Here is a 60,948-nt window from a genome sequence, read left to right as displayed (position 1 = left end):
CAGTGCTCTGCACACAAGTAAGCATTTAATAAATACCACTGATTGACAGAATGTCATTGGGGAACTAGGGAACGCTCTTCCGACAATGTGCGTCTGGGTAGGGCGCAATGCAATGTTGGAAGAAGTGGCTAGTGCAAGCATGCAGCATTGGTCAAAGCCTCTGTACTACAATGCAAATTTTTCTTAATGTACGATTTTTACATTATATAGCCCCCTCTACTTGAAGGGAATGCTGCACAAAGTGACAGGGGATCTACAATTTCCAAGACTTCACTACCTGAAAATAGGATGGCCCTGACCGCACGTCGAGTCAGCAGGTGGTAACTTTTCTAGACGTTTTCCATCTGAGAACTAAAGCCGCTCCTGCTCAGCAGCACTGAGAGGCATTAAGACCGTAGCACAGGTAGCGCATCTAGATTCACTTGATGCCTGGACTCCAAGGGTTAAGAGAAGAAAAAAATGCCAACAGAAAAGAGACCAATGATTTATTTCGTGATGACAGTACAAAGTAATTACAACTGCCCTTTCCTATTCCAGTAACTTGCATCACTGGACAGTTCGATTGCAGTAATCAAACAGATCAAAATCCGCAGTATGTATGTTTTCCCCTCTGATTCTGACCTTATAAAAGTCAGAAAGGATGTCCAAAGCACACTGCTTGGAACTCTTTTTTTTTTAGACAGATGTGCCAGGACCAGTATCTTCAGAGGAACTGGGGTTAGCTGGACTATCCTTTTTGTCTTCAGGTTTCATGGCAGGAAAGAGAAGTACTTCCTACGAGGGAAAAAGGATTGACAGTAAAGCCAAGAAACATCCTGGAAACAACTTTCTCGGCCACCATTTCACTCAAGTCTCTTTTTCCATTTACGAGGAAAAAGCAAAGGCCTTCATGTGCGGAGGAGCTGAGCACAAGGTGGACGGGTATAAACACCTAAAAGCCTGAGGCTGGCTTTTTCCCCCACCTCCATATCCTCCTAAGCCAGGAACAAGAGGAAGAGATAAGCGGGGGGCAGACTTCTTTTTCATGCTCTGTTCTAGCTCCCAACTCTTGACTATGAGAAGCAGCAGAATTTGAATTCCTCCTGCCTCGAGTTTCCCTGTGACATTCTTGCTGCTTCTTTATTTTATGGTATTTGTTAAGTGTTTATTATAAGCCACGCTCTGTTCTAAGCGCTGGGGTGGGCACAAGCTCCTCGGGTTGGACACAGTCCATGTCCCACGTGGGGCTCACGGTCTTAATCCCCATTTTTACAGATAAGTGAGGCACAGAGAAGTTAAGTGACTTGCCCATGGTCACCCAGCAGACAAGTGGCAGAGCCAGGCTTAGAACCAGATCCTTGTGACGTCCCCCAGGTCCCTGCCCTATCGACTAGGCCGCACTGTTTCTCTCCCCTTCAAAGAGAGAAACCGGACGGGTGTTTTATTCTGAAATACCTGGCTCTGTGGCACGGAAGGCCAGCAGCTATTTACCTTAATGTTATTGGAGTCGGTGAGGAACATGGTGAGCCGATCGATGCCCATTCCCCAGCCGGCTGTGGGGGGCAGTCCGTATTCCAGCGCGGTGCAGAAATTGTCATCTATGAACATGGCCTCGTCGTCACCTGCGGCCTTAGCCTAGTCCAAGGCCGGAGGACAAAAGTGAAGTTATTTCATCAGAAGATAGGCAGTGCCGCACATTCAGTGTCCATGAGAGGCCGTGTTTTCCAGAGTTTACACTGGCAACCAGAACCGATACAATCTCTCTCTCTCTGGAGCATCTCCAGATTCGTTTCTAGATCACTGTATGGGATTCAACGGCCACCTAGTCCCCCTTTCTGTTATAGCCGGTCTATCGGAGCCTGCAGTGTAGCATGCTCTCAGGAGCAAGCTCAAGACTCCCAGAGGTCGACACCCTCAGCGTCATCTAATAATAATAATGATATTAATAGTAATAACAATAATAATGACAGCATTTATTAAGCGCTTACTGTGTGCAAAGCACCGTTCTAAGCACTGGGGAGGTTACAAGGTGATCAGGTTGTCCCACGGGGGGCTCACAGTCTTCATCCCCATTTTACAGATGAGGGAACTGAGGCCCAGAAAAGCGAAGTGACTTGCCCAAAGTCACACATCTGGCAATTGGCAGAGCCGGGATTTGAACCCCTGACCTCGGACTCCAAAGCCCGTGCTCTTTCCAATGAGCCATGCTGCTGTACGTGCCGAGCGCTGTTCTAAGCACGGGGGAGATACAAGGTAATCAAATCGTCCCACGTGGAGCTCACAGTCTTAAATCCCCACTTTACAGATGAGGTAACTGAGGCCCAGGGAAGTGACTTGCCCAAAGTCACCCAGCTGACAAGTGGCGGAGCTGGGATTAGAATCATTCACTCATTCAACTGCTTTTATTGAGCTCTTACTGTGTGCAGAGCACTGGACTAAGCGCTTGGGAAGTACAAATCAGCAACATATAGAGACGGTCCCTACCCAACAGTGGGCCCACAGTCTAGGAGGGGGAGACAGACAACAAAACAAAACAGGTAGACAGGTGAAATCAACGACCTCTGACTCCCGAGCTCTTTCCACTAAGCCACGCTGCTTTCTGGAGGGACCCCCTGCCTAGTCGATGAACTCACCCCCCGGTTCCGAGTCGCTCCATACCTTAGCCTGGTCTTCAAAGAGCTGCCGCTGTCGCATTGGATCATTCAGCTCGGTGTAGGCGTTGCACACTTCCTTCTTCATGACGAAAAGTTCAAAGCGTTCTGTCAGACCTTCCTTTGAGCGGTGCCTGGGTGGAGACATAGGGACGGTGCATGGCTTGATCCTCCAGTGAGATTGGGAGTCCCTGGAGAGCCAGGGACCGAATCTAATTCTCACCTGTATACATTTTCCCAGCGCTCTGCACACATTAGGTGCTTATCCATCAGTGATATTTACTGAGCCCTTACTGTGTGCAGAGCACTGGACTAAGCGCTTTGGAGAGTACAATACAGAGCTGGTGGACATGTTTCTTACCCACAAGCAGCTCACAGTCTGGAGGGGGAGACCGACATCGAAATGAATTATGGCTACGTACGTAAGTGCTGTGGGGCTGAGAGTGGGATTAACGGCAAATGATTAAAGCGTGCAGCTCCAAGTGCATTCGTGATGCGGAACGGAGAGGGAGGAGGGAAAATGAGGATTAGCCGGGAAGGACCTCTTGGAGGTGTGATTCTGGTAAGGCTGGGAGAGTGTTGGTCAGTTGTAGATGGAGGGAAAAGGCCAGGAGGATGTGGGTGAGGGATCGGACCGGATCGACGTATAGTTGTCTCTGCGCAGATCACCGCATTAAGCACTGCGAAGGGTACAATCAATCAATCAGTCGTATTTATTGAGCGCTTACTGTGTGCAGAGCACTGTACTAAGCGCTTGGGAAGTACAAGCTGGCAACATATAGAGACGGTCCCGGTTGTCTTTAGAAGGGCGAAGTTAGCGGGATGGGTTGAAGATGATCAGCTAGGCGAGGCAGAAAGAGGGAGAGCTGATTTGAGTGCCTTAAAGCCAAATGGCACAGAGTTTCTATTTGATGTGGAGGTGGATGGGCAACTACTGGAGGTTTTTGAGGAATACTTTCATAAGGACTATTAGATATCCCTGAGGCTAAATACGGCTTCTACTAGGAAGTTGGGAGGGGTTCTGCGTGGGAAGGAGACTTGAACTTCCAGGCCTTCCGGAAGTGATAGGTGCTTCCCGACTTTTAGGTGAACCGACCCTGGAAGGTGGAAGGTAAAATCTAACTGAACAAAGAAGCTCAGCCTCAAATTTCCGGGCATGACAGCGGTCAAGGGTGGGGGGGGGAATGGATGGTTTAATTCTTTCTGAGACAAATGACAGACAGCTTACCACTTGGCCAAGGGACTCATGATCTGTGGGTGGTCACAGATGAATGTAGGGTTGATGCACGTCACTTCCAGGAACTCGCCCACAAGCTGACAAGGAAATAGGGCAGAACTTAGATCAGGTCTGATTAGTGCTTTCCCAGGCTCAGCCATGGCCTAAGAGAAGGCTGCCAAATCAAGCCTTTTTTTGGTGCTATTTAAGTGCTTATTGTCAAACACTGTTCTAAGTGCCACGGTAGATACAAGTTAATTAGGTTACACATAGTCCCTGTCCCACATGGGGCTCGCAGACTTTTGAGAGGTGAGTTTGTTCGATTCCATCTCCCTGGCTCCTGATCCGTCTCAAGTGGTATAGGCCGGTTCTTCCGCTCAGTGGCTTTCATCCTCACAGGAATAGAGGAGATGGTCTTGGATGGAAGGGGGCAGGAGGGAGTTGAGAAAACCACAGTCACTTGCCTTTTTTTTAAAAAAAAGGTCTTTGTTAAGCATATATTAAGTGCCAGGCACTCTACTGAGCACTGGGGTACCCAGGTTGGCTACAATCCATGTGGGACTCGCAGTTTTAATCCCCATTTTACAGATGAGGTAACTGAGGTACATAAGTTAAATGACTTGCCCAAAGTCACACAGCAGACAAGTGGCAGACCAGGATTAGAACCCAGGTCCCCCTACTCCCTGATCCTTCCACGAGGCCTCGCTGCTTCTCGCCGTCTACTTGCCTTGTCAAGGAGCCTTGCTGTAGTCCGGGGAGCGGGACACTCAACCCCTTTTACCACACAGATGTCATCGAGAAACTTGCGGGTTTCTGTATTCAAAAATGTTCAAAGTTAAGGCAGAGGGCCCAGCGGTTGCTGATGCCTCACGATGCTGGCAGTAATAATAATAATGATGATGGTGCTTATTAAGCGCCTACTATGTGCAGAGCACTGTACTAAGCGCTGGGGAGGTTACGAAGTGATCCAGTTGTCCCACGGGGGGCTCACAGTCTTAATCCCCATTTTACAGATGAGGGAACTGAGGCCCAGAGAAGTTAGCCCACCGTTGGGTAGGGACCGTCTCTATATGTTGCCAACTTGTATTTCCCAAGCGCTTAGTACAGTGCTCTGCACACAGTAAGCGATCAATAAATACAACTGATTGATTGATTGATTGTACCCTTCACAGTGCTTAATGCAGTGATCTGCGCAGAGTAAGAGCTCAACCAATCCTATCGGTTGATTGAAGCGCTTAGTACAGTGCTCTACACGCAGTTAAGAGCTCAATACATACGACTGAATGAATGATGGACAATAATAATGATTACGGTACTTGGAGTAATTGGAATCACTTAATAATAATGATGGCATTCATTAAGCGCTTACTATGTGCAAAGCACTGTTCTAAGCGCTGGGGAGGTTACAAAGTGATCCGGTTGTCCCACGGGGGGATCACAGTCTTAATCCCCATTTTCCAGTTGAGGGAACTGAGGCCCAGAGAAGTGAAGTGACTTGCCCCAAGTCACACAGCTGACAGTTGGCGGAGCCGGGGTTTGAACCCATGACCTCTGACTCCAAAGCCCAGGCTCTTTCCACGGAGCCACGCCGCTTCTCGTAGCAGTAAGGGGACAGGACACCGGAAAACCGAGGCAGTCTCTGACTAGAGGGCCAAGGGGAAACAAGGTCATGATCAGGAGCAGCAGAGTCTCTACCTTCAGTTTCAAAGAGATTGGTGGCAGGCAGTTTCACTCCCAGAGCTTTCTCCAGCTCTTCCACCATGCTGATTCTCCGGAAGGGTGGGGTGAAGTCAATCTCGAAGGCCTGACCCTCTGGCCCATCTGGGTGGTAGGCGATTTTGTACCTTCCTCTAATGTGCTTCACCATTCCTGCGGGAGAAACCTGCCACTCAGAGGGGAGCCACACAACTGTGCATTCCTCCTCCCGGGGCCGCACGCAAGTACGTGGGGGCCGATGTCAAAGGAAAGACGGAGAAGTCACCTGAAAGCATCTTCTCAGTGATCTCCATGAGGTCGTTGTAGTCCGCGTACGCCATGTAGAACTCGCAGGTCGTGAACTCCGGGTTATGGGTCAGATCGATCCCTTCGTTCCGGAACTGCCGCCCGATTTCATACACTCGGTCGATGCCGCCGACCACCAGCATCTAAACCCCGAGAAACCCAGCCTCGGTCACCTGCAGCCCTGCTCGACGAACGCTGCTAGAACTCTGCAGGCCCAAACCCAACCGGGTTTTACCAAGTTTAGGGAGAATTTGTAGTGTTTTAATGCTCACAGATCTCGAGGAGGTAAGCAAGTGGCAGGGGACGGTACACGCTACCGTTAGAAAGAACCCTCTCTCCCAAAACAGATGAAAAAGCCCGACCAAATCCCAGGTGACGACTGAATACGCATGCACCGGCACTCGGGGGATTGAGAGAAAAATTCAGGGTGGAACGGAATGGGATCCATACTCCCCGGAAAAAGAAAGAGACTTTGGAACCATGAATAAAAGATGGTTAACAACATATTTCCATTCTCCTACCCCGTAAAATGAAGAGTTCACTCACAAACCATTTTTGATCCCTCCCTCCCACTTTCAAGATCTCCCCCAAACTATAATTCCTTTTCACCCGGCTATCTTTACCCAACTTAAGCCAGTCCTTTCTTTCCCTAAGGGACAGTGGGGCCTGACGGAGCATGAAATCTTACTTTGTGATAGAGCTCAGGAGCAATTCTCATGTACAAGTTCATGTCCAGCTCATTGTGGTAAGTGATGAAGGGCTTGGCCACGGCTCCTCCCGGGATGACGTTCATCATGGGAGTTTCGATCTGGGGGGAGAGAGAGGGGAAGACACTCAGTGCCCAGCTGACCCCAGGGGCCAGTGATCACGAGTCCCAGTTTGAATGATTATTCTCAGGTTGCTGCTACCTGAGGTGAGATGCTAGTGCTATGGGTTAGATAAAATAAATAATGGCATTTATTAAGCGCTTACTATGTGCCAAGCACTGTTCTAAGCACTGGGGAGGATACAATGTGATCAGGTTGTCCCTTGGGGGGCTCATAGTCTTCATCCCCATTTTACAGGTGCAGTACCTGGGGCACAGAGAAGTTAAGTGACTTGCCCAAAGTCACACAGCTGCCAATTGGCAGAGCCGGGATTTGAACCCATGACCTCTGACTCCAAAGCCCGGGCTCTTTCCACTGAGCCACGCTGCTTCTCTAAGCAGATTAGATGAACACCTCCAGTCAAAGATAGTGCAACAGTTTAGCTTCCTCAGGGGTCTGTGCTTACCATCGCCTGTTAAAAAGAATTGTCTACATATCAAGGAGAACATCCTGACACACTAAAGTCAAATCAATCAATCGATGGTATTTACTGAGTGCTTACTGTGTGCATCCGGCCTCCCCTCACAGAGGTGCCACTCTGGAGACCACCTCACACAGGGGAAACCCGTGGAACACAGGAGAACAGCCATGCGGAAACCCGAGCTGGGGAGGGGAGTCCTTCAACTAGAACTGAGGGCGTCAACCCAGTCTGGGCCGCGGAAAATACTGAGCGTTAATTCTGTCCTGAGCAGTCACGAGAAAGAATTCATCATTACCTCCAAGAATCCCAACTCGTCCAGGAAACTTCGCAAATACGTAATGATTTTGGAGCGGGTGATAAACTTCTGCCTCACAAAGTCATTCAGGATCAAGTCCAGGTATCTCTGACGAAACCGTGTTTCCTTTAATTAAGAAAAAAAAAATCCGCAACACAGAGACATTAGCAACCGAAATCTGTCATCGCAAGATGAAAAACATACGCGTGCCAGGGTAAAAACACAAATGCTACCATGTGCTGGGGTTTATTAAGATGGAGTGGTGCTGAGCTTGGAATATATTATAGTTTAGTTCCACTCCTACGATGGAGGTCCTGGGAGCTCACCTTGTCTTTGAGTCCAAAGTGAAGGTGAGGCAACATGTGGAGGCACGGAGACAGCAACACGATCTCATGGGGAATGATGCTCAGCTCTCCCTTCTTGGTCTTCCCAGGATTCCCCCGGACACCGATAATGTCTCCCCTTCGCAATTTGTTATTGATGTGGAAAAATTCTTCCTCAGACTTGTAATTCCTGAGAGAAAGGGAAGAAAAAAGGAGAGGGAAGGGAAAGAGTGTGAGTGGGGGGGAAGCAAGAAAGAGAGAAAACCAGGGGGAAATACGGACTCGGCATATAATCATCAACAGCAGCAACCTGATTATAGCAAGTATGTAAAATAAAGAGGAGAAGGAGAGCCTGTGATGGTGAGGGGAGGGAAGAGGGGGTGCTCTTAGTATGGGAGTATAACCCACCTCAGATTATTGTTCAGGGGGAGGGGGAAGAAGGCATTTGCAGTGACCAGACCTACAGATGTGGATTTAGCCCCGCTGCCCATCGGTTCTGGAGGAAGATGTTCCCCTCCCAGGCCTTGTAGTCAATCCCTGAGTAGTAAAGGGCTCAACAGGCTCTACAAGAGGTTAACTCAGTACCTCAGCCTTCTACATTATGGATGGGAAAACCCAAGCCACAAGGCCCCTGAGAAGGCAAAGGAAAGCTCCCCCCACTCCACCCCCACCCCACTGGCCCTTTTCCTCACCTAGAATTGGCCATGACTTGCAGCTTGACCCCTTCTCCACGAAGGTCATAGAAGATGAGCTTTCCCCCAGATGCCCGTTTCGCGTGGATCCGACCTGGAAACAAAACGGCAGACAACTCCGGTCCGCCGTTCGCCAGGGCCACGGCAGCTCACTAGTCTGAACGGCAACTCAATCTGCTGCCCAGAGCAATCCCACCTTACTACTCCAACGCTGTAGGACTCCCCCGACCCTGGACTGCCTGTCCTGAGGTTACAAGTTCCCATTAAGGACAAGACCCCCGCTAGTAAGGGTGTGGAAACTAGGAGATCTGGGTCAGGCGACATTGGTTTCGGTCTCTTGGTACCCCGCAGGGCAAAGGTTGCTTGAAACCCCCTATGGACTGGATCACAGCCTGTAGAATCCCAAGCCACTAGCATGACCTATTCTCCTAGAGATGTTCCAAACTTGCTTTATAACGAATCACGGAAATCTTGGGTCGTTCTTGATCTGGGGAAGGATCCTACCTGCTACATTCACAGTGACATCAGTTAGATGTTCTCCGACCTGCAGGTGATTATACTGCTCGATGAAATGGGTGAGGGAGATGTCCACGTGAAATTTGTGCGGGTATGGGTCTTCCCCGGTGCTCTTCAGCTGTTGCACTGCTTGACTACGGATCTTGAAATATTGCTGTCATTCAGGGGTTAGAAAGAGGGAGAGGAGGGGACGCTTTGAGTGGAAAAGCTGTAATGAGAGCTGTATTAAAGAAAAGACCCCCAGAAAGGTCACCTGAGGAAATTTCTGGATCCAGGCTTAAAGGAAGGATAAGAAGATCATTTACCACAGTCATTCATTCACTCATTCATTCAATCGTATTTATTGAGCACTTACTGTGTGCAGAGCACTGTACTAAGCACTTGGGAAGTACACATCAGCAGAGGAAACGTGCAGGAGGCTAGATCCAGAATCAATCAACTGTACTGAATGCTTACTGTGGGCAGAGCTCTGTGCTCAGCACTTGGGAAGAGTACAATTTCATGTAGCTGGGAGACAAGATGATTGCCCACAAGCATCTTAACAGTCTAGGAGGAATGGACTACAAGTCTACAAGCTCCCACTCTGACCTACGAAATCAGAGGGGCTTCGCCCTACAAGGCAACTCACTTAAGTTACTTCAGGGTCTTGCTTTGGGCTACAGAAGTCAGTCAATAAATATTTACTGACTGTGTCTACTAGAAACCTGATGCTGAGTTGGGCCCTATTTTTAGACTTGTGTTTTCCCACCCCTCATGCCCATCAGCCAGTGTTTATTTCTTTACCTAGGCGGTCATCCCCTTCCTTTCAACCCCCTACATAATGACAACACACCACCTCTCCTCATCTTTTCCAGTCATCTTTCCTCTACCTGTCCCGGCTCCCACCCATCTTCTGGCTCTGAAGGCCCCAACATAAACCCCGTTAGATGCTCAAGAGTCCTTGAGCTCCACTTCGTAATGGTGACTCATGTTATCTGGATCAAGCAACCCGGGACAGGGATTGTGTCCAATTTCATTTTCTTGTATCTACCCCAGCACTTACTACAGTACACAGCACGTAATAAGCATGTTAACAAACACCCTTATTATCCATTATTATGATGACTGTTAAATCTTAGGTCTCAGATTTTGGTCAGGACATGAAGAGCAACACTTCCTAGTAAGAAGTGAAGTGAAGTTCATGTTTCCACCCAGCCTGGAAGGCCTCTGGGGCAGGCCAAGCCAATCAGAAATTTCCAAATCAGTGATCCTGATGAACCACGTGTAGCCAAATGAGCGTTGGCTTCTGGAATGGGGAGAGGATAAATGAAGGGGGCCAGGGCTCATGGCGGGGGGTGTGTGGACGATGTAATGTTGGGGGCACCTCACATTTGGGTCCAGGTTCTCATCAGTGTCCACGCCATTGTCAGCTGTGTGGTTGGCAACAGGGGCCTGGTTCAGCTGCTTCTCACTGAGCTCCTTCTGCTTCGCTTCCTTCTCGGCTACTTTTTTCTCTGCCTTCAAGCGTCTCTTCAGCTCACTGTGAAAGGAGAGAAGAAAAAACCGTGGAGCATTTCCTTTGCAACCTCTTCGCACTGCCCTCTTGCCATGGACTCAAAAGCCTCTGGGAAATGCTCAGCCCCACTCCGTTTTGCTCCCTCCCTTTCCGTCGCAGACCAACACCCCGCTAGGAAACAAGCTTCTGTTGCTCCTCGGCACTTTCCCCATCCGTTCCCTTTCTCCCTTTCCACTCGGCCAACTTAGACAATACCAGAAATTCCACTGAAGAAAGGACGTAAATTGCACCTCAAAAAGTCAAGCAACAAGCAGCGGGGATCCTAACACACAATTTTTTCCCTCAGCCCTCTCCCTCCACTCCCTGCACCCAAGAAGCCAGTGGAAACACACCCAAACACAGCCAGAAGCCAATGGAAGGAAAAGCCATGGATGAATTTGAGCACCGTAAATGGCAAAAAAATATTTCAGCAATTGACACGGATGCGTTCTAAGGGCCTTCATCATCATCATCATGAGTGCCTACTGTGTCCCAAGCGCTTAGTACAGTGCTCTGCACACAGTAAGCGCTCAATAAATGCGATTGATTGATTGATTGATTGCAGAGTGTTGTACTATGAACATGGGAGAGTCTAATAGAGCAGAGTTAGTAGACACGTTCCCTGCCCATGATCATCATCATCATCATCAATCGTATTTATTAAGCGATTACTATGTGCAGAGCACTGTACTAAGCGCTTGGGAAGTACAAATTGGCAACATATAGAGACAGTCCCTACCCAACAGTGGGCTCACAGTCTAAAACGGGGAGACAGAGAACAAAACCAAACATACTAACAAAATAAAATAAATAGACTAGATATGTACAGGTAAAATAAATAGAGTAATAAATATGTACAAACATATATACATATATACATGATGAGCTTACAGTCCCTCATCCATTTGGCTCCCTCTTCCCCCAAGAAGCCGGATGGGATTAGCTGGTCCCCACCACCCAAATGGTTCGAACCGGCTGCCTGCCAGGTGAACGGTCCCCGTCACTAGCCCAGGCACTTGCTCTCTTGGACTCCCCCCTTTCTCTTGTTAGAAACTGTGCTCGTCATCCATCAGTCGTGATACCCTGCCTCCCCCAACTCTGAAAAACAAAACAAAACACCAAAAGCATCTTGATGCTGTATTTTAAAACAATTAGAATTTTGAGGACTTACTGTTCTTAAAAATGTCGATTAAGGATCTATTCTGCCACCCTGGAAACATTTCTTCAAATTCAAATACGCCTTAAATATTTCCCAATACCCCAGTACCAGGACTACAAATAGAAAGACCAAGAACCACCCGCTTTCAGATGGTTCCTTCCCCTCCACTGTCAAACATTCAAGTCTCCCCGATACTAAAAAGCAAAACTACAAAACCTCTGGTTCCGACAAGCTACTGCCTCCTCTCCATCCTCCCGTTCCTGCCCACACTCCTCATATGGATTGTACACAACCTCTGCCTCTGCTTACTCTCTTCCAATGCCCTTCTTGCCCTACTAAAGGCTGGTTTCCACCCTCTTCCCTCCACTGAGACAGCACGTTCAACTCTGCCACTAAAACCTGCTATCTTTCCTCCTTTAGCCCCTTGTCATTACCTCCCTAGGCTACAGCATCAGTCTCCTCACCGACCTCCCAGCCCCCAGCTATTCTTCTTTCTGCTGATCGGGTCATTTTTCTAAAATGATGTTTTGCACACATCTCTCCACTCCTGCAACACTTTCAATGGTTATCCATTCCTCTCTGCATCAAACAGAAACCACTGACCATCAATCAGCTCTCTCCCTCTCACCCACATCTTCCCACTACAGCCCAGCTCACACTCTTCGTCCTTCCCAGGTCCACCACCTTATTGGGCCTCGCTCTCCACTGTCCAGCTTCCAACATCTTCCACACATCCTTTCTCCTGCCCGGAAAGTTTTCCCCCTTCAAATCCTCCAGACTACGGCTTATCCCAGCTGCAGAGCGCTTCTAAAATCCCACTTCCACTGGAAGGCTTTCCGATTAAATCTTCCTTCTCCTCAGGTCATTCCCTCCCCAACTGTTACCTCTGCATTTAGGCACCTGTAGCACTTTGGTGCCTATCAATTTATATACTCCAGGTGAGCACTTAACCTATTCTGCTCATCTTTCCATCCCGTTTTTCCTACTGGTACTCGACTGTGCCATCTCCCCCATTACACCGTATCCTCCTTACGGGCCGGGATTGCACCGTTAACATCTGTTGCGTTCACCGAAGCTGACAGACCGAAAGCAATCGGACTCAAGAAACCCGGCCCCAGTTCAGAAAGAAGGAACAGGGGTGCTACAGCAAGCCCAACTTTTATTACATCAGAAGTAAAAAGCATGCCGACTCTCCCCTACAACTCTGCCTGCCGATCGGGAAATAGTAATAATAATGATAATAATAATGTTGGTATTTGTTAAGCGTTACCATGTGCCAAGCACTGTTCCAAGCGCTGGGGTAGATACGACGTGATCAAGTTGTCCCACATGGGGCTCACAGTCTTTATCCCCATTTTACAGGTGAGGGAACTGAGGCACAGAGAAGTGAAGAGACTTGCCCAAGGTCACACAGCTGACGTGGCGGAGTCGGGATTAGAACCCACAACCTCTGACTGCCAAGCCTGTGCATTTTTCACTAAGCCACGCCTTGAAGCCCGACCTTGCATCCCTGAATTCAGCATCCCATTCTGGCAGCTTTCCCTCACCTTCCCTAGCAAGGTACTACTTTCTGCACTTTAAAAAAAATAAACCCGCTTCACGGCTGGGGTGGTTAAAAAGAAAACTGAACAAGCCGTGCTCGACAACAGAGGAGAGGGAAGACTGCAGGGTGTGCGCACAGAGCCGGGGGACATCGCCTCTGTGTGACCCTCCTCTAAAGAAGCAGCGTGGCTCAGTGGAAAGAGGCCGGGCTTTGGAGTCAGGGGTCATGGGTTCAAATCCCGGCTCCACCACTTTTCAGCTGGGTGACCTTGGGCAAGTCACTTCACTTCTCTGTACCTCAGTTACCTCATCTGTAAAATGGGGTTGAACATTGTGAGCCCCACGAGGGACAACCTGATCACCTTGTAATCTCCCCAGCGCTTAGAACAGTGCTTTGCACATAGTAAGCGCTTAATAAATGCCATTATTATTATTATTATCGGGGAAAACAATTTTGAAAACTGCGGTTCGTGGAGATTAAGGAGGGGGCAAAGGACAGAGCGGGTTAGACCAGAGGGCAGGATTACCTGACTGCCAGGGATGGCTGACATGATTCTTCTACTTCCAATGAAGGAAAAGTTAGTCAACTTCCCTCTCATGGAATAAAAAATACCAAAGCTTCCCCGTCCACTTCCATCCTCACCCCCAACCAAAACCGGTGTTGGCTACTAACCCAAGCAAGACTCCAATACAATCCCCACTAGCTTCCTGAGTGGGCCCTGAAGTACTGACGGGTGGGAGTTGAGGGGAGAGCACACTGTGGAGATGACCAAGAGAGAGTGCTCGCCAAGGTGCTTTTGTGTTTCACAACCTGACCAGAGCCTACCTAGTTTTGCTCACAGGGCAGAAGAGAAGGCAATGAGAACCAACCTTCTTTTATGAGAAAGAGGCTTGTCCTTGTGAAGCGCTGTGAAAGGAGCGAGGTGGCCCAGCCTCAGCTCCTTCTGACCCCACTGTAGCCAGCACGCTTGGCGAATGTGCCCCCTAACAAGCTTAAAGGCTGCTGACGGCAACATGGCAGAGCACCACGGCACTAGTGATTACCAGCACCTAGCAGGAAACACAGAGACAACAGGTCAGAAGGAGAGCGGGAGTTTGCAAGGCCAAAACACTCCGAGTGAGCAAGGGCGGGGGGCTCAATCCTAGCGGTTTACAGAATTCCAAGTCATAATAATAACGGCATTTTGCTAAGTGCTTACTACGTGCCAAGCGCTGTACTAAACACTGAGGGAGACGACGACAGAAGCGGATCGCCCTGCTGATCAGGGGCCAAAGTTCAACAGTCCACTAGCTCAGGAAGACACGTTCGAAAGTGTATTTCCTTTAGAATTAAAAAAATCCTAGGAAAACAATAAGAAATGCTCCTTGTGAAAAACGCAGGAAAACCCTGGCTTTCCTATGATTGAACTCCCAGGAAAAGGAAAGGAGGCAAACGGGTAGAGAGAGAGGGATAAAAACCTCAAACTGATCCCTCTATGGGACTTGCTCTGGAGATGGAAAGCTGGGGCCAAAAAAGAAAAAAAAAAATCAACCTTACTGACTAATGCTGAGACTGGACAGAAGAGTTTAGGTATGTTTTAGCTCACGTGAACAACGAGGAAAAGAGTATTTCCGGGAACCCTCTAAGCATTTGGGTTTGAATGGATAATCAGACAGAAATTAACACCTTGGCATCTGGGCTTGCGGTTCCCTAAGCAGAGACCAGGTCCTTTTCATGGTTTAGTCAAGGCACTGCCTGACAAAGCCAGGACTCCCTATATTACCAAAAAAATTACAGGACTTTGAGGAACTGAGTAATAAGGTAGAAGGAAATAATGATGCCTCTTTATGAAAGTTTCTCCTAGCTTATCCACAGAAAGAGGCAGATAAATGTCACCAAATGCTAATTCCGTTAGATCTGGGGATCAGGAGTTTACTTGTGAGAAGAATGAGGATCCAGCTCGGTGTCTCAGGTACTGCCCCGAATGGTTCCTGAGATCACTTTTTCTTCTCAAAGATAGAAGACCTTGAAAAGTGACCTGCTATATGGACGCCACGTTTACGAAACCAACAAGGAAGAGGCATCAGGGGAGTCCAGTTCAAACCCTGATATTAACTTGTATCTACAGCAGTGCTTAGAACAGGGCACAGAGTAAGCACTTAAGTACCATAATTATTATTATATCGGGACTAACCAGACCTAACCCAGACTCTTAATTCAGTTCTTTGGGCAGGGACTGTATAAGAATTCAAAACGGAATAGTTCACTCTGATCAACAGACTGGGGTTTTAATCAGGCCAGAATATTTTCTTCTCATGTTTTCTCTAATAGCCTAGGGCAGAGCTTTCTAATCTATTTTAGCCACCACATCCCTAAGATAACAAAGATTTGTCCTGAGTAACCTCCACTTCCCAGTCACACACCTGACCCTTCCCTTCGCCCACAGAGCTGAGTCCTTCTGGTGGAGCAAGAACAGAAAATACAACAAAAGAAAAAAAGAACTCTATATATCGCCCATCACTACCATTATAGTCCCATTATATGGCCCTGTTGTCCACGTTAATGTCTGACCCTCCTCTAAAATACTTTGCCGCATTTACAGGGTTGGGCAAATTCCCGTCCTCAGGCCTAAGGAATGACTGTTTCCTCAAAATTGATATAATCAAGAAATACTAGTATCCCCGCAGTATGACAGAGTGATAGAGGAGGAAATTGCCGGCTCTTCTCACTAATCGAAATCTTAGTTTCGTCCACAGAGTGCAAGCCATAGTACCTACTAGGTATTCATTCATTCATTCATTCAATCATTCAATCATATTTATTGAGCGCTTACTGTGTGCAGAGCACTGTACTAAGCGCTTGGGAAGTCCAAGTTGGCGACATATAGAGACGGTCCCTACCCAACAGCGGGCTCACAGTCTAGAAGGGGGAGACAGACAACAGAACACATTAACAAAATTAAATAAATAGAATAAATATGTACAAGTAAAATAGAGTAATAAATATGTACAAACATATATACAGAGTGACTTGAATATAGATAGCACTTCCCTCTAAATGTTTATCACAACCAAAAATTTGGTAACCCAGTTTTCTGGATATGCATATGCTAGGTATCTAAGCATGGGGACTTTCCTTTTTTCAGAGCAGTAGTTGCCCCAAATCAATCAATTAATCAATGGTATTTATGATAAGAATAAGAATGGCATGTATTAAGCGGTTACTATGTGCCGAGCACTGTTACAAGTGCATCAGGTTGTCCCACGTGGGGCTCACAGTCTTAATATCCATTTTACAAATGAGGGAACTGAGGCCCAGAGAAGTCAAGTGACTTGTCCAAAGTCACACAGCTGACAAATGGCGGAGTGGGGATTTGAACCCATGACCTCTGACTCCAAAGCCCGGGCTCCTTCCACTGAGCCACGCTGCTTCCCCTAATTGAGTACTGACCGTGCAGGGGTCCGTACTAAGCTCTAGGAGGGAACAATATAACAGAGTTGGTAGACACAAGCATAAAATCTAGAGATGAGTTTACAGTCTAGAGAGCAGCTTACCGTCTACCCTAAATTTGAAACTCCGGGTGCCCCCCTGTTGCCCCTGCAGTGACATTAGGATCATTTGAGATGAGTTTGTTCAACCCCAGGGAGAGAATTTGGATTCCTCAAAGGGCTGGAAGAGCTGCGTGGCCTAGTGGAAAGAGCAGGAGTCAGAAGGACCTGGGTTCTAATCCCGGCTCCGTCACTTTCCTGATGTGTGTTATAAGGTACTTCCCTTATGAGGATATATACTTATAAGGTATAAGGTGTGTTACAAGGTGTTACAAGGTACTTCCCTTAAAGAGCAACCTAGCCGGGGAGATACGACTGCCAAACACGGTGAATATAGTAAAATATATATATGTAGATTAAAATATCTGATCAATGATCATCCACTCTAATGCGCTAAAGACATTTCCTTAGACTTTAATGTATTATATACTCACCAGCTAAAGAGCAACCTAGCCAGGGAGATAAGACTGCCAAACACGGTGAATATAGTAAAATATATATACAGATTAAAATATCTGATCAATGGTCACCCACTCTAATGCGCTAAAGATAGTTCCTTAGACTTTAATGTATTATATACTCACCAGCTCCCAGCATGAATTTGTGTCGCTCTGATTTATTTGGCCTAATCGAAGGCGTTCTCTGTAAAGTCTGGGTTTGGTGTCTGATCAGTATGGTTTTAGTGCTTTTAAATTCCCACCTGCGTCTTTTTCCCGCTGTTGGTCCAGTGCTTTGCACCAAGTAAGCGCTTAAACCCTGTGAGTCACGTTCAAGGAAATTAAGCGCCCGGCACAGTCCAATCCAACAGGGCCGGCGGACAAGTTTCCTGCTCACACTGAGCAGTGAACGGTTTCTTTCTTCCAGACTGGGAGCCCACTGTTGGGTAGGGACCGTCTCTCTATGTTGCCAACTTGGACTTCCCAAGTGCTTAGTACAGTGCTCTGCACACAGTAAGTACTCAATAAATACGACTGATTGATTTAATGAGCTGCTTGAGCCGAGCAAAGCCCAGTCTTCTCGTGGAATCCGGGGCCAGAGTCGCTGCTCGGGCCGAACAGGTGGGCGACAGCTGGAGGAGCTGGGAAGGAAGGTGGGGGTTTTTTCCCACCGCCCCCTGCCCCATTCCTCTTAAATGGGGGCAGCAGCAGCGATCCCAATCCCTTCCCCACTAATTCATCCCACCGATGCCTTTGTGCGGGGGAATACCAGGCTGCTGGTGTCCCCGGGCAGGCTCCATTCCCAGACTAAGTTCCCCCTTTCCTCAGCTTCCCCTCCCCATCACCCCAACTCACTCCCTTTGCTCTACCCCCCCTCCCCACCCCACAGCACTTGTGCATATTACTTACTTGTACATATCTCTTCTGCTTATTTTATTTTGTTAGTATGTTTGGTTTTGCTGTCTGTCTCCCCCTTTTAGACTGGAAGCCCACTGGTGGGTAGGGACTGTCTCTAGATGTTGCCATCTTGTACGTCCCAAGCGCTTAGTACAGTGCTCTGCACACAGTAAGTACTCAATAAATACGACTGATTGATTTAATGAGCTGCTTGAGCCGAGCAAAGCCCACTCTTCTCGTGGTATCCGGGGCCAGAGTCGCTGCTCGGGCCGAACAGGTGGGCGACAGCTGGAGGAGGGGCAAAGGAAGGTGGGCATTTTCCCACCGCCCCCTGCCCCATTCCTCTTAAATGGGGGCAGCAGCAGCGATCCCAATCCCTTCCCCACTAATTCATCCCACCGATGCCTTTGTGCGGGGGAATACCAGGCTGTTGGTGTCCCCAGGCGGGCTCCATTCCCAGACTAAGTTCCCCCTTTCCTCAGCTTCCCCTCCCCATCACCCCAACTCACTCCCTTTGCTATACCCCTCCTCCCCACCCCACAGCACTTGTGTATATTACTTACTTGTACGTACCTCTTCAATTTATTTTATTTTGTTAGTATGTTTGGTTTTGTTCTCTGTCTCCCCCTTTTAGACTGGGAGCCCACTGTTGGGTAGGGACTGTCTCTATATGTTGCCATCTTGTACTTCCCAAGCACTCAGTACAGTGCTCTGCACACAGTAAACGCTCAATACGATTGATTGATTGATGTACATATCCATCACTCTATTTATTTATATTAATGCCTGTTTACCTGTTTTGATGTATATATAGCTATAATTTTATTGATTCCTAGTGATGCTATTGATGCCTGTTTGTTTGTTTTGATGTCCGTCTCCCCCACTTCTAGACTGGGAGCCCGCGGTGGGCAAGGATTGTCTCTCTTTGTTGCTGAATTGTACTTTCCAAGCGCTTAATATAGCACTCTGCTGCTCCCAACTGTGAGCCCACTGTTGGGTAGGGACTGTCTCTATAAGTTGCCATCTTGTACTTCCCAAGCGCTTAGAACAGTGCTCTGCACACAGTAAGCGCTCAATAAATACGACTGAATGAACTTGTCCTTCCCAAGCGCTTAGTCCAGTGCTCTGCACACAGTAAGCGCTCAATAAATACGACTGAATGAATGAACTTGTCCTTCCCAAGCGCTTAGTCCAGTGCTCTGCACACAGTAAGCGCTCAATAAATACGACTGAATGAATACTGCTGAGAGCTCACCTCCTCCAGGAGGCCTTCCCAGACTGAGCCCCTTCCTTCCTCTCCCCCTCGCCCCCCTCTCCATCCCCATCTTACCTCCTTCCCTTCCCCACAGCACCTGTATATATGTTTGTACGTATTTATTACTCTATTTATTTATTTTACTTGCACATATCTATTCTATTTATTTTATTTTGTTAGTAGGTTTGGTTTTGTTCTCTGTCTCCCCCTTTTAGACTGTGAGCCCGCTGTTGGGTAGGGACCGTCTCTATATGTTGCCAATTTGTACTTCCCAAGCGCTTAGACCAGTGCTCTGCACATAGTAAGCGCTCAATAAATACGATTGATGATGACGATGGTACTGTACTGAGTGCTGTGGTAGCTGCAAGAAGCAGCGTGGCTCAATGGAAAGAGCCCGGGCTTTGGAGTCAGAGGTCAGGGGTTCGAATCCCGGCCCCGCCACATGTCTGCTGTGTGATCTTGGGCAAGTCACTTCACTTCTCTGAGCCTCAGTTCCCTCATCTGTAAAATGGGGATGAAGACTGTGAGCCCCACGTGGGACAACCTCCTCACCTTGTATCCCTTCTAGCGCTTAGAACAGTGCTTTGCACATAGTAAGCGCTAAACAAATGCCATCATTATTATTACAGAGAAGCAGCGTGGCTCAGTGGAAAGAGCCCTGGCTTGGAAGTCAGAGGTTTCTGGTTCCAATCCCGGCTCCACCACTTGTCAGCTGGATGACCTTGGGCAAGTCACTTCACTTCTCTGGGCCTCAGTTCCCTCATCTGGAAAATGGGGATGAAGACTGTGAGCCCCCGTGGGACAACCTGATCACCTTGTATCCCCCCCAGCGCTTAGAACAGTGCTTTGCACATAGTAAGCACTTAATAAATGCCATCATTATTATTATTATTACTGTGCACACAGAGTACTTACTGTGTGCGAAGTACTGTGCTAAGCGCTTGGGAGTGTACACTATAGCAGTAAATCCGATTGATTGAATGAATGAATGAATGCAGTGCTCTGCACACAGTAAATCCGATTGATTGAGTGAATGAATGACTACAGCGCTCAGTAAATCCGACTGAATGAATGAATATGTTTGTACATATTTATTACTCTATTTATTTATTTTACTTGTACATATCTATTCAATTTATTTTATTTTGTTAGTAGGTTTGGTTTTGTTCTCTGTCTCCCCCTTTTAGACTGTGAGCCCACTGTTGGGTAGGGACCGTCTCTAGATGTTGCCAATTTGTCCTTCCCAAGCGCTTAGTACAGTGCTCTGCACATAGTAAGCGCTCAATAAATATGATTGATTGATTGATTGAATGGGGTGATGGCCCTGAGGGCTGTAGTTCCCGGCGGCGAAGGCGGGGGGCGCGCGCGAGCCCCCCCAACCGAGCCCAGGCGGCGGGACGGTGGCCGTGGCGGTCCAGCCGGCCTCCCCGGGGGTCCCCGAGCTTACTTCTTGCTGAGTTTCGCCTCGCCGCCATCGCGGTGGACGGCCACCCCCGGCACGGCCGCCATGCTCCCCCCGGGGCCCTGAAAAGGAGCGGGGAAGGGCACATCCGGGCCCCTAGCGGTTAGCGGCGCCACTTCCGGTCCGGCCCCCCACACCGCGCACGCGCGCCCTTCTAGCCGCCGACGCTCGACTGCTCCCCCCGGCGGAGGAGGGCGAGCCAACCCGGCCGCGCATGCGCGCCGCCGACCCGCTCTAGCCGCCGACACTCGACTGCTCCGCGGCGGAGGAGGGCGACAGCGGCGGAGGGGAAGAGCCGCGGGAGGTGAGGTGCGCTGCCTCTTTGTCCGCTCCCCGGGGGGCGCAGCGTTGTTCGCAGCGTTAGGCCCGTCCCCCCTCCCCATCCCCCCCCTTCATCATCATCATCATCAATCGTATTTATTGAGCGCTCACTGTGTGCAGAGCACTGTACTAAGCGCTTGGGAAGTGCAAGTCGGCAACACATAGAGACAGTCCCTACCCACCAGTGGGCTCACAGTCTAGAAGGGGGAGACAGAGAACAAAACCAAACATACTAACAAGATAAAATAAATAGAATAGATATGTACAAGTAAAATAAATAGAGTAATAAATATGTACAAACATATCTACATATATACAGGTGCTGTGGGGAAGGGAAGGAGGTAAGATGGGGGGATGGAGAGGGGGAGAGGAAGGAAGGGGCTCAGTGTGGGAAGGCCTCCTGGAGGAGGTGAGCTCTCAGTAGGGCCTTGAAGGGAGGAAGAGAGCTAGCTTGGCGGTGGGCAGAGGGAGGGCATTCCAGGCCCCCTTACCTCCTTCCCCTCCCCACAGCACATGTAGATATGTTTGTACGGATTTATTACTCTATTTATTTATTTTAGTTGTACATATCTATTCTATTGATTTTATTTTGTTGATATGTTTGGTTCTGTTGTCTGTCTCCCCCTTCTAGACTGCGAGCCCGCTGTTGGGTAGGGACCGTCCCTAGATGTTGCCAACTTGTCCTTCCCAAGCGCTTAGTCCAGTGCTCTGCACACAGTAAGCGCTCAGTAAATACGAATGAATGAATGAATGAATGCTGAGAGCTCACCTCCTCCAGGAGGCCTTCCCAGACTGAGCCCCCTCCTTCCTCTCCCCCTCTTACCTCCTTCCCCTCCCCACAGCACATGTATATATGTTTGTACAGATTTATTACTCTATTGTACATATGTATTCTATTGACTTTATTTTGTTAATATGTTTGGTTCTGTTCTCTGTCTCCCCCTTCTAGACTGTGAGCCCGCTGTTGGGTAGGGACCGTCCCTAGATGTTGCCAACTTGTCCTTCCCAAGCGCTTAGTACAGTGCTCTGCACACAGTAAGCGCTCAATAAATACGATTGAATGAATGAATGAATACTGAGAGCTCACCTCCTCCAGGAGTCCTTCCCAGACTGAGCCCCCTCCTTCCTTTCTCCCTTCTTCCCCTCCCCATCTCCCCCGCCTTACCTCCTTCCCCTCCCCACAGCACCTGTATATGTGTATGTATGTTTGTACGGATTTATTACTCTATTTTACTTGTACATATTTATTCTACTTATTTTATTTTGTTAATATGTTTTGTTCTCTGTCTCCCCCTTCTAGACTGTGAGCCCACTGTTGGGTAGGGACCGTCTCTAGATGTTGCCAACTTGGACTTACCAAGCGCTTAGTACAGTGCTCTGCGCACAGTAAGCGCTCAATAAATACGATTGAATGAATGAATGAATGAATGACCATCTTGCAAGGGACGGGGATCGGGTCCGCTCATTCTGGTGGATAATAATAATAATGATGGCATTTATTAAGCGCTTACTAGGTGCAAAGCACTGTTCTAAGCGCTGGGGGGGTTACAAGGTGATCAGGTTGTCCCACATGGGGCTCACAGCCTTAATCCCCATTTTACAGATGAGGTAACTGAGGCACAGAGAAGTGAAGTGACTTGCCCAAGTCACACAGCTGACAATTGGCAGAGCCGGGATTTGAACCCATGAGCCCCATGTGGGACAACTGATTTCCTTGTATTCCCCCCCCTACCCTGCGCTTAGAACAGTGCTTGGCACATAGTAAGCGCTTAACAAAAGCCATCAGTTATTATTTCATTCATTCATTCATTCAATCATATTGATTGAGCGCTTACTGTGTGCAGAGCACTGTACTAAGTGCTTGGGAAGTACAAGTTGGCAACATATAGAGACGGTCCCTACCCAACAGCGGGCTCACAGTCTAGAAGGGGGAGACAGAGAACAAAACATATTGACAAAATAAAATAAATAGAATAAATATGTACAAGTAAAATAAATAGAGTAATAAATACATGCAAACATATACATACATACAGGTGCTGTGTGGAGGGGAGGGGGAGAGGAAGGAGGGGGCTCAGTCTGGGAAGGCCTCCTGAAGTGCTTCCCAAGCGCTTAGTACAGTGCTCTGCACACAGCAAGCGCTCGATAAATACGACTGAATGAATGAACAAATACCATCATTATTATTATTATTATCCCTCCCTCCCTCCTTGGGGAGCCCCGGAGAGGCAGACCATTCCCGCTCCGTCAGCCATCCATCGTCCTCCTTCTATTTTTGTAGATTAATGTCTTGTCTCCCCCTCTAGACCGTGAGCTCTCTGTGGGTGGGGAATGTGTCCGTTTGTTATAATGTACTCTCCCAAGCGCTTAGTACAGTGCTCTGCACACAGTAGGCGCTCAATAAATACGATTGATGATGATGACACCTTGCTTTGCCTAAAGTAAGCGCTCAGTAAAGACAGTTGAATGAATGCATGAACGAATAAATGAATAAATACCATTGATTTAGCTTTTAAACCAACCAGCTCTTGGAAGATGCTTAATGCCTGGATGGGCTGGAAATGCGTGGTCACGCTGACACACACGCACACCCACTCCCCCCACAAATATTGGGAATAGGTTTTGGAAGCAGCGTGGCTCAGTGGAAAGAGCACGGGCTTGGGAGTCGCAGGTCATGGGTTCGAATCCCGCCCTCCCCCACATGCCTGCTGTGTGACCTTGGGCAAGTCACTTCGCTTCTCTGTGCCTCACTCCCCTCCTCTGTAAAATGGGGATTAAGACTGTGAGCCCCACATGGGACAACCTCATCTCCTTGTATTCCCCCCAGCGCTTAGAACAGCGCTTTGCGCATAGTAAGCGCTTACCAAATACCAACATTATTATTATTATTATTACTTTGCCCACTGCTCAGGACAGAAGACCCGTTCTAGGCTGTAAACTTGTGACGGGGCAGGGAACGCGTCCCCTAATTCTCTTGTACTCTCCCAAGAGCTTAGTACAGTGCTCTGCACAGAGCGAGTGCTCAATAAGTACGACCGATAGATCGTCTCTGCATCTCTTTTTACTTCCAGTCAGACCCCTTGGGTGATCCGTCGGAGAAGACCCTCTTGCCGGATTTTGTTTCTCCGCTCGATTTTTTCGGTCATTTAGATACTACGCAGCATGGCAGTCGAAGGCCTAGATGTGGGGAAGGACCCGAACAGTCCAACCCATTCCAGGACTCTGTTCGTCCAAGAAGACGGCAGCTCCATCTCCTTCTACGTGCGCCCCGGACCCACGAAGCGCCGGCTTTCCACCCTCATCCTTCACGGAGGGGGGACCCTGTGCCGCGTGCAGGAACCCGGGGCCGTAGCTCTGGCCCAGCCCGGGGAACCCATGGCGGAAGCCTCCGGGGACTTCATCTCCACCCAGTATATCACCGACTGCGTGGAGAAGAACGAGAGGCTGGACTTGGAGAAGTACAGGTTGGGTAAGGCGGCTGCCGGCAAAGTTGCCAAAGCGCCGGAAAATCCCAGAGCTGGGCAGGGCATCCAGGCTAGCGGTTCCCCGGAGCCCGGATCCGCCCGTCCGGGTCCCCTCGGCGGGCGCGTCCCCTTCACCGACTCGGAGGACGCGGCCATCCTGACCTACGTGAGGGAGAACGCCAGATCTCCCGGTTCGGTCACCGGCACCACCATTTGGAAAGCGATGGAGAAGGTGGCTTTGACCCAGCGTTCCTGGCAATCCATGAAGGACCGGTACTTGAAGCATCTGAAGGGCCAAGAGCACAAGTACCTCCTAGGGGACGGCCCTGCCGCTCCCGCGAACGGGAAGCTCAAGAGAAGAGCCGAGGACGCGGCGGCTCCGGACGGTGGTGAGGACCAGCTGGAAAGAGCCGGTAAGGTGGAAAAGTCGTACCCTGGCTAGGCGAGGTCGTCGTCATCAGCAGTCGTATTTATTGAGCGCTTACCGTGTGCAGAGCACTGGACTAAGCGCTTGGGAAGTACAAGTTGGCAACGTCTAGAGACAGTCCCTACCCAACAGGGGGCTCGCAGTCTGAAAGGGGGAGACAGGGAACAAAACCAAACGTACTAACAAAATAAAATAAATAGGATAGATATGTACAAATAAAATAAATAAATAAATAGAGTAATAAATAAATAGAGTAATAAATAAATAGAGTAATAATAAATAGAGTAATAAATAAATAGAGTAATAGAGTAATAAATAAATAGAGTAATAATAGAGTAATAAATAAATAAATAGAGTAATAAATAAATAGAGTAATAAATAAATAGAGTAATAGGTCCTACCGACAATGCGTGCGGGTGGGCTGGGAGACTCTTTTGGCCTCCGCTTGATTTCTAAAACATTTCTGTCAGCTGGCTCAATTTCGCAGAAACACATTTTTCCAAATTTCCTGATCCAAAGCCCGACTTTTCCTTATGCCATAGTCTCCAAGGTTTCCAGGTCCCTGCATTGCCCTCCTTTCGCCCAAGAGGGCTGTGAGCCCCGGCTCCTTCCTTCTAGAAGAGGGGTCGAGAACCCGTGCCTTGCGAGCCACGTCCGGCTCTTGTGGGAACCAAATCATCAATCGTATTTATGGAGCGCTTACTGGGTGCAGAGCACTGGACTAAGCGCTTGGGAAGCACAAGTTGGCAACGTATAGAGACGGTCCCTACCCAACAGTGGGCTCACAGTCTAAAAGAACCAAATGTGGCTCTCGAGCCTAGGCGGCCTTGGTCCCACGAGAGGGATGCCAGTAACTTTACTTCTGCAAAGAAAATTTGTGCAGGAAATTGGGCAGGAAGTAGGTTGCCTCCCGAGGGGGGACCAAGGTGGAGGCTCCATGTCTGACCACATTGTAAGGTGAGCCCCCCGCTTTCCCCTTGTGCAGACCACCACCCCAGGGTAAGCAGCAACGGCCCCAAAGCGGGCCAGCCAAATTGTGCGGAGAATGAGACTGCTGACCCACCATGGTGTCGGCTGTGGGGTGTGTTCATAATGGCCACAGGTGGGCTAAGAGATGAACAGGAAAGCTCTAGGGAAGAGGCCAAGTTAAGTGATAATGGAGGAGGAAGAAAACCAGCATATATGATAATGGCATTTATTAATCGCTTACTATGTGCAAAGCACTGTTCTAAGCGCTGGGGAGGTTACAGGGTGATCAGGTTGTCCCACGGGGGGCTCACAGTCTTCATCCCCATTTTCCAGATGAGGGAACTGAGGCACAGGGAAGTGAAGTGACTCGCCCAAAGTCACCCAGCTGACAAGTGGCAGAGCCGGGATTTGAACCCATGACCTCTGACTCCAAAGCCCGTCCTCTTTCCACTGAGCCACGCTGAGTTCAGTTCTCTTTTTGTCTCTACCCCAACCCCCAGTTATCAGAGATGGGCAGCCCGCTGTTGGGCAGGGACTGCCTCTATATGCTTCAATCAATCAATCAATCATGTTTATTGAGCGCTTACTGTGTGCAGAGCACTGTACTAAGCGCTTGGGAAGTCCAAGTTGGCAATATATAGAGACAGTCCCTACCCAACAGTGGGCTCACAGTCTAAAAGGGGGAGACAGAGAACAAAACCAAACATACTAACAAAATAAAATAAATAGAATAGATATGTACAAGTAAAATAAATAGAGTAATAAATATTTACAAACATATATACATATATACAGGTGCAGTGGGGAAGGGAAGGAGGTAAAATGGGGGGGATGGAGAGGGATGAGGGGGAGAGGAAGGAAGGAGCTCAGTCTGGAAAACCACCGGAGCCGCCGGGTTGAATCCTCCGGGCGGACTTTCGAACTTGTACTTCCCAAGCGCTTAGTACAGTGCTCTGCACACAGTAAATGCTCAATAAATACGATTGAAAATGCCGGTTGTTACCAAATCCTCTAAGCCCAATTACTCCTCCGGGCGCCGAGGCGGGTGGAGGGATCTCAAGATTCGTGTCACATTAGTGGGGAGAGGGGCATAATTTGGCACTTTGCCCATCGACTGCTCAATGGTTTGTTTTGTTTTACCCTCGTGCCTGCAAAAAGCTGCTGACCCCTGCCCTGAGACCATTTCCCCTCCTCTTTCCCCAAAACCCGATCCCACCCCTCCTTGTAAAGCTCTCTCCTGATCCCCAAAGTCATCCTCCATAATTCCTGACCCCTGCCCTCCAGCACCTTTCGGCCTCAAGGATCTCTATATGAACAACTCCAGGCCTTTGGGGAACTCTCTCCTCCATCACTCAGGAGAGGCGTTCAGAAGGGAAACAGCCAACAGGCCAATGCAAACCACAAGGTGGTGGGGTGGGATCTCCCTGAGGTCAGTTTCTGTCTGGATTTAAAAAGATTAAGATCAAATACCTTCAGTAAGCACTTTTACAAATACCATCATTATTATTATTCTTCAGTAATCACGCCCAGTCACCCGATTAGTGGCCTAACGTTGTTAGAACTGGCATTTTCATTCTCGTCGACAGCAATATCCTCAAACCGAGCCCTTATTTTGCCCATGAGTGGGTTCATTCGTTGTGGTTTCTTTGTTGCTTTGAATGTTTGAATCCAGTCCAGTTGCCATTTCAGTTCTGAGCGCAGAGGCTCAGGGCCTGGGGTTTGTCAGTAGTGGGACTGCCTGGGGGCCGATGGACTGATTTGTCTCCTTGCTCCTCCTCTCCAGCCCATCCGGTGCTTAGAACAGTGCTTGGCACATAGTAAGCACTTAACAAATACCCTCATTACATCAAACAAGATTGTTTAGCTCTGCAAGCTGCACTCTCACAGTTCCAGCAGGGGCCAGAAAGAGGAATTCTTATTAAAAGCACAAGAATTCATTCAATTCCATTTTAGCAATAAGTGTAAACCAAACCCTTCACTTAATAATAATAATGGCATTTATCAAGCGCTTACTATGTGCAAAGCACCATTCTAAGCGCTGGGGAGGTTACAAGGTGATCAGGTTGTCCCACCTGGGGGGGGCTCAGAGTCTTAATCCTCATTTTACAGATGAGGTAACTGAGGCACAGAGAAGCGAAGTGACTTGCCCAAAGTCACACAGCTGACAATTGGCGGAGCCGGGATTTGAACCCATGATCTCCGACTTTAAAGCCTGTGCTGTTTCCACCGAGCCACGCTGCCTCTACACTTGAAACGGAGCTTTTGAGCGGTATATTTGTGTGGGGTTTTGTTTATAAAGGACATGGCAGTCTTCTGCAGCCATAGATAATTGTTATCTGTATTTGAGTAAGAAAACCACCCCCCAGGAACTAGACCTTTTTAAAAGGGAAAAAAGAATTCCAGATTTGTTGCTTTAGCGTAGGATCAATTTGAAACTTCGAAGTCTTTGTGGGGAGGATTTAGATCCTTCACTGATGCTCCCTACGTTTAGGTTGGATTTTTCAAAGCCAGACCTAAAAGGCGTTTTTCAGCTTCTGACTTGGATGTAGAAGGTTGTGTTTTTTCTCTGGGATCTGTGGCATATGGATAAGAGCAAGGTTTAATGGAAAGGGCACAGGCCTGAGAGTCAGAGGACCTGAGTTCTAAACCTGGCTCTGCCACTGGTCTACTGTGTGACCTTGGATGAGTCATTTAACTTCTCTATGCCTCAATTTCCTCATCTGGAAAATAGGGATTCAATACCTGTTCTCCCTCCTACTTAGACTGTGAGCCTCATGTGGGACAGGGTCTCTGTCTACTGGATTATTTTGTGTCTATCACAGCATTTAGTACAAGCTTGGCTCATAATGCTTAACAAATGCCACAATGGTGGGTTTGTGGAGCCTTTCAGGTGTTTGTGTGTGTGTGTGATTTTTTTCTTTGTATTAAGCGATTACTATGTGTCAGGCACCAATCTAAGCGCCGGTTAAATACAAGTTAATCAGGCTGGACACCATCTCTGTCCCTTATGGGGCTCACAGTCCAGCTAGGAGGGAGGAACAGATATTGAACCCCCATTTTACAGATGAGGAAACTGGGGCACATCAAAGTTGTGACTTGCCCGAGGTCACAGAGCAGGCAAGAGGCGGAGCTACGATTAGAACCCAGGTCCTCTGGCTTCCATCCCCTCGGCCTCTCTGCTTCCCCGATGACGACGATGAATGGCAAGCGGTGGTTCTTGTTAGAGATTCCGATCTGTAGGGTAAACCCGGCCCTCGGCTGGGTTGTTTTCAGCTTTGAAACGGGGAAAAATTGTGCGCCGACCCTTCCTGGAGCCGGCTGGCCCCTGCTTGAGCTAGAGGGTGACGGGGTGGGGGGCCGTCTCTGTCCGTTTGTTTTGCAGAGCCGCCGAAGAAGAAGGCTCCCGCGGGACCCCCGCAGAAGGAGGTTCCAGAGCCCCCAGCCCAAGGCAGCGGCCCAGCGGAGGGGAGTATTTTCCAAGAGGCCAACCGGGAGTTTGAGGAAACCGAGGTGCGTTCCCGGTGTTGAAACCAGGCGGAGAGGAGGTTGTATGGAGTGACTCTCGAAATGGCTCAGTCCATGGTATTTATCGGCTTAGAGCGCTGTACTTGGGAGCGTACAGTGCAACAGAGTTGGTAGAGACGTTCCTCGCTCATAGCAAGCTTACAGTTTAGCTGGGGTGAGGACAGACTTTAGTATAAAAAATTGCGGATAGGTACATAAACGCCGTGGGGCTGAGGGTGGGGTCAATATTAAGCGCCCAGAAGTCGCGGATCCAAGTTCATAGGCAATGCAGAAGGGCGAGGGGGCCAGGGAAAAGACAGCTTAACTGGGGAGTCTCTTGGAGAGACTTTTTTTTGTGGTATTTGTTAAGTGCTTACTATGTGCCAGGCACTGTACTAAGTGCTGGGGTAGATACAAGATAAATCAGGTTAGACGCAGTCCACGTCCCACATAAGGGTCACGGTCTTAATCCCCATTTTACGGATGAGGGACCCAAGGCTCAGAGAAGTGAAGCGACTTGGCCAAGGTCACCCAGCAGACAGGTGGTGGAGGCAGGATTAGAATCCAGTTCCTTCTGATTCTCGGGCCCGGGCTTTCCCCACTGGGCCACACTGCTTCTCAAGGAGAATGTAACCTTAACACTTACTCTCCTTAGGTTGATGATTCCACCCCTGACCTCGATGAGAGCGTGATAAAGGGTGGCGCCGATGCCAACGCCAGCTCTGAAAAGCCGGTCCCGGAGAAGGCCGGGGCCCCGGAGGAGGACACCTCCAGCACCACCACGGTAGTGGTGGAAAGCCAGCTTCAAGCCGAAGAGGGGCCTTCAAGCCCTTCCCTGAGTCCACCCGAGGTGGGAGCCGCCATCCGAGCCATCCAGCATCTAATGGAGGAATTCAACTTGGACCTGTCAACGGTCACGCAGGCCTTCCTGAAGAACAGCGGAGAACTGGCCTCCACCTGCCACTTCCTGCGGACCGGCCGGCGGGCTGACGGTTACCCGATCTGGAGCCGGCAGGATGACCTGGATTTACAGGGCCAAGACGAGGATGACCGGAACAGGCTGATCCAAAAATTCGGGGCTCAGAACGTAGCCAGGAGGATTGAGTTCAGAAACAGCTGAGAGCAAGAAATTCCCTCAAACCGTCACGGGGGGTGATGGGGAAAGATTGGGGTTGGGCGGAGTGGCCCCCGAGGGGAGTACGAGACCGATATCACGGGCTGGCGGGAGGTGGCTAAGTGGGGCTTCAGGAAGCTACTGTAGACCTGGTCCTCTGTGGACCAGGTCCGGATTCAACTGACCCCTGGGCCAGTCCTGGTTCCAGGTGACCAGCTTGGGTCCCCTCTTGCACACACACCCCCCGCTTCAGCATCCCATGCCCTACTCCACTCTATCCCATTTCCACGTAGAACTAGATTGAAGCAGGGCATGACAGATGTGCGGTGCTTTCCGGCAGAAGCAGCCGCCCAAACCGGCTGCAGAGGAACCCCCCCTCCCCACCCCGAGACAATAGAACCACACATGTGTTAGAACTGTGCACGTGTCAATACTTTGCAAAGGAGGAACCAGCACTCAAGGAGGGCGCGCCTCAGCCTCCGTTCTGGTCCCCGCCGAACCTGGGCCTAACTTTGTTCCCCGGACCCGGCTCGGACTTTCGGGCGGGGAGGGGGGTGGCTGGGAATGGTGGGATCCAGACCCGGGGTCAGCGTGGGTTGTACTGTGTAAATGGAGCCGGTATAGGACCGGCTGCAGGGCCCGGATCACCGGAGGTTGGCCTGTGAAGTTTCCAGTTTGGTCAGGCTCTGACAGCTGCCCATTCCAAGGGTGTGAACCTCTCCCCTTTCCTCTCTCCCACCGGGAAACTCCCTTTACCAACAGAGCATTAGGGATTCAGAACGGCCACAGGAACGTATAGGTGTGGGGGCCCGCACCCAACAGATCCAGCGCTTTGCACATAGTAAGCACTTAATACCATCATTATTATCTTGACCTTGGCCATCTCTCACCGTCACTGCTGAGGTACCTGCAGTTCATCACCATCAAGCAGGTTGGAGTGAACTGAAGAAGACTGCCATAAAACCAAGTGGAAAAGACCCCCCACCCACCCACCGAACAATTTACAACTTCACCCCATTAATGAGAGGAAAGGCCAAAAGACAGGAAAGCAGTGCTAATTAAATGGTTCCTTCTGCTGCTCTGGGCATGTAGGGATAGCCAGGCGTCCCTTAGGACTGCTAAAATCTTCATTTTGGAAAACTAGGGAAAGGCCAAGGAGATGCACCCCCTCCTTCCCCAACAGTGAGGGCGGAGTGGACAGGAATAAAGACCCTCCTCATCCCCAAGTAGCAACAGGGCCGAAAACCAGGGAGGGACCGGGAAATTCCAGGGGATGGGAGCACCATAACGAACCTGTCGGAGAGGCGGGTCCCGTGGAAGCTGACATCAGATCCAACCACCAGCCAAGACGTGTCTTGTCAATTCATCAGGTGTCGAGCCAAGCTGAATCCCAGCCTCGTAATACTTGGTAACATCGTCTCCCTGCCCGTCTTGGCCTGGGACAGACGGCAGGAGGGAGGTGGAGGTGCCTGAGTCCCACAGACCTGCTGCTTTTCTTCCTAAGGACCCCAAACCCCTCATCTCCCAACTGCTCCTCTGTAACGGACACTTAGTATTAAATGTTATCTTGTAGATATAATAGGGCAACGTCTCTTGGTTTATGTGCCATCTGTTATTGATCAGTCAGGTGGTGTTTGAGTGCTAACTCTGGGGAGTGCACTTCCTGTAATAATTCCACGGGGGTGTGAAAAAGTAGACACGGTCTCTGCTTTCAAGAAGCGTATGTTTCTTTCTCTGCTGGGGGCTATAAGTATTAATTATTGACTTATAAGAGAAGCAGCGTGGCTTAGTGGAAAGAGCCTGGGCTCGGGAGTCAAAGGTCGTGGTTCTGATCCCGGCTCCACCACTTATCAATCAATCAATCGTATTTATTGAGCACTTACTGTGTGCAGAGCACTGTACTAAGCACTTGGGAAGTACAAGCTGGCAACATATAGAAACAGTCCCTACCCAACAGTGGGCTCACAGTCTAGAAGGGGGAGACAGAGAACAAAACCAAACATACTAACAGAATAAAATAAATAGAATAGATAGGTACAAGTAAAATAAATAAAGAGTGATAAATATGTACAAACATATATACAGGTGCTGTGGGGAAGAGAAGGAGGTAAGATGTGGGGGATGGAGAGGAGGACGAGGGGGAGAGGAAGGAAGGGGCTGTGTGACTTTGGGCAAGTCACTTCACTTCACTGTGCCTCAGTGACCCTATCTGTAAAATGGGGATTAAGACCGTGATCCCAGAAGGGACAACCTGATTACCTTGTATCTACCACAGCACTTAGAACAGTGCCTGGCACACACTAAGCGCTTAACAAATACCATCATTATTATTATTATTTATGTGGGACTTGGCTCAGCAGGAGCTGATGTTTTCTGGCAGTTTTATTCAGGTGATCATTTGCTCTGCATTTACTATGTGGCAAACACTGTACTTAGTGCTGGGTAGATCCAAGATAATCAGGTCTAGGGGGATATCCTGGGTCTGATTAAAATGCATCTCTTTGAGACCTTAAAGTCTCACTCTAGAGCAATCCTGCTTCTTCCAGGCCAGTGTTTATTAACATTTCCGAGTGGTAATGGCAGCTGTTTTCATTCATTCATTCAATTGTATTTATCAAGCACTTACTGTTAGCAAAGCACTCTACTTAGCACTTGGGAGAGTACAATATAACAACAACGGACATATTTCCTGCCCACAGGGAGCTCGCAGCCTAGAGGGAGAGATAGAGGTTAATATACATACATACATAATAACCGAAGTGGCCCGTGGGCCAGTTTGCTGATATTATTCGGTATTCAGAGCCCTTTCATTGTTCTCACCGAAGCTCCTTTTGTGTTAAGGGGCACCTGGGGGGGGGGAGGAAAGAAGAGAAGAGAGAGACAGACTTAGAGAGAGACTGTTCCTAGGTAGCTGAGTCTCCGGTCTGAATCCCTCGTGGGCGCATGTGTGTCCATCCCCTGGTTATTTCAGTCTCTGGTCTGTACCTCAATCAATCAGTGGTCATTACTGAGCATTTACTGTGGGTAGAGTGCTGGGAAAATACAATATACAGTTGGTGGACATGTTCCCTGTCCCTAAGGAGCTTACAGTTGTGTGTGTGTGTTTGTTCTAGACTGTGAGCCCGTTGTTGGGTAGGGCCCGTCTCTATATGTTGCCAAACTGGATTTCCCAAGTGCTTAGTCCAGTGCTCTGCACACAGTAAGCGCTCAATAAATACGAGTGAATGAATGAATGTGTATGAATGAATGAATGGTGTGTGTGTGTGTGTTTGGCTCAGTGGAAAAGAGCCCGGGCTTTGGAGTCAGAGGTCATGGGTTCAAATCCCGGCTCCGCCACTTGTCAGCTGTGTGACTTTGGTCAAGTCACTTCACTTCTCTGGGCCTCAGTTCCCTCATCTGTAAAATGGGGATGAAGACTGTGAGCCCCCGCAGTGGGACAACCTGATCAACTTGTAACCTCCCCAGCGCTTAGAACAGTGCTTTGCACATAGTAAGCGCTTAATAAATGCCATCATTATTATTATTATTATACCCCTTCCCTTCCTCCCCCACTACCCTGGCACTCAGACTACTGGGCAGTGTTTTGAGGCCCTGAATGAGGGCGATGGCGATGCCAGCCACGTGCCCCTGGTATGGAGGAGCTGGGGGTGGGTACACACAGCAAGTGCGCAGGAAAAAACATTGATTGGGGGTGGTGAGGGTGCAGCACACTGGGAAGGACACAATCATTTGATATACATTTCCAACCCAAGCAAGCCAAAGCACCTTGGATAGGCAGGGAGTTGCCTATCTCTGTAGCCACTATGGAAGCAGAGTGGCTCAGTGGAAAAGAGCCGGGGCTTTGGAGTGAGAGGTCATGGGTTCAAATCCCGGCTCTGTCAATTGTCAGCTGTGTGACTGTGGGCAAGTCACTTCACTTCTCTGGGCCTCAGTGACCTCATCTGTAAAATGGGGATGAAGACTGTGAGCCCCACGTGGGACAACCTGATCACCTTGTAACCTCCCCAGTGCTTAGAACAGTGCTTTGCACATAGTAAGCCCTTAATAAATGCCGTCATTATTATTATTATTATTCCCGGTGAGCTGGTCCACACTGTGAGACTCCCTAAGAGAACCATCTCTGGTGGCATCCCCCTAGGTGAGCATTTTCTTTTGGCTGACTCACCTTCACCAAAGGGAAGCCGGGATCAGACTTCAGGGCTGTCGCAAAAGGAACCACAGAAGGGCTATCGGGCTCGAGGTAGAAACAGTGTGGGGAGTGGGAAAGTCGTTTTTTAAAAACGGTAAGTCCACGGAAAAATTTGCTTGGAGAAAACTGTCCCGGCAAAGAAAAATGAAGCTTTTTGAGAAAAATGAAGCCTTTTGGTCCCCCAGGACCAGAGGGAGTCCCGAGTCAACTGAAAACTTGTCCCCTGCACACCCCTGAGGTTTTATTAGCCAGGGTCAGTGTTTATTGCACTTTCCTTATCTAAGAATATTCAAGCCTTTATCTAAGAATATTCAAGCCTGGCACCTGTGGCTTAGAGGATAAGAAAGACCATGGGTCCTTGGGATTAGCTATGCTGGATGGAACCTAAAATCTCCATTTAATCTGAATAGTCTCCCTGGGAAAGAGATCTTTTCCAGTGAATGTTTGTTTTGGGTTCACAGTACAAAAATTCTCACCACCTCATCCTGCCCCCCTCCCTTTGTGTTTGCACACACCCGAAAAATGCAGCCACTATGAGCTGTGCCAAGGTGGCGGCCGATTCCACAAAGTCCACGGTGGCACCCAAAAGCTGGAGCTTCCCACCTGTCCGAGCACTTAAAACAGTGCTTTGCACATAGTAAAAGCTCAACGAATGCCATTATTATTATTATTATTATTCCAAGTGTAGCAGCAGTAGCAGGGAGGAGGAAGCAATACCAGCGCAGGCCGGACGGCAAAGACACGGCTCGGCTTGGGCCTACGCGGGGCAGCCGGGGTTCCTCCACGTCAAGCCGCCTTGCGTCCTTTTACCACCCGCAAAAATAGCTCACACAGGGACCCTCGTCCGGCCACACCGTCCCTTCATGTTTGCACACACCCGAAAAATGCAGCCGCTATGAGCTGTGCCAAGGTGGCAGCTGATTCCACAAAGTCCACGGTGGCACCCAAAACCTGGAGCTTCCCACCGGTCCGAGCACTTAGAACAGTGCTTTGCACATAGTAAGAGCTTAATGAATGCCATTATTATTATTATTATTATTCCAAGTGCAGCAGCAGTAGCAGGGAGGAGGAAGCAATACCAGCACAGGCCGGACGGCAAAGACACGGCTCGGCTTGGGCCTACGCGGGGAGCCGGGGTTCCTCCACGTCAAGCCGCCTTGCGTGCTTTTACCACCCACAAAAATAGCTCACACAGGGACCCTCGTCCGGCCAACGTGTGGCTGGGATACCGTCCATCTCTCCCCAGGACATTGGCTCTGTTCGGGCTCCTTGCCAATTGGACAGCAACAGTCGGTCGTATCCCATCTCATGCAACCCAGAGGCCCCTGGTGCCGGAAAGGGGAGAGGGGATGGGGCTGGTTTCTTACCTCGGAGTCACTGCACGGGCTGGAGGTTGCCTGCTGGAGACCTTATCTCGGGCACTAGTCCCCTCAGGAGACAGCCGGCTCTAATCACACAGGCCTTCCCACTCTGTCTCTCAGACTGGCGCTCCCTTAGTGACATCGCAAGCTCTCTCACCTCCTCCATCTGCTCAATCACCCGGTGGCATCTTCCTGAGAAAGAATCAAGATGTCAGTGGGGGACGGGCAACTTCCCGAGGGTCACCGAGCCCAACTCCCCAGGAGATCTGATCCCCCAAATCTGTGCCCTGCATCATCCCCATTTTTTTAATGGTATTTGATGATGATGATGGCACTTGTACATATCTATTTACTTGTACATATCTATTCTTACTTGTACATATCTATTCTTTACTTGTACATATCTATTCTTTACTTGTACATATCTCTTCTTACTTGTACATATCTATTCTATTTATTTTATTTTGTTAGTATGTTTGGTTTTGTTCTCTGTCTCCCCCTTTTAGACTGTGAGCCCACTGTTGGGTAGGAACTGTCTCTATATGTTGCCAACTTGTACTTCCCAAGCGCTTAGTACAGTGCCCTGCACACAGTAAGCGCTCAATAAATACGATTGATTGATTTATTAAGCGCTTACTATGTGCAATGCACTGTTCTAAGCGCTGGGGAGGTTACAAGGTGATCAGGTTGTCTCACAGGGGGCTCACAGTCTTCATCCCCATTTTACAGATGAGGTAACAGGCACAGAGAAGTGAAGTGACTTGCCCAAAGTCACACAGCTGATAATCGGCAGAGCCGGGATTTGAACCCATGACCTCTGACTCCAAAGCCCACACTCTTTCCACTGAGCCATGCTGCTGTATTTGTTAAGCACTTATAATATGCCAGCCACTGTACTAAGCGCTGGGGTACATACAATCTAACGAGTTGGACACAGTCCAGGCCCCTCCATTGGACTCAGGGAATTAACTCCAATTTTACAAATGGAAGGACTGAGGCACAGAGAAGTGAAGCGACTTGCAGGAGGTCTCCCTGCAGACAAGTGGCGGAGCCGGGTTTAGAACCCAGATCCTTCTGATTCCCAGACTCGTGCTCTATCCCCTAGGCCATGCTGCTTCTCCTTTGTCCCTGTGTTCTTCCCAACCCTGCCTGGCTGCGGGAAAGGGATGGAAGTTTGTGGGCAGGAGAGGAGAAGGATGGCAGGAGGCAGCTCTAGTCTGTTCGGGACTTGGTTCCGGGACAAATTCCAGCCCTAGCCCAGGCTCCGGACCAGCCGGTCACTCGGCGGGATGACAGCGTCCCTGCCTATAACCTTCGGAGACTCTTCTCTCGGTCAGCTTGGATCCACAGACTGAGTCCAGGGTCGGAGTTGGACCGGGATGGTCTGGGCCTGTTCGCAAATGGCCCAAGATGTCTGGGCACTAGGGAACGGGTGAAAAAGCGTTAAAGAACCACAGAGGTAGGCTCGGCACTCGGGATTTCTCTGCTTTCTCCACTGGCCGGCATGCCCTTTCGGGGAGAAGTTTGTTTCCAGAAGGTCCTGCCAGTCTAATCTCAAGCTGGAGCAGCGAGAGGCCAACAGGGGCTGAGCGGTGACCCCTCATCCCCCGGAGACCATCCAAACCTCGGCTTGTTGCGCTCCCGTTCTCTTATTCATTCATTCAATTGTATTTATCGAGCACTTACTGTGTGCAGAGCACTGGACTAAGCACTTGGGAGAGTATAATAAAACAATAAACAGACACATTCCCTGCCCACAACATGCTAACAGTCTAGAGGGGGAGATGGACATTAATATAAATAAATAAATTACGGATATGTACATAAATGCTGTGGGGCTGAGATGGGAACGAATAAAGGGAGCAAGTCAGGGTGACGCAGAAGGGAGTGGAAGAAGTGGAAAGGAGGGCTTGGTCAATGAAGGCCTCTTGGAGGAGATATGCTTTCAATAAGGCATCAAAGGAGGGGGAGAGGAATTATCTGCCGGATTTGAGGAGGGAGGGCATTCCAGGCCAGGGGCAACGTGTGGGCGAGAGGTCGGCAGCTAGATAGGCGAGATGGAGGTACAGTTAGAAAGTTAGCATTAGAGGAGCTAAGTGTATGGGCTGGCTTGTAGCCGGAGAGTAGTGAGGTGAGGGAGGAGGGGGCAAGGGGATTGTGTGCTTTAAAGCCAGTGGTGAGAAGTTTCGTTTGATGTGGAGGTAGATGGGCAATCACTTGAGCCTCTTGAGGAGTGGGGAAACATGTCCTGAATGTTTTTGTAGAAAAATGATCCAGGCAGCAGAGTGAAGAGTGAACTGGGGTTGCAAGAAACAGGAAGCTGGAAGGTCAGCAAGGAGGTTGATACTGTAAGTATGTTTGGTTTTGTTCTCTGTCTCCCCCTTTTAGACTGTGAGCCCACTGTTGGGTAGGGACTGTCTCTAGATGTTGCCAACTTGCACTTCCCAAGCGCTTAGTACAGTGTTCTGCACACAGTAAGCGCTCAATAAATACGATTGATTGATTGATTCCCTCAACCATCCAAACGGCCTCCTCAGGACTCATATATTCAGTCCCCCTCTACTTCTGCTTCTCCCTCCTCCTTTCTCTCCCCCTTCCTGTCTCCCTTCCTCTCCCCCTTCTGCTTTGACTGTTACCCAGTTTCTTCTATGTCACACAAAAACCGGAGGGTTATAAAAGGGTAACTGTTAAATATCTTTGCCAAACGTAATTGAAGAAGGTCAGCATAGACAAAGGATAGTAAATGGATCAACGCAGCCTAGTGAAAAGGGCACAGGCCTAGGAGTGAGAGGACCCGAGCTCTAATCCCAGCTCTGCGAGTTGGTGCTGTGTGACCTTGGGCAAGTCACTTAATCAATCAATCAATCGCATTTGTTGAGCGCTTACTGTGTGCAGAGCACTGTACTAAGCGCTTGGGAAGTACAAGCTGGCAACATATAGAGAAGCAACGTGGCTCAGTGGAGAAGAGCACGGGCTTTGGAGTCAGAGGTCGTGGGTTCAAACCCCGGCTCTGCCAATTGTCTTTGGGTAAGTCACTTAACTTCTCTGGGCCTCAGTTACCTCATCTGTAAAATGGGGATTGAGACTGTGAGCCCCCCGTGGGACAACCTGATCACCTTGTAATCTCCCCAGCTCTTAGAACAGTGCTTTGCACCTAGTAAGCACTTAATAAATGCCATCATCATCACATGTTTTGTTGTCTGTCTCCTCCTTCTAGACTGTGAGCCCACTGTTGGGTAGGGACCGTCTCTATATGTTGCCAACTTGTACTTCCCAAGCGCTTAGTACAGTGCTCTGCACACAGTAAGCGCTCAATAAATACGATTGATTGATTGATATAGAGACAGTCCCTACCCAACAGTGGGCTCACAGTCTAAAAGGGGGAGACAGAGAACAAAACCAAACATATTAACAAAATAATTAGAATAATTTCTCTGTGCCTCAGTTTCCTAATCCGAAAAATGGGGATGAAGACCGTGAGACTCGTGTGGGCAGAGACTGTGGCTGATCTGTTTATACTGCCTCTACCCCAGCTCTTAGAACAGTGCTTTGCACCTAGTAAGCACTTAATAAATGCCATCATCATCACATGTTTTGTTGTCTGTCTCCTCCTTCTAGACTGTGAGCCCACTGTTGGGTAGGGACCGTCTCTATATGTTGCCAACTTGTACTTCCCAAGCGCTTAGTACAGTGCTCTGCACACAGTAAGCGCTCAATAAATACGATTGATTGATTGATATAGAGACAGTCCCTACCCAACAGTGGGCTCACAGTCTAAAAGGGGGAGACAGAGAACAAAACCAAACATATTAACAAAATAATTAGAATAACTTCTCTGTGCCTCAGTTTCCTAATCCGAAAAATGGGGATGAAGACCGTGAGACTCGTGTGGGCAGAGACTGTGGCTGATCTGTTTATACTGCCTCTACCCCAGTGCTTAGTACAGTGCCTGGCATATAGTAACTGCTTAACAAATATCGGAGTTACTATTATCAATACAATCTAACAGAGCTAGTCTTCACGTTCCCTGCCCACAATGAACACCTGGCTAGAGGGCACTGAGTACAGTGCTCTGCACCCATTAAGAGCTCAATAAATACCACTGATTGATCAATTAAACCCCAGGACATCGCAGGCCCCTCTCAGAATCGCACCTACAGAGTTGCCAGTACCAGCCAGTCTCGGCTATGGGAGGGAGAGTCAAGCAGAGTCACTTAATCAATCAATCAATCGTATTTATTGAGCGCTTACTGTGTGCAGAACACTGTACTAAGCGCTTGGGAAGTACAAGTTGGCAACATATGGAGACGGTCCCTACCCAACAGTGGGCTCACAGTCTAGATGACTTAACTTCTCTATGCCTCAGTTACCTCATCTGTAAAACGGGGATTTAAAGTGTGAGCCCCAAGTGGGACAATCTGATTACCCTGTATCTACCAGCGCTTAGAACAGTGCTTGGCACATAGTGAGCGCTTAATAAATACCATCATATACTTTCCATTCCTAGCTTGGGCAGTGGCTGGAGAGTGAAAGGCAATCTGCTAAAATTCAAAACTCCCCTGCGCTGGGCAGCAGTGGTATGGGAGAGAGTCGAGAGTGGAAACTCAAGTTAACTGCGTGGAAGAGAGCAAAGATAAGCCAATTCTGTATTTTTACCAAGAAAACTCTACAGATCCACTACCAGAACAAATGCCGATAGAGGTGAAACGCTATGGGTCATAAACGCCTCAACAGCATAAATAATAATAATGGCATTTATTAAGCGCTTACTATGTGCAAAGCACTGTTCTAAGCGCTGGGGAGGTTACAAGGTGATCAGGTTGTCCCACGGGGGGCTCACAGTCTTCATCCCCATTTTACAGATGAGGTCACTGAGGCCCAGAGAAGTGACTTGCCCAAAAGTCACACAGCTGACAAGTGGCGGAGTCGGGATTTGAACCCATGACCTCTGACTCCAAAGCCCGGGCTCTTTCCACTGAGCCACGCTGCTTCTCAAGAACATCTCAGAGGCCAGGGCCTCTGGAGGGAAGACCCCGCTTTTGGTGTGGGAGGATTCCGATCCGATTGACCAGAGATTCTGGGACGGGAGCGTCGTGAGCTACTCCCTGCCTGAGGGTGGAGTTCACCTGGTGTCCCCTTGCCTGGCTTAGAGCAGGGACTCGGCCGAGATCCAGGAGGAAACAGGACGGCATCGTGAATAATAATAAAAATAAGGCATTTATTAAGTGCTCACTATGTGCAAAGCACCGTTCTAAGCGCCGGGGAGGTTACAAGGTGATCAGGTTGTCCTACTTGGGGCTCACAGTCTTAATCCCCATTTTACAGATGAGGTCACTGAGGCCCAGAGAAGTGAAGTGACTTGCCCGAAGTCACACAGATGACAGCGTGGCTCAGTGGAAAAGAGCCTGGGCTTTGGAGTCAGAGGTCATGGGTTCAAATCCCTGGCTCTGCCAATTGTCAATTGTGTGACTTTGGGCAAGTCGCTTCACTTCTCTGTGCCTCAGTTCCCTCATCTGTCAAATGGGGATTAAAACTGTGAGCCCACCGTGGGACAACCTGATCACCTTGTAACCTCTCCAGTGCTTAGAACAGTGCTTGCACATAGTAAGTGCTTAATAAATGCCATTATTATTATTATTATTAAGACGATCAGATCCCACGCGGGGCTCACAGTCTAAGTAGGAGGGAGAAGAGGAACAGAATCCCCATTTTGCAGATGACGGAATTGAGGCCCAGAGAAGTTGAGTGACTTGCCCAATAATAATAATAACAATAATAGCATTATTACTCCAAAGTCCGTGCTCTTTCTACTGAGCCACGCTGCTCTAGTCAGAATTTGAACCCATGACCTCTGACTCCAAAGCCCGTGCTCTTTCTGCTGAGCCACGCTGCAATAAAGCAAGTTCTAGACTGTGAGCCCGCTGTTGGGTAGGGACCACCTCTCTATGTTGCCAGCTTGTACTTCCCAAGCGCTTAGTACAGTGCCCTGCACACAGTAAGCGCTCAATAAATACGACTGAATGAAAGTCGTAGCAAGAAAAGCAAAAGTGAAAGTAAACCAGTCTAATGAAAGTTCAGTTAAGAGCCCATTTTAACGATCCCAGGTCCTGTTCTAAATAATCTGCGGCCAAGAGCCAAGGAACACATTCTCCATTATCCCTCCTACTTCGTTCCTGACATCTTTCATGTCTCCTTTCAAAGGAACTCATTATCCATTAACTCAGGCATAGAAAAGGCCTGACCTCAGGTAAGTCATCACTTGGAAAGCAAAAAATTCCATTTCAATGAGCAATATCTTATAAATAGTAGCACTTTGGATCTATACTTCATGCTTCTGCCCGGATTATCTTTGTCCAGAAATGCTCTGGGCATATTACTCCCCTCCTCATAAATCTCCAGTGGCTACCAATCAATCTGCGCATCAGGCAGAAACTCCTCACCCTGGGCTTCAAGGCTGTCCATCACCTCGCTCCCTCATACCTCACCTCCCTTCTCTCCTTCTCCAGCCCAGCCCGCACCCTCCGCTCCTCCACCGCTAATCTCCTCACCGTACCTCGTTCTCGCCTGTCCCGCCATCGACCCCCAGCCCACCTCATCCCCAGGGCCTGGAATGCCCTCCCTCTGCCCATCCGCCAAGCTAGCTCTCTTCCTCCCTTCAAGGCCCGATTGAGAGCTCACCTCCTCCAGGAGGCCTTCCCAGACTGAGCCTCTTCCTTCCTCTCCCCTTCGTCCCCCTCTCCATCCCCCCCATCTTACCTCCTTCCCTTCCCCACAGCACCTGTATATATGTATATATGTTTGTACATATTTATTACTCTATTTATCTATTTATTTTACTTGTACATATCTATTCTATTTATTTTATTTTGTTAGTATGTTTGGTTTTGTTCTCTGTCTCCCCCTTTTAGACTGTGAGCCCACTATTGGGTAGGGACTGTCTCTATATGTTGCCAAATTGTACTTCCCAAGCGCTTAGTACAGTGCCCTGCACACAGTAAGCGCTCAACAAATACGATTGATGATGATGATGATGATGATATACAGCACCCATCTTCCAAAGAGTTCAAAGGCAGCAAAAAGGCAGCAAGGTCACACAGCACACAAGTGGTAGAGCTGGAATTAGAACTCAGGTCCCCTGATTCTCTGGCCTTATTGTTTTTCCACTAGGCCATGCGGCTTCCTGATCATTGGGTCCTACCACTGGGTACATTCTGCCAGGTGATTAACAATGACCTGCAAAAAATCTTCTTGCATGGATACCTCTAAGACAATTTTTGTTTGTTTTTTTAATGGTATTTTTAAAGGGCTTACTACGTGCCAGGCATTGTACTAATCAATGGGGGTAGATACAAGCTAATTGGATTGGACACAGTCCATGTCCCATGTGGGGCTCACAGTCTTAATCCCCATTTTACAGATGAGGTAACAAGCACGGAGAAGTTAAGTGATGTGTGCAAAGTCACGCGGCAGACAGGTCCTTCGGACTCCCAGGCCTGGGGGAGCCCTTAGCAGCACTAAGCCGGGCTGCTTCTCTTTATCCATATGAAGCAAAATCTGAATGACTTCGGCACTTTCCGTGATGCCCGAGGTCTGGCAAGTTAGAAAAGTTTCCTGGAGGGAAGGACACCTATCCTACTACCTAATCCTAAAAAAACCCTCTCTTGACCCCACCTCCCCTTCTAGTTATCGCCCTATCTCCCTCCTACCCTTCCTTTCCAAACTCCTTGAATGAGTCGTCTACACCCACTGCCTCGCATTCCTCAATGCCAACTCTCTCCTCGACCCCCTCCAATCTGGCTTCCGTCCCCTACACTCCACCGAAACTGCCCTCTCAAAGGTCACCAATGACCTCCTTCTTGCCAAATCCAACGGCTCCTACTCTATGCTAATCCTCCTCGACCTCTCAGCTGCCTCCGACACTGTCGACTACCCCCTTCTCCTCAACACGCTATCCAACCTTGGCTTCACAGACTCCGTCCTCTCCTGGTTCTCCTCTTATCTCTCTGGCCGTTCATTCTCAGTCTCCTTCATGGGCTCCTCATCCCCTTACTGTAGGGGTTCCTCAAGTGTCAGTTCTTGGTCCCCTTCTGTTCTCTATCTACACTCCCTCCCTTGGTGAACTCATTCGCTTCCACAGCTTCAACTATCATCTCTACGCTGATGACACCCAAATCTACATCTCTGCCCCTGCTCTCCCTCCCTCCCTTCAGGCTTGTGTCCCCCTGCCTTCAGGACATCTCCATCTAGATGTCTGCCCGCCATCTGAAACTCAATATGTCCAAGGCTGAACTCCTTATCTTCCCTCCCAAACCCTGCCCTCTCCCTTTCCCGTCACTGTAGACGGCACTACCATCCTTCCCGTCTCACAAGCTCGCAACCTTGGTGTCATCCGCGACCCCGCTCTCTCGTTCACCCCTCACATCCAATCCGTCACCAAACCCTGCCGGTCTTACCTCCGCAACATCGCCAAGATCTGCCCTTTCCTCTCCATCCAAACTGCTACCCTGCTCATTCAATCTCTCATCCTATCCCAACTGGATTATTGCATCAGCCTCCTCCCTGATCTCCCATCCTCCTGTCTCTCCCCACTTCAGTCTATACTTCACGCTGCTGCCCGATCATCTTTGTGCAGAAACGCTCTGGGCATGATACTCCCCTCCTCAAAAATCTCCAATGGCTACCAATCAATCTGCGCATCAGGCAGAAACTCCTCACCCTGGGCTTCAAGGCTGTCCATCCCCTTGTCCCCTCCTACCTCACCTCCCTTCTCTCCTTCTCCAGCCCAGCTCGCACCCTCTGCTTCTCTGCCACTAACCCCCTCACTGTACCTCGTTCTCGCCTGTCCCGCCATCGACCCCCGGCCCACGTCCTCCCCCTGGCCTGGAATGCCCTCCCTCCGCATTCCTCCCTCTGGAAAGCCCTACGGAGAGCTCACCTCCTCCAGGAGGCCTTCCCAGATGAAGCCCCCTTTTTCCTCTTCTCCTCCTCCCCATCTCCCCCGCCCTACCTCCTTCCCCTCCCCATAGCACCTGTATATATGTTTGTACAGATTTATTACTCTATTTATTTTACTTGTACATATTTACTACTCTATTTTGTTAATGATGTGTATCTACCTTTATTTTTATTTATTCTGGTGACTTGACACCTGTCCACATGTTTTGTTTTGTTGTCTGTCTTCCCCTTCTAGACTGTGAGCCCATTGTTGGGTAGGGACCGTCTCTATATGCTGCCAACTTGTACTTCCCAAGCACCTAGTACAGTGCTCTGCACACAGTCAGTGCTCAATAAATATGATTGAATGAATGAAGTGCCATCGTTTATTGTCTTTTATGGCCGTGAGGATTAAATGGAACAGGATCTATTATGCAACTCTGCTGTATCCCCTTGGTGACGATGAATGAAAAGACACCAGGACATTGCAGAGTAATTTCAGAATCCTGTTCAACCCCTCTACCTCCTGGAATACAGATTTAAGGTGTCACATGCTTGTAAACAGTTTCTGGAAGCATTCCAGAAGTCTTTGGGGTGTTCTTTGCACTTTGCTATACCTGACGCAGACAGGGCATCGTGCAGCTGGAGGCTACACTGCTTCTATGGTCTCCGTCAGCACAGGATGTGGCGTTTTTTGGGTTTTTTTCTTTTTTAAAAAATTAATGGCATTTGTTAAGTGTTTAATGAGTACCAGGCAGCACTTAGAACAGTGCTTGATGCATAGTAAGCGCTTAGCAAATACCATAATTGTTGTTATTATTACTAAGCGCTGGTGTAGATAACAAGCTAATCGGATTGGACACAGTCCATGTCCCATGTGGGGCTCAAAGTCTAAATCTCCATTTTACAGATAAGGTAACTGAGACACAAGGAAGTGAAGTGACTTGTCCAAGGTCGCATGGCAGACAAGTGGTGGAGCTGGGATTAGAACCCAGGTCCTTCTGTCTCCCAGGCCCGAGTTCTAGCCACTAAGGGACGCAGATTCCCCTGCGTTGGGAGAACAGGAATAGTGAAGCAGCATGGTCTAGTGGATAGAACACAGTCCTGACAGTCAGAAGGACACGGGTTCTAATCTCTGCTCCGTCACTTTTCATTTATTCATTCATTCACTCATTCAATCGTATTTATTGAGCACTTACTGTGTGCAGAGCACTGGACTAAGCGCTTGGGAAGTACAAGTCGGTAACATCTAGAGACGGTCCCTACCCAACAACGGGCTCACGGTCTAGAAACGGGGAGACAGACAACAAAACAAAACATGGAGACAGGTGTCAAAATCGTCAGAACAAATAGAATTAAAGCTATATGCACATGTTGCCAACTTGTATTTCCCAAGCGCTTAGTACAGTGCTCTGCACACAGTAAGCGCTCAATAAATACGATTGATGATGATGATGATATGCACATCATTAACAAAATAAATAGTAAATTTGTACAAGTAATAGAGTAATAAATCTCTACAAATATATATACAGGTGCTGTGGGTAGGTAGGGTGGGGGGAATGGGGAGGAGGAGGAGGGAAAAAGGGGGCTCAGTGTGGGAAGGCCTCCTGGAGGAGGTGAGCTCTCAGTAGGGCTTTGAAAGGAGGAAGAGTGCTAGCTTGGCGGATGTACGGAGGGAAGGAGGGAGGGAAGATAAAAAGTCACTTTGCTGTGCGTGACCTTGGGCATGTAACTTAACTTCTCTGAGACTCAGTTACTTCATCTGCAAAATGGGGATTAAGACTGTGGCCTCAAGTAGGTCTGTGTCCGCCCTAATTAGCTTGTATCTACCCCAGAGTTTAGTATAGCGCCCTGGCAGCTGGTAAGCGCTTTACAAATACCATTGAAAAAATGAAAGAAATTGAATGGAGAAAACCCAGGTGAAAAATTAAAGTCGGGGAACAAGAGAAGAAACTGAAAAGTGTGTTCCTGAGCACTTGTCAGCTGTGAGCACTTTCCCCCTCCTCCCCCTCCCCATCCCCCCGCCTTACCTCCTTCCCCTCCCCACAGCACCTGTATATATGTATATATGTTTGTACAGATTTATTACTCTATTCATTTATTTATTTTATTTGTACATATTTATTCTAATTATTTTATTTTGTTAATATGTTTTGTTTTGTTCCCTGTCTCCCCCTTCTAGACTGTGAGCCCACTGTTGGGTAGGGACCATCTCTATATGTTGCCAACTTGTACTTACCAAGTGCTTAGTACAGTGCTCTGCACACAGTAAGTGCTCAATAAATATGATTGAATGAATGAATGAATGAATGTGTGACTTTGGGTAAGTCACTTAACTTCTCTGTGCCTCAGTTACCGAATCTGTAAAATGGGGGTGAAGACTGGGAGCCCACGTGGCACAACCTGGTTACCTTGTATGTACCCCCGCGTTTAGAACAGTGCTTGGCACATAGTAAGTGCTTAACAAATACCATCATCACAGAGAAGCAGCCTAGTGGATAAAGCACAGGGATGGGAGTCAGAAGGTCATGGGTTCTAATCCCTGCTCCGCCACTTGTCTGCTGTGTGACCTTGGACAAGTCACTTCACTTCTCTGGGCCTCAGTTCCCTCATCTGCAAAATGGGGGTTAAGACTGTGAGCCCTATGTGGGAAAGAAATCGAGCCCAACCAGATTTGCTTGTACTTGCCCCAGTTCTTAGTACAGTGCCTGGCACATAGTAAGCAATTAATACCGTTATTATTATTATTATTATCTAAACAAAAAGGGCTTCCACTGACAAACTGGTGAATTGTACTTTCCAAGTGCTTAGTCCAGTGCTCTGCACACAGTAAGCGCTCAATAAATACGACTGAATGAATGAATTGGTTTAATCCCTCTCTTTCCTTTCTAGGACAGGTGACCTGTAAAGAGGAACTTTCCCAATTTGCCAAGTAGGGAGCTCTTACAGACAAACACTTAGTAGGGAAGGATTTTAAAACTTGAAAAATGTGGTAATCCTTCACCCACCCACTAAACCCAAATTAAATAATTTGGGATTAATCTTTTAACTGAAACACTTCCTGGAAAGCTGGGGTGGGGGTGGGGCGTAGGAGTGGAGGAAGGACGAGAGAGGTTGAAGGGTGTTTTAATCAGCAGAGTGGAAAAGCCCGAGGTAAGGCAGATGAACTGGTGCGGAAGACAATTCTCCGGGAATTTGAGAAGCTGAAGAGCTGTGATGACAGGACAGAGAACTGAAGGCTGCACGTGCTCACCAGGAGATCCAGGCTCCAGATGACCAAAGGTCAGGGGAGACTTTGTGGGGGTGGGCTATGGACCAATGGACTCTATGGAGGCTTTTTTCCTTCTTTTCTTTCCTCTTTCGTAAGTCCTCGGGGGCAGCCTTGCTGACCTTGGGCCTTACCCGACAGATCTTCCTGGGATGGCAGCGCCACAGGGAGCCTGATGCAGAGGCGAAAACGATGGTATTTAATGAGCGCTTACTCTGTGTAGACCGCCTTTCCACTCTTTTGCAATCTGAAGGTGAATCTAGTTCTTGCCCGGCCTCGGGCTTCAGGTCATTAAATTATAAGGAACTTGAGGGCCTTCCCAGACTGAGCCCCCTTTTTCCCCTCCTCCTTCCCCTCCCCACATCACCTGTATATATGTTTGTACAGATTTACTGCTTTATTTATTTTACTTGTACATATTTACTATTCTATTTATTTTATTAATCATCATCATCATCATCATCAATCGTATTTATTGAGCGCTTACTGTGTGCAGAGCACTGTACTAAGCGCTTGGGAAGTACAAGTTGGCAACATATAGAGACAGTCCCTACCCAACAGTGGGCTCACAGTCTAAAAGGGGGAGACAGAGAACAAAACCAAACGTACTAACAAAATAAAATAAATAGAATAGATATGTACAAGTAAAATAAATAGAGTAACAAATATGTACAAACATATATACATATATACAGGTGCTATGGGGAAGGGAAGGAGGTAAGATGGGGGGGGAATGGGGGGGGACAACTCCTTGAACGAGTTGTCTACACGCGCTGCCTAGAATTCCTCAACAACAACTCTCTCCTCGACCCCCTCCAGTCTGGCTTCCGTCCCCTTCATTCCACGGAAACTGCGCTCTCAAAGGTCACCAATGACCTCCTGCTTGCCAAATCCAACGGCTCATACTCTGTCCTAATCCTCCTCGACCTCTCAGCTGCCTTTGACACTGTGGACCACCCCCTTCTCCTCAACACGTTATCTGACCTTGGCTTCACAGACTCCGTCCTCTCCTGGTTCTCCTCTTATCTCTCCGGTCGTTCTTTCTCAGTCTCTTTTGCAGGCTCCTCCTCCCCCTCCCATCCTCTTACTGTGGGAGTTCCCCAAGGTTCAGTGCTTGGTCCCCTTCTGTTCTCAATCTACACTCACTCCCTTGGTGACCTCATTCGCTCCCACGGCTTCAACTATCACCTCTACGCTGATGACACCCAGATCTACATCTCTGCCCCTGCTCTCTCCCCCTCCCTCCAGGCTCGCATCTCCTCCTGCCTTCAGGACATCTCCATCTGGATGTCCGCCCGCCACCTAAAGCTCAACATGTCGAAGACTGAGCTCCTTGTCTTCCCTCCCAAACCTTGTCCTCTCCCTGACTTTCCCATCTCTGTTGACGGCACTACCATCCTTCCCGTCTCACAAGCCCGCAACCTTGGTGTCATCCTCGACTCCGCTCTCTCATTCACCCCTCACATCCAAGCCGTCACCAAAACCTGCCGGTCTCAGCTCCGCAACATTGCCAAGATCCGCCCTTTCCTCTCCATCCAAACCGCTACCCTGCTAATTCAAGCTCTCATCCTATCCCGTCTGGACTACTGCACTAGCCTTCTCTCTGATCTCCCATCCTCGTGTCTCTCTCCACTTCAATCCATACTTCATGCTGCTGCCCGGATTATCTTTGTCCAGAAACGCTCTGGACATATCACTCCCCTCCTCAAAAACCTCCAATGGCTACCGATCAATCTGCGCATCAGGCAGAAACTCCTCACCCTGGGCTTCAAGGCTCTCCATCACCTCGCCCCCTCCTACCTCACCTCCCTTCTCTCCTTCTACTGCCCAGCCCGCACCCTCCGCTCCTCCACCACTAATCTCCTCACTGTACCTCGCTCTCGCCTGTCCCGCCATCGACCCCCGGCCCACGTCATCCCCCGGGCCTGGAATGCCCTCCCTCTGCCCATCCGCCAAGCTAGCTCTCTTCCTCCCTTCAAGGCCCTCCTGAGAGCTCACCTCCTCCAGGAGGCCTTCCCAGATTGAGCCCCTTCTTTCCTCTCCCCCTCGTCCCCCTCTCCATCCCCCCGCCGTACCGCCTTCCCCACCCCACAGCACCTGTATATATGTATATATGGTTGTACATATTTATTACTCTGTTTATTTATTTATTTATTTATTTTACTTGTACATTTCTATCCTACTTATTTTATTTTGTTGGTATGTTTGGTTCTGTTCTCTGTCTCCCCCTTTTAGACTGTGAGCCCACTATCGGGTAGGGACTGTCTCTATGTGATGCCAATTTGTACTTCCCAAGCGCTTAGTACAGTGCTCTGCACATAGTAAGCGCTCAATAAATACGATTGATTGATTGATTGATTGAATGATGTGTATATAGCTATAATTCTATTTATTCTGATGGTATTGATGCCTGTCTGCTTGTTTTTGTTTTGTTGTTTGTCCCCTCCTCCTAGACTGTGAGCCCACTGATGGGTAGGGACCGCCTCTAGATGTTGCCAACTTGTACTTCCCAAGAGCTTAGTCCAGTGCTCTGCACACCGTAAGCACTCAATAAATACGATTGATTGAATGAATGAATGAATGAATGAATGAATGAGGGAAGGGGTCATGTCTACTAACTGACTTCTGCTCTCCCAAGCACTTAGTACAGTGGTCTGTACACAGTAAGCGCTCAAGAAATACGACTGATTGACTGCTTCGCATAGCCTAGTGGAAAGAGTACGGGCCTGGGCTTCAGAGGACCTGAGTTCTAATCCCAGCTCAACCACCTGTCTGCTTTGTGACCTTGGACAAGTTACTTCACTTCTCTATGCCTCAGTTACCTCATTTGGAAAATGGGGATTAGGACTGTGAGCTCTATATAGGGCAGGGACTGTGTCCAACCTTTTATCTACCCCAGAGCTTAGTACAGTATCTGGCGCCTTTTAAGTGCTTAACAGATACCACAGAAAAAGTATGTGCTCATTAAATACCACTGATTGACGGACTGATTGCTGATGCTTTCCATTGTGTCTCTCTCTTCTGTTCGTGGGAATGAGGATGCTCAGATGCTCAGCTTTGCCCACAGTAAGCGCTCAATAAATCCAACTGAACGAATGCGCTATCTCTCAGGGGTATGGGTGATGAAAGGAAATTCCCTCTCAACCAAGGAACATGTCCACCAACTCTGTTATACTGTACTGTCCCAAGCGCTTAGTACAGTGCTCCGCACACTGATTGATTGGCCATCCACTTGGTTCCATCTCTTATCACCTACCAACCCTCCCCAGCTCTTGTTAGCTGCCTCAGTCCCTTCCTCCCAGAAAGCCTGGTCTGGTCTCTCTTCCCGGGAGCCACGAGGAGAATGAAGGAAAGGGAAATCTCGATGACTGGCTCCTGATGGGAGCGGCAAGACGTTAGAAGAGGCGGGAGAAAGGGAATGAACAGCACCCAGGCTGCTGAAAATGTCACTAGCTTAGCAAAAGCAGCCTTGGGCCTGAGGCGAGCTGAATCTCTATCCAAGTCAGTTTGTCCTCTCCTGTGACTGCCCTCTCATCGTTGCAACCTAGCCAATTAGGGTTAGCCATTTTTCAGGGTTGTTAAAGACTAAGGATTGTTAGGATGATTTGAGAGGACCCAATTTATCAGAATCAGGTAACTGTAACAGTATAAAAACTGTATTACTATTGGGTACTAATGCCCTCCCTCTGCCCATCTGCCAAGCTAGCTCTCTTCCTCCCTTCAAGGCCCTACTGAGAGCACACCTCCTCCAGGAGGCCTTCCCAGACTGAGCCCCTTCCTTCCTCTCCCCCTCATCCCCCTTTCCATCCCCCTCATCTTACCTCCTTCCCTTCCCCACAGCACCTGTATATATGTATATATGTTTGTACATATTTATTACTCTATTTATTTTACTTGTACATATCTATTCTATTTATTTTATCTTGTTAGTGTGTTTGGTTTTGTTCTCTGTCTCCCCCTTTTAGACTGTGAGCCCACTGTTGGGTAGGGACTGTCTCTAGATGTTGCCAACTTGTACTTCCCAAGCGCTTAGTACAGTGCTCTGCACACAGTAAGCGCTCAATAAATACGATTGATTGATTGATAGTTAGATGGAGTAGTGGGAGACATAGGTGTGTTAGAAGTCAGAGAGGAAGGAGCTATCACAGAGGGAGCGGTTGAAGATGGTGAGGGAAGAAGAGGGGGAGCGGGTGTTTTTAGAAAGTGAGCAGGGATGGGGTCAGAAGCACAGGTTGGGGGCATAGATAATGATAGGTAGATGTTGTAGTGAGAGGGAGCGGGAAAGAGGAGGGAGATTATGCTTGATCATTACTAGCGTTGCAGGGGATCGTAAAGTTGGAAACTTCAAATCTTTTGGGGGTCGAGTGGGAGGACATTTTTGTGGGCAACGAATACGCCTATTTATTGTGGTAATAATAATAATAATGGCATTTATTAAGCACTTACTATGTGCAAAGCACTGTTCTAAGCGCTGGGGAGGTTACAAGGTGACCAGGTTGTCCCACATGGGGCTCACAGTCTTAATCCCCATTCTACAGATGAGGTAACTGAGGCCCAGAGAAGTGAAGTGACTTGCCCAAAGTCACACAGCTGACAAGTGGCAGAGCTGGGATTTGAACCCACGACCTCTGACTCCAAAGCCCATGCTCTTTTCCACTGAGCCACGCTAAAGCACTGAGAACAGTGCTCTGCACACAGTAAGTGCTCAATAAATACATGTGACTGACATTGGGGAGTGAGGGTTGGGAGAATTCCCCTCTTGTCTTTTATCTCTCACATTCAGCTTATCGCTAAATCTTGCCATTTCTTCCTGGCATTGGTTCCTCCACAATATTTCCCATCTCCCTCCTTTCCTCTCCACCTTCCGACCACCTCCTTGATCCATAGTCAGGTCATCTCCTGTCAACATCTGTAAAATGGGATTAAATATCTCTTCTCCTTCCTACTTAGACTGTGAGCCCCATGTGGGAAAGCGAGTGTGTCCACTCGAATTACCTTGTTTCTACCCCAGTGCTTAGTACAGTTCTTGGCACAAAGTAAGTTCTTTATTATTATTATTATTATTATATTATCTCCTGACTAGCCTTTTATATCAACCTTCTCACTGGACTTCCTGCCTCTAATTCATTCATTTATTCACTCAATCGTATTTATTGAGCGCTTACTGTGTGCAGAGCACTGTACTAAGCACTTGGGAAGTCCAAGTTGGCAACATATAGAGACGGTCCCTACCCAACAACGGGCTCACAGTCTAGAAGGGGGAGACAGACAATGAAACAAAATATGTGGACAGGTGTCAAGTCATCAGAATAAATAGAAGTAAAGCTAGCTGCACATCATTAACAAAATAAATAGAATAGTAAATATGTACAAGTAAAATAAATAGAGTAATAAATCTGTACAAACATATATACAGGTGCTGTGGGGATGTGCGGAGGGAGGGCATTCCAGGCCAGGGGGAGGACGTGGGCCGGGGGCCGACGGCGGGACAGGTGAGAACGAGGTCCAGTGAGGAGGTTAGCGGCAGAGGAGCGGAGGGTGCGGGCTGGGCTGGAGAAGGAAAGAAGGGAGGTGAGGTAGGAGGGGGCGAGGGGATGGACAGCCTTGAAGCCGAGAGTGAGGAGTTTTTGCCTGATGCGTAATCAGGCATCTAATCTCTTTCCTCTTCAGGTAGAACTCCATTCTGCTACATGAATCATTTTTTTAATGGCATTTCTTGAGTACTTACTATGTGCATGCCAGACACTGAACTAAGCACTGGGGTAGATACAAACTAATCAGTTTGGACAGAGTCCACATCCTACATGGGGCTCATAGTCCTAATTCCCACTTACAGATGAGGTAACTGAAGCCCAAGAAGTTAAATCAATCAATCAATCAACTGTATTTATTGAGCGCTTACTGTGTGCAGAGCACTGTACTAAGTGCTTGGGAAGTACAAGTTGGCAACATATAGAGACAGTCCCTACCCAACAGTGGGCTCACAGTCCAAAAGAGGGAGACAGAGAACAAAACCAAACATACTAACAAAATAAAATAAATGGAATAGATATGTACAGGTAAAATAAATAAATAGAGTAATAAATATGTACAAACATATATACATATATACAGGTGCTGTGGGGAAGGGAAGGAAGTAAGATGGGGGGATAGAGAGGGGGACGAGGGGGAGAGGAAGGAAGGGGCTCAGTCTGGGAAGGCCTCCTGGAGGAGGTGAGCTCTCAGTAGAAACTAATCGGTTTGGACAGAGTCCACATCCTACATGGAGCTCATAGTCCTAATTCCCACTTACAGATGAGGTAACTGAGGCCCAGAGAAGTTAAATGACTTGCCCAAGGTCACACAGCAGACTAGTGGTGGAGCAGGGACTAGAACCCAGGTCCTTCTAACTCCCGGGCCCATTCTCAATCCACCTGGCCATGCCGTTTCTCAATCATCTTCCTAAGACATCATTCATAACAGCAGTATTCTGAATTCCTGTTAAATTATTTTCTGAAGCAAACATTGGGTTAACCATTTATTTTAATCATAGTCCTTTGGAGGTGTAAGGAGATTTGATACCTAGGTATTCTTGACCTTTTAGTACAGGTGGAGGGTTGCACCATTGTGTATTTAGCTCCTTTGATGAAGTAAATCACTTTAATCCTTGGCTGAAATCATTATATTTCAAATTCGAATTCACTCCTTTGAGGAGTCAGAATAGGGTTGGGGGGTGGTGAAAAGGTGAGGTCTGAAATGGAGGAACAGGCAATCCCTGCCGCTAATCTCTCTCCTTTTCAGGAAAAATGCCATTGTGCTGCAAGAAACATTTTTATGGCATTTGTACTATCTACCAATCAATCTGTGCATCAGGCAGAAACTCCTCACCCTGGGCTTCAAGGCTGTCCATCCCCTCGCCCCCTCCTACCTCACCTCCCTTCTCTCCTTCTACTGCCCAGCCCGCACCCTCCGCTCCTCCACCGCTAATCTCCTCACCGTACCTCGTTCTCGCCTGTCCCGCCATCGACCCCCGGCCCACGTCATCCCCCGGGCCTGGAATGCCCTCCCTCTGCCCCTCTGCCAAGCTAGCTCTCTTCCTCCCTTCAAGGCCCTGCTGAGAGCTCACCTCCTCCAGGAGGCCTTCCCAGACTGAGCCCCTTCCTTCCTCTCCCCCTCGTCCCCCTCTCCAGCCCCCCATCTTACCTCCTTCCCTTCCCCACAGCACCTGTATATATGTATATATGGTTGCACATATTTATTACTCTATTTATTTATTTATTTATTTATTTATTTTACTTGTACATTTCTATCCTATTTATTTTATTTTGTTGGTATGTTTGGTTTTGTTCTCTGTCTCCCCCTTTTAGACTGTGAGCCCACTGTTGGGTAGGGACTGTCTCTATGTGTTGCCAATTTGTACTTCCCAAGCGCTTAGTACAGTGCTCTGCACATAGTAAGCGCTCAATAAGTACGATTGATTGATTGATTGATTGATCTACCAGGCACTTGACTAAATGCTGGGGTACATATAATCTGATCAAGTTGGACACAGTCCATGTCCTACGTGGGGTTCATAGTTTTAATCCCCAGATGAGGTAACTGAGGTCCAGAGAAGTTAAAGTGACTTGTCCACGGTATTTATAATATAATGATGACATTTATTAAGCGCTTACTATGTGCAAAGCACTGTTCTAAGCACTGGGGAGGTTACAAGGTGATCAGGTTGCCCCACGGGGGGCTCACAGTCTCAATCCCCATTTTACAGATGAGGTAACTGAGGCCCAGAGAAGTTAAGTGACTTGCCCAAAGTCACACAGCTGACAGTTGGCGGAGCCGGGATTTGAACCCACGACCTCTGACTCCAAAGCCCGGACTCTTTCCACTGAGCCATGCTGGTATTCTGAAGTAATGATACTTGGCAAATTTCCAAGGCCAGCATATCCTTTGGAAAGCTGGCAAACAGAATGAGGCGGCATAAGCCTCAATCAATCAATCAATAGTATTTATAGAATGCTTATGTGTGCAGAGCACTGTACTAAGCACTCAAGAGGGTATAATATAACAGAGTTGCTAGGCACTTGTGGTGCTCTCTGACCTTCTCTATAGCTGGGACACTCAGTGCTCCCCACCGACTTCATGTTGAGGTCCTTGAAAAGTTACCTCAGCATGACTTACAGACAACAGCAAATGGCAGCACAGGTTCATCATCATCATCATCATCATCATCAATCGTATTTATTGAGCGCTTACTGTGTGCAGAGCACTGTACTAAGCGCTTGGGAAGTACAAGTTGGCAACATATAGAGACAGTCCCTACCCAACAGTGGGCTCACAGTCTAAAAGGGGGAGACAGAGAACAAAACCAAACATACTAACAAAATAAAATAAATAGAATAGATATGTACAGGTAAAATAAATAAATAAATAGAGTAACAAACATGTACAAACATATATACATATATACAGGTGCTGTGGGGAAGGGAAGGAGGTAAGATGGGGGGTGGAGAGGGGGACGAGGGGGAGAGGAAGGAAGGGTCTCAGTCTGGGAAGGCCTCCTGGAGGAGGTGAGCTCTCAGTAGGGCCTTGAAGGGAGGAAGAGAGCTAGCTTGGCGGATGGGCAGAGGGAGGGCATTCCGGGCCCGGGGGATGACGTGGGCCGGGGGTCGATGGCGGGACGGGCGAGAACGAGGCCTAACGGTGAGGAGATTAGCGGCGGAAGAGCGGAGGGTGCGGGCTGGGCTGGAGAAGGAGAGAAGGGAGGTGAGGTAGGAGGGGGCGAGGGGATGGATGGACAGCCTTGAAGCCCAGGGTGAGGAGTTTCTGCCTGATGCGCAAACGATAGGTTCACAAACAATAATACCCTGCAACAAAGTCAGTCTTGCAGTACTGAAGTTTGCTCACCCCAACACAGCTGTGCTAGCGGGCCCCTTACAGAGGAGAATGGAGGACAGCAGGATACCAAAACAGCTGCTGTAAGATGAGCTGAAATTGGAATACAAAGCAAGGAGGGCAGAGGAAACCATTTGGGGGATACAAATGAAACCAAGCCTTAGAACACTGCCGCATTTCAGCTCAAAGCTGGGTGCCCAAATCCCAGAGAGATCAGCCTGGTGCCCTCCAATCCATACAGCAGAGGCTCCTTTCAAGCAGAAATCTTTATAAGATCACGGGATAAAGAACCAAAAGTGTAAACAGCACCAGGTGCTGCACACGACAGCCATCATCAGACAACGGACAGTCTTCGTGTGTGCCTGGTGCCGTCTGGGTTGTGGATCCAAATGAACTTTTCCAGTCACTTATGTATTGTTAGGAGAATTTCAATGTCAGGGGTGCCTTCTTCAAGCATGAAGGACATTCACTATTTATATCTACACGCACAGACGCATCGACAACTATTGCTATAGCTGTGTTTCAGTCCACTAAATTCTTGCAATGAATGCAGGGAGGGGCCGATTCTTTTGGAGACTCTTCCAGGAATGCCTCTAAACCAGCTGCAGGACATAGCTCCCTCAATCAGTCAATGGCATTTACTGAGCGCTGACTCTGTACAGATCACTGGACTAAGCACTTGGGAGAAAACGCAACAATATAACAGACACATCCCCTGCCGACAACAAGCTTACCATCCTTCCGCTTCCAACCATGACAAACTCTCTCCTGCCCTAAGAAAGGCTTCTCTCCACTCCACTGTACCACGCTGTTCTCAACCCTCTTCATCATCATCATCATCAACCATCAATCGTATTTATTGAGCGCTTACTATGTGCAGAGCACTGTTCTAAGCGCTTGGGAAGTACAAATTGGCAACATATAGAGACAGTCCCTACCCAACAGTGGGCTCACAGTCTAAAAGGGGGAGACAGAGAACAAAACCAAACCTACTAACAAAATAAATAAATAGAATAGATATGTACAAATAAAATAAATAAATAAATAAATAAATAGAGTAAAAAATATGTACAAACATATATACATATATACAGGTGCTGTGGGGAAGGGAAGGAGGTAAGATGGGGGGGATGGAGAGGGGGACGAAGGGGAGAGGAAGGAAGGGGCTCCCCTTCTAGCCTGTGAGCCTGTTGTTGGGTAGGGATCATCTCTATATGCTGCCAACTTGTACTTCCCAAGCGCTTAGTCCAGTGCTCTGCACACAGTAAGCGCTCAATAAATACGATTGAATGAATCCATATCTTCCCTCTTATCATTCCTGTCCAAACTACTTAAACAAATGATTTACACCTACTTCCTCTATTTCCTCTTCACCAACTCCCTCTTTAACCCTCTACAATCCAGCTTCGACTTCCTCCACGCCGCTGAAATTGCTCTTTCCAATGTTGCTAAAGGTCTACCTCCTCCTCACCAAATCTGACCCTCTTAACCCTAATCTAATCAATCAATCAATCAATCGTATTTATTGAGCACGTACTGTGTGCAGAGCACTGGACTAAGCGCTTGGGAAGTACAAGTTGGCAACATATAGAGACAGTCCCTACCCAACAGTGGGCTCACAGTCTAATCTAACCTAATCTAGACACAGAGGTGGTAGACACATTCCCTGCCCAAAAGGAGCTTATGGTCTAGATCTCTCGTACATATTTATTATTCTATTTATTTTATTTTGTTAATATGTTTTGTTTTGTTGTCTGTCTCCCCCTTCTAGACTGTGAGCCCGCTGTTGGGTAGGGACCGTCTCTATGTTTTGTCAACTTGTACTTCCCAAGCGCTTAGTACAGTGCTCTGCACGCAGTAAGCGTTCAATAAATACGATTGAATGAATGAATGAATGAAAGTCACTCTGCTCACCCTGTTCGAAACTTTTCTACAATTGCATTTCCTCCAGGAGGTCTTCCTTGATTAATTAGAGAAGCAGCGTGGCTCAGTGGGAAGAGCCCGGGCTTTGGAGTCAGAGGTCATGGTTTCAAATCCCAGCTCTGCCTATTGTCAGCTGTGTGACTTTGGGCAAGTCACTTCACTTCTCTGTGCCTCAGTTACCTCATCTGGAAAATGGGGATTAAGACTGTGAGCCCCCCGTGGGACAACCTGATCACCTTGAACCTCTCCAGCGCCTAGAACAGTGCTTTGTACATGGTAAGCGCTTAATAAATGCCATTATTATTATTATTATCATTATTAATCTATCCATTCTCCAATCTAATTCCACCTACTCCCCCGCTTCCACGCCTGTACTTCCATATCACCGGACCTCTCCGGTACTCGCCGTTATTCCTCATCGACCTCTGCCACAGCACTTAAGTATTTATTTTAAATGCTGTTGCTTCCCCAACTGTGATTCAATACAGAATCTGTCTTCCCCCTAGATTGTACTTCACTCAACTGCCCGTACCATTTTTTTTATCAATCATATTTACTGAGTGCTTACTGTAAGCAGAGCACTGTACTGAACGCTTGGGAGAGTACAGCACAACAACGTAACAGACACATTCCCTGCCCCAAACAATTTTTCTAAACAACTGTTCTGTCCACATCTCCCCATGCCTCAAAAACCTTCAAAGGTTGTCTATCCACCTCTGCATCAAGCTGAATCTCTACTGTTGAGAAGCAGTGTGGCCTAGGGGAAAGAGCACAGGCGTTGGAGTCAGAGGACCTGGGTTCTAATCCCGGCTCTGCTACTTGTCCACTGTATGTCCTTGGGCAAGTCACTTCACTCCTCTGTACCTCAGTTAGCTCATCTGCAAAGTGGGGATTCAATACCTGTTCTCCCTCCTACTAAGACTTTAATAATAATAATAATAATGGTATTTGTTAAGTGCTTACTATGTGCCAAGCACTGTTCTAAGCGCTGGGGTAGATACAAGGTAATGAGGTTGTCCCACATGGGGCTCACAGTCTTCATCCCCATTTTACAGATGAGGTAACTGAGGCACAGAGAAATTAAGTTGCTGCTTCACACTATGGGACTATGAGCCCCATGTGGGACCTGGTTATTTTATACCTATCCCATGCCTAGTATACGGTGCTTGATATCTAGTAAGTGCTTAACAAATACAATTATTATCATTATTATTGGCTTTAAGGCACTCAATTCCCTCCCCTCTACCTATCCTCACTCCTCTACCACTACAATCCAGCCATAAACACTTAACTCCTCCAATACCAACCTACTCACTCTTGTCTCACTCACCTCCAATCTCTTGTTCATAACCTGAGTGAAACTCCCTCCCCATTCATAACCCACAGACCGCCACTCTCCCCAGCTTCAATCAATCAATCAATCGTGTTTATTGAGCGCTTACTGTGTGCACAGCACTGTACTAAGCGCTTGGGAAGTACAAGTTGGCAACATATAGAGACAGACCCTACCCAACAGTGGGCTCACAGTCTAGAAGGGGGAGAAAGAGAACAAAACCAAACATATTAACAAAATAAAATAAATAGAATCGATATGTACAAGTAAAATAAATAGAGTAATAAATATGTACAAACATATATACATATATACAGGTGCTGTGGGGAAGGGAAGGAGATAAGATGGGGGGGATGGAGAGGGGGAGGAAGGGGGAGAGCTTCAAAACCTTACTGAAAACACATCTCCTATGGGAATTTTTCTCCAACTAATCCTGTCATCCCCCCATTCTTTTCTCCCTCCCTCCTGCATCAATTTACACTTGAGTACCTCAAAG

At 48.3% G+C, this 60,948-nt stretch overlaps 2 protein-coding genes across 4 annotated transcripts; one reads left to right on the top strand and one right to left on the bottom strand.

Moving 5' to 3' along the window:
- Positions 1-468: 468 nt before the first annotated feature.
- On the bottom strand, positions 469-20,856 carry KARS1 (lysyl-tRNA synthetase 1). Of its 2 annotated transcripts, XM_038753429.1 has the most exons (15): positions 20,760-20,837; positions 14,066-14,245; positions 10,329-10,479; positions 8,949-9,114; positions 8,445-8,538; positions 7,756-7,942; positions 7,430-7,555; positions 6,536-6,655; positions 5,828-5,990; positions 5,542-5,715; positions 4,574-4,659; positions 3,859-3,944; positions 2,638-2,764; positions 1,471-1,614; positions 469-774 (listed from the first exon to the last, which is right to left on the bottom strand). In XM_038753429.1, exons 2-15 carry the CDS (start codon positions 14,209-14,211, stop codon positions 676-678), a joined length of 1,869 nt encoding a protein of 622 aa, XP_038609357.1. In that variant the 5' UTR covers positions 14,212-14,245; positions 20,760-20,837; the 3' UTR covers positions 469-675. The 2 variants fall into 2 exon arrangements, with proteins under 2 accessions (XP_038609357.1, XP_038609358.1); XM_038753430.1 differs by lacking the exon at positions 14,066-14,245 and having other exon boundaries at positions 20,760-20,856.
- A 151-nt stretch (positions 20,857-21,007) lies between these two features.
- On the top strand, positions 21,008-32,152 carry LOC119934060 (TERF2 interacting protein). Of its 2 annotated transcripts, none has more exons than XM_038753431.1 (4): positions 21,008-21,083; positions 24,167-24,972; positions 29,338-29,465; positions 30,115-32,152. In XM_038753431.1, the coding sequence occupies exons 2-4, from the start codon at positions 24,258-24,260 to the stop codon at positions 30,577-30,579; spliced, it is 1,308 nt and encodes a 435-aa protein (XP_038609359.1). In that variant the 5' UTR covers positions 21,008-21,083; positions 24,167-24,257; the 3' UTR covers positions 30,580-32,152. The 2 variants fall into 2 exon arrangements, with proteins under 2 accessions (XP_038609359.1, XP_038609360.1); XM_038753432.1 differs by having other exon boundaries at positions 21,041-21,078.
- Positions 32,153-60,948: the final 28,796 nt, after the last annotated feature.

This window comes from Tachyglossus aculeatus, chromosome 11 (assembly GCF_015852505.1).
Source record: "Tachyglossus aculeatus isolate mTacAcu1 chromosome 11, mTacAcu1.pri, whole genome shotgun sequence".
NCBI lineage: Eukaryota > Metazoa > Chordata > Mammalia > Monotremata > Tachyglossidae > Tachyglossus > Tachyglossus aculeatus.
The sequence above is the reverse complement of the archived record's forward strand: the minus strand, read 5'-3'. Positions and strand labels throughout refer to the sequence as shown.

What these genes read in the sequence shown, in the direction of transcription:
- LOC119934060 (XM_038753431.1), top strand. Translation starts at nt 24,258, where the DNA reads ATGGCAGTCGAAGGCCTAGATGTGGGGAAGGACCCGAACAGTCCAACC. An exon ending in GGACCAGCTGGAAAGAGCCG is followed by an intron (nt 24,973 to 29,337) that starts GTAAGGTGGAAA and finishes TTTGTTTTGCAG; the next exon opens with AGCCGCCGAAGAAGAAGGCT. An exon ending in GGGAGTTTGAGGAAACCGAG is followed by an intron (nt 29,466 to 30,114) that starts GTGCGTTCCCGG and finishes TACTCTCCTTAG; the next exon opens with GTTGATGATTCCACCCCTGA.
- KARS1 (XM_038753429.1), bottom strand. Translation starts at nt 14,211, where the DNA reads ATGTTGCCGTCAGCAGCCTTTAAGCTTGTTAGGGGGCACATTCGCCAA. An exon ending in CTCCTGAGCTCTATCACAAA is followed by an intron (nt 5,991 to 6,535) that starts GTAAGATTTCAT and finishes CTCGGGGTTTAG; the next exon opens with ATGCTGGTGGTCGGCGGCAT. An exon ending in TCTTTGAAGACCAGGCTAAG is followed by an intron (nt 1,615 to 2,637) that starts GTATGGAGCGAC and finishes GCCTTGGACTAG; the next exon opens with GCTAAGGCCGCAGGTGACGA.